Genomic DNA, 60,496 nt, shown 5'->3' with positions numbered 1-60,496 from the left:
AAACTGGCAGAAAGGGTTAACTAAGACAGAAAAATGGGCAGAAATGGGTTAAACTGGAAAAAATGAGCATATCAAATAAGGTTGAAATGGGCGTAAAAAAAGTGGTTTATAGAGGCAATATTGGTTTAACAGAGGCAACGATAGGTGCAAAGTGGCAAGACTTGGTTTAGAAACGTCAGAAACAGGCAGAATAATGTTGGAAAGGGTTTGAAATGGGAAGAATGTGTTAAAGTTGACAAAATTGGTGGGAAAAAGTGATAAACAGGTCAAAATGTAGCAAAATTGGTGTAAAGTGGCAACAGTTTAATTTAAGATATATTCTAATTTTTTGGGGGTATCTCGTGACTGCCTCTCAGTGTCTCGCGACCCCATGGGGGTCCTGACCCCAACGTTGAAAACCGCTGGACTAGACTGGACTGACTGGTTAGTTTGGCAGTAATAGAAAACCCCGCTCCTCTTCAGTGTCGGTGGTCAGACGATCCGATGCGTCTCCCCTTTCTCTCGTAGAGTTAAGGTGTGGCCCTTTCTAATCAGGCTCCGCCCACAGAGTCATCAGGGCCCTCAGGAGGGGTTTGTTGATATCAGTGCATGAGTGCTGGATCAGCAGCATGCTAGCGTCCTGGCTAACAGTTACCTCATTGAGGAGCTGCGTCAAACTTATTGACTTCTGATATTGAAATTCTGTATTTGTGCTTCTTTCCACACATTTACAGCAACTTATTTTTGTCACTTTAACCCATTTTTTCAATTTTATTCCCATGAATGCTTCTGTTTTGCCACTTCCTCTGGTAAATTCATCTATTAACCTTTCCCACATATTTTTGACCCATTTTGTGACTTCTTTACATCACTTCTAACCTATTTTTGCTGTTAACCGTTCTTTTTTGCTCCACTGTTTTGCCACTTCTGCAGTTTTTTGACCCTTTTTTGCATCTCTTCCTCCCCTTTAACTCATATTTGCCAGGACATGCCTAACTCCACTCTTCACCTCTTTCTTCCACTCCTTTTTGGCACTTTTATGTTAATTTTGCCGTCTTTCCTCCCCTTTCTTTCCATTTTCTACCCATTTAGCTGCCTTTTGCCCCTATTTGCTAATGTTTTCACCACTTTCCATTATTCCACATTTTTAACCCAGTTCTGCTGCTTTTTTTGCTGCTTTTTATTGCCACCTGTCTCCCACGTCTTCCGCTTCTTTTGCCTTATTTTACCCATAAATATATATATATTTATTTTGCCTATTTTTGTCTCCTTTTACAATCATTCAGTTCTTTTCTATCAAACTTAGATCAAATGTCTTTTCTCCTTTGTTTTCTGACGTTTGTCCACATCATGTCTCTTATATTACTTTTCCTCATCCACTTTATTAACAATAAAAAGGTCCTTCTGTTTGCAGAAAGGAGTTTGTATTTAGAAAAAGGCTAGAATGTTCTACAGGATAAATAAAATTCTGGTTTTGCTGCTCTGATAAGACGGGGTATTATTCAGGTTAAAAATGAAATATGGTAAAACACACCGTGATTTTGCTGACCTGTTTAAAGTTCTCCTCTTTATCCCCCTTGGTCTAATTAGCAGGTCACTCATTAAGGCTTCACTGAGTTCTAGTTAGTGAATTCTAATAGACTCTGACTAACCTGGACTGAACCAAACCAGACCACTTTATGGACCTGGACCATACAGGACTGTTGTGTGACGTGGACCGTCCAGAATGTCTTCCTTTTTTTTTGCCTCAACATTTCACTACAAAAGCAGCGTAATAATGATTTTAATTTTACACATGGGTATAGTGGTAAACGGCTTAAAACAGGCTCTTTTTGGTAGAGTTTCTCTATGTAGAAATCACTACTTGCTCCCCATCTGGAGTTCTCTGCTGCAGCGTGGCGTCATCTATGACTCAAGAGAACAAAGTCTGAAAAAGTTTTATGTGAAGAATCTCAAACTGCCTTAAATAACGTTTAAAAAGTTTGATTTAAAAAATAACAAGGGCAAAGCAATAGAAGCCCATCAACTATAGCAGGGAATCTCAACGTGTGGCTCTTTTATGATTATGTGTGCTTCTTTATGTCTTATTTTTAAATATTATTCCCCCAGAAAAGGGAATTTTTTTGCCCTTTATCACCATTCTTTGCCACTTTTCACCCATTTAAGCTACGCTTTGCCATTTAAAAACCACTTATTTCCCTTTTTTGCCCATTTTTGCCACTTCTTTTTGTCACTTTTGTTCAATTTCGCCACTTTATGCCAATGTTCAACCCTTTAAGTGCAGTGACTTTTGACAGTAAATACCCATTTTTCTCGTTTTTTTCCAATTTCGCCACTTTTTCCGTTTTTTGCCACTGTTCACCTATATAAGCTACCTTCTGCCATTAAATAGCCCTCTTTTCCTTTTTTTCAACATTTGTGCCCCTTTATGCCCATTTAGGCTACCTTTTGCTATTAAATACCACTTGTTTCCACTTTTTCTCCCCATTTTTGCCACTCTTGACTTCTTTTTGCCCGTTTCAGTCACTTTTCACTAATGTTTTTTTCTTTTCACCACTTTTCGCCCATTTTAAGCTACATTGTGCCATTAAATACCACTTGTTTCTAATTTTTTTGCCACCTTTTCCCAATTTTTGGCTTTTTTCACCCTTTTTTGTTGCCGTTTGACCATTTTTGCCACCTTTAACTTACCCTTAGGGGTGGCCAGGACACAACATGAAAAGGACCCATTTCACTCATCTCTCAAGCAGCCACAGGACTAAGGTTACAGGTTTGAACAAGGATGCAATTTATTTACATAGGAGTTTTAATAACAAAGAACGGGAACCTGCAGTCAAAGATAACCTAACTAAAAAAGGAGAGGTTCAACCGAGTCTGTAAAAGAAACAAAAGGGTCCCTCTGTGTAGCAGCGAACCTGCTTTACCTTTTGACACCAGGCTACAAATAAACACTGATTAAATTAACACTGGGTGAGCTGGACTCTAAGAGATTCTGTGGCGTGGCCGGTTGGGAAGTGAATGGAACGGGGTTCCCCCTGCACCGTGGTGACGTCACATCCCCTCCTTATTTTAAGGCCGAGCTCCGCAGCAGCCTACCAACTGTCTGCACGGGACCCAGATCCGGCAATCACCCGCATGCGATGGCTCCTACTTAAGCAGATGGACAGGTAGCGAGCTCGCCACACTCATCATGCACACACACACACACAGCAGGCACAACCAACTCGAAGGAAACAAAAAGATACAATGTATACAATTAAAAAAACACATTATGACCGCGGCCATAACAATATATATTTATTCACACACACACACACACACACACTTTTTGGGCTTAGATGTCATTAGTTATAAATAAATCTTTCTTCTCTGTGTATTTATAAATTAACACAACATAGACATGCAGGATCAAAGATAGTAACTTGTCTGTTAGTCACATGATACACAGGAGTTAGTACTTGATTGCATAACCATTGTTTTTGATGACTGCAGCCATGCGTCTTGGCATGCTCTCCACCAGCTTCTGACATTGTTCTGCTTTCACAGCAGCCCATTCCTGTTGCAAAAGTTCAACCAAATTTGCTTTGTTTTGGGCTTGTGGTTCTCCATTTTGAGTTTGATGATGTTCCACAGGTTTTCAGTTGGATTTAGATCTGGTGATTGAGCAAGCAAAGGCATGGTTCAAATGTCCTGGTTCTCCATCCAGGCTTCAACTGACCTTGCCGTGTGGCAAGGGGCATAGTCTTGTTGGAAAATCCAGTCATTTGAGGCAGGAAAGAGTTTATCAGCTGATGGAAGAAGACTAGCCCAGTACGTGACCTGGTACATTCGCCCTTCACACAATTGCATTTGCCCTGTTCCACCCATACTGAAACGACCCCAGATCATCACCGATCCACCCCCATGTTTTACTGTAGGGGCGAGACAGTCTGGTTTGTAGGCTTCTCCAGGCCTCCTCCAAACCAGTAAGTTGGCTGGAGTGGGCATCAACTCAAAATTGGATTCATCACTGAAGAGAACCTTAGCCCAATCATCAACAGTCCAATCCTTGTGATCCCTAGCAAAGAGTCCGGGCCTCCCTCTGCCTTTCGTTGAGAAATGTGACTTGTTCAGCAAGGACAGTTCGAAACCGACTTCTTGAAGTCACACAGGGCACGGAAGAAGCCCTTCATCAACAGTGCCCACTCATTTTTAAGGTCCCTGGAGGTCTAACCACAATTCCTGACACAGGAACGGATGAGTGCACAGTCCTCTCATGGGGTAGAAAGACGCTTCCTGCCTTGACCAGCTAGCAATTTGGTAGTACCATGTTCGGCTTACTTTTTTTTTTTTTTTTGGTGTAATGAACGGCTGTCTTGGAGCTCTTCAGTTTTTTGGCTACCTGTCTCTCACTCATACCAATTTCCAGCTGTGCCAAGATGGCTGCCTTTGTGGCTTCACATAACTCTTTTGTTTTAGGCATTATATTAGAGCTGACAACTTCTGAGTTGTGCTGCGGCTTGAATGTAAGCAGTAAACCACTCTAGGCCTTTGCATGTGCAGTGCTGCTTATGACATGAAATGGCCTCTTATATACCCTGGGAATACAATTAAGCTTAAGCGTGTCAAATAGGACATAAAGTATTACAGAATCAGCTGCATTTTTTGTCATGTTCATTGTATTCTTCAGGTAATATACCTTTAGTGGTATCAGGCATTAAAATGAACAAGATATTGAAGAAAACAAGGGTGGTCTAATAATTTTTTCTGTGACTGTATTTCAGGGATTGATTTAAGAAAGACTCTCAGCTGGACCTTCTCTGTGTCCATGTTTGATCAGCAGGTGGCGCCAAAGCTTAATAAAACACTCCCCTGCTGCTGTGACCTATTGCTGATAACTCTCAGCCTCACGGTGGAACGGTTCTCATTTAACCCACAGACGTTTCAAACTAAGAACTTCTGGAAAAGTGGAACAGTTCCTCCCACTTCTCTAAAAGTTTTCATCAAAGGCCCGTCAGCAACAGAGAGAGATTATTAGTCATGTATGAGACAGTAATGATGTTCTATGAACCAGCTCTTTAGTATGAGTGACAGGAGCTGGCTCCTGTTTCAGAGCCAGTTTTCTTTCTTCTTTGTTTTTTTAATCCACATTTAAAAAGTCAAATGCAGAGCTGATTAGGAAACGACTGACCGGCTCCCATAACTGAGCTGAGCCGATATGTGGACCACATGTGAGGGATCAGCTGAACCTGCTGGGGAGCTCAGAACTGTTCATGTGCAGGTATAAGAGACCATAATCTGGTCTATAGGAATGAACGGGCTTACCGGGGCTGGAGACCCAGGGCCCACCCACAGGAGGGGGCCCAGTGTGGATCATGCTCCTGTGGTGTGGCTGTTACGTGTCCGTGTGTACACGTGTGGGTGGAAAGAAAACATCAATAACATGGAAAAACAAAAGTCACTGTGATTGGTTTATAGGGAGGAGGCCTACCTATCGTTCAGTGAATACACGTGTAACATTTGGATGGCAGCAGGAACCTGAGAAAGCAGGAGAAAGGTGTAGGAAATAAACTCTCCAGCAGTGATAACAATGACCGGAACAGCAGCTGTAGAGGACAGAGACGGAAATAGCGGCGGTTAACCACCGACTGCTGCCAGGTCCATGGATCATGTCTGAATATTTTTAACTGTAAAGTGTCAAGAAAAGCCACACCAGTCACCTTTCAGAGAATGTTATGAATTTTAACTTGGATAATGTAGCGTAATAGAGGAACCTGGGCCAAACTCTCCTGACCCCGCACCAACAACTACTAATGCTGCCCCAACGGTCTCTGTCCCTACACCAGCAAAGACTGGGACACTGAGGGGTGCTTAATGAGGATGCACTGGACCACATGAGTGACAGATCCAGTACCAGAATCAGGACAGACTCAGCTCTCTAAGAGCCACTGCTGTCCTTAGACAATGGCATTGTTAGAGAGCTGCACCTCAGTGGTTCAGGACTATACTACCTGTAAGACAGAAGCATGTTAAAGGTTAAAGTGCACTCAAAAACGAGTGATGGGGCCCCTGATAAACCCAGAGACCAGACCCTGATAAACCCAGAGACTGGACCCTGATAAACCCAGAGAATGGACCCTGATAAACCCAAAGAATGGACCCTGATAAACCCAGAGACTGGACCCTGATAAACCCAGAGAATGGACCCTGATAAACCCAGAGAATGGACCCTGATATACCCAGAGACTGGACCCTGATAAACCCAGAGAATGGACCCTGATAAACCCAGAGATCGGACCCCGATAAACCCAGAGACTGGACCCTGATAAACCCAGAGAATGGACCCTGATAAACCCAGAGAACAGACCCTGATAAACCAAGCTTTGCTGGTCTGCCACTTAACTGTGCCAACCTTGGATCTGCACTGCTCTGGCCTGGCCCTGTAGTGCTGGTCCTGAACTGTTCTAGCCTGGTCTTGTACTGCTTGTCCTGTGCTGCTGGTCCTGTACTGCAGTGGTCTGGTCCTGTACTGCTGGTCCTGTACTGCAATGGTCTGGTCCTGTACTGCAATGGTCTGGTCCTGTACTGCTGGTCCTGTACTGCAGTGGTCTGGTCCTGTACTGCTGGTCCTGTTCTGCAATGGTCTGGTCCTGTACTGCAATGGTCTGGTCCTGTACTGCAATGGTCTGGTCCTGTACTGCTGGTCCTGTACTGCTGGTCCTGTAATGCAGTGGTCTGGTCCTGTTCTGCAATGGTCTGGTCCTGTACTGCAATGGTCTGGTCCTGTACTGCAATGGTCTGGTCCTGTTCTGCAATGGTCTGGTCCTGTTCTGCAATGGTCTGGTCCTGTACTGCAATGGTCTGGTCCTGTACTGCTGGTCCTGTACTGCTGGTCCTGTTCTGCAATGGTCTGGTCCTGTACTGCAATGGTCTGGTCCTGTACTGCAGTGGTCTGGTCCTGTACTGCTGGTCCTGTACTGCAGTGGTCTGGTCCTGTACTGCAATGGTCTGGTCCTGTACTGCTGGTCCTGTACTGCTGGTCCTGTTCTGCAATGGTCTGGTCTTGGACTGCTGGTCTTGTACATCTCTCTGGGGTGTCGTCGACGGGTTCTGGACTGTTGTGGCTCAGCCTGAGGCAGTCTATCCAGATCAGTGCCTGGATCCTGTCTTCTCTTCAGGAGGACTCTTGTACCTGTGATGTTGATGGATCTGGCCTGGGATAGCTGTTCCTGCCTTGTCTGAGCTGAGGTCCCCTGGCTCTGGTGAGACTAGTGTGGGTGGATACACCTACTTCTGGTCTGGCAGCACTGATGGACTCCACACTGACAGGGTGGCGCTGGTCTTTGAGAGCTAACTGCCCCCGTTGATTCCTGAGGTAACGCCTGTTAACGAGTGTTTACTGAAGCCAGTCTGACCCATCGGTCCTGGTTCTCCAACAGAGCCAGCTGCAAAGGAAGCGTTCTATACCAGACTGATCTGAGTGTAGATCTGGTACCCAGGGTGATGTCCTGGTAGTTCTTGGTGAGGGGAGGACTATGAGGCCCCCTAAAGGCCCATATTAAAATTCTAGGTCAGATTCATCTCAGCTGATACTGGAACAACTTCCTGTTCATGTTAAACCTGAAGAAAATCCCAGATGTCATCAGTGTTCATGACCTTTGGGACTTCCTCACATGCTCGGGGTCACTTAGCCTCCTACTTCTCTGTTCGTCAGCTCTGTGGTGTCATGTGACCTTTCTAAATGTCAGCTGATGTGTGTCAGTGATCATGTGGACATAAACGCCCACTCAGGGCTGTCCTCCTTCTGCTTTTTACTCTTTGCCTTTTTGTTGTGACAGTGAGGGTTTTCCCGCTTATTTTCTTAATAATCTGCCTCATAAAACAAACAATAAAGCGCCACAGGACGCCGCCAACGCCGTGACGGAGCCTGAAAACCCCAGAGCAACAAAACAAAAGTGTTTATTTAAAGGGTGGAGAGATCAGACTACCATTATCCCTCATCTATTTAAAACCATCCACTCTGATGAAACAGCCGTGATTTAGAGGGCGGACTATGAACAGGTGTGTTTGGGTGTTACTTCACTCTGTCTAAACTTAACCTCACATTAATCAAACCAGTAAATATGTCTAATTTCTCACTAAGATGTCTCATCTCTAGCCACAGTCATCAGACAACTCCATATAAAATCTACATTTAGGATTTTAGGAGCAGAGCTGAGACCTGATTTATTTAACAGGCAGAATGACAGTCATGTCTACGTTTGGTCCACATTTATAGTGTGCTCAGCTTAGTTTGATTCACTGAAGAAATTCAAACATTTTCATAGAGCACCAGTTCCAAAAAAGTTGGGTCGCTGTGTAAAATGTAATAAAAGCAGTAGCAGGTGATCGTCAAACCTCATAAACTCATATTTGATTCTCAGTAGAGCAGAAACAACAGATCAGATGTTAAACTGAGACATTTTAACAGTTCAGGAAAATATTAGCTCATTTTAAATTTGATGGCAGCAACACATCTCAAAAAAGTAGGGACAGGACCATGTTTACCAGTGTGTAGCATCCTCTCTGGGTGGTCTGGGAGAGGAATGCTGTCCCATTCTTGTCTGATGTAGGATTCTAGCTGCTCAACAGTCCTGGTGTCTTCTTTGCTCCAAATGTTTTCTGTTGGTGAAAGGTCTGGACTGCAGACAGACCACTTCAGGACCCGGACTCTCCTCCTGTGAAGCCATGCTGTTGTGATGGATGTGGTCTGTGGTCTAGCATGGTCTTGCTGACAGAGATGTTGGCTGGATGGGAGCATATGTGTCTCTAAAAGCTCTCTCTACTGTTCAGCATTGATAGTTCCTTTCCAGATGTTAGAGCTGCCCACACCATAGGCACTAATGCAACCCCATACCATCAGAGATGCAGGCTTTAGACCTGAGCCAGGAGAACCAGCTGGATGCTCCCTCTCCTCTTTAGTCCACAGGACACGGCGTCTGTGCTTTCCTCTGACCACAGAACAGTTTTCCATGTTTCCTCTGACCGCAGAACAGTTTTCCATGTTTCCTCTGACCACAGAACAGTTTTCCATGTTTCCTCTGACCGCAGAACAGTTTTCCATGTTTCCTCTGACCACAGAACAGTTTTCCATGTTTCCTCTGACCACAGAACAGTTTTCCATGTTTCCTCAGTCCATGTTAAATGAGCTTTGGTCCAGAGAAGACGGACCACGGTGTTTCTGGATCCTGGTCACATATGGCTTCTTCTCTCCATGATCCAGCTTTAACTGTCATTGGTGGATGGCACGGCCAACTGTGTTGACAGACGATGATTTCTGGAATGTTCCTGAGCCCATGCAGTGATTTCACTACAGAATCATGGCTGTTTTTAATGCAGTGGCCCCTGAGGGCCCCTTCAGCCTGGTCCCTTGCTCTCAGAGATTTCTCCAGGTTCTCTGAATCTGTTGATGATATTACGGACTGGAGATGGAGGAGATTCAAAGTCTTCACAGGAACATTTTTTGAAATTGTTCCACAATTTTTAGCCTCAGTTTCTCCCAGATTGGTGAACCTCTGCCCATCTTTACTTCTGAGAGACTCTGCCTCTCTAAAATGCTCCTTTTATACCCAGTCATGTGACTGACCTGTTGATAATTAACCTCATTAGTGTTAAAATCCTCCACCATTAGTACCACTTACTTTTTTGGGGCTTTTGTTGACCTGTCCCTACTTCTTTGAGATGTGTTGCTGCCATCAAATTTAAAATGAGCTAATATTTGTCATGAAAAGGTAAAATGTCTCAGTTTTCTGTTTCTCCTTTATGAGATTTGACGATCATCGAGTTCTATTTTATTACATTTTATACAGTGTCCCAGCTTTTTTGGAACCAGGGTTGTCATTTGTTTCCGTGACAGTATGTAAGTAAAGTTTTTATTTCTGGATGAGCAGGGATTTTTCCGCCATGTCTTCAGGGAATATCACACAAAGACAAAATCACAGAGGCTCCTGGATTTTCCACCTCCTCTGATCAGGACTTCACCTGTTCAAACCTGCCTGTGCAGATTTTTATCCAGTCAGAGGGCAGAGCTGTGCCAGGTCCAACCCTCTGAGGATTGCTGTGATTAATACAGACTGAGCTGTAAGAGCAATGGTGGCAAAAACAATTTCAATGAGGAAGTACTGAGACTGAGAAACAGGGCAAAGACGTGATTATTCTAGCTTTAGGAGAAGATGGAGAGTGCTGTCTGATAGAATAAACCAAAGAGAGCTGAAGGAGTACATTAAATAACATCAATATATCAGATCTAATGTCAGCTGTTACCGTTAACATCCAAGCTAATCAACGCTATTTCACATCCTAGAACTAGGCCATGGTGGAGCATCATCTTACTGTTAAGTTCAGTTAAATCCATCATGAAGAAATGAAGGAATATGTCACATGTGTAAATCTGCCTAGATCAGACCGTCCTCACACACTGAGTGGGCGTGCAAGAAGGAGACTAGTGAGAGAGGACACCAAGACACCTATGACTACTCTGAAGGAGCTCCAAGCTTCAGCAGCTGAGATGGAGAGACTGCCATCACCACAAACACACCATCCCCACTGTGGAGCACGCTGGTGGCAGCATCATGCTGTGGGGATGCTTCTCAGCAGCCCTGGAAGGCTTGTAAAGGTAGAGGGTAAAATGAATCCTGGAGGACAGTCTTCTCCAGTCTGACGGAGAACTACGGCTTAGAGAAGATTTATTTTCCAGTCAGACAATGAGCCGAAGCATCCAGAGAAAGCTACACAGAAATGGTTTAAAGACGACAAGGAGAATGTTCTGGAGTGGTGGAGTCAAAGCCCAGACCTCAGTCCAAGGGATGATAGAGGCTGGACTTGAAAAGGGCTGTTCAGTCCTGATCCCTGATCAACCTGACAGAGCTTGAGCAGTTTATCAAAGAAGAATGGAGTAAAATTCCAGAGTCCAGATGCTTGATCCTGACTGAGACCTATCCACACAGACTCAGAGAGACTGAGACCTATCCACACAGACTCAGAGCTGAGACTGAGACCTATCCACACAGACTCAGAGAGACTGAGACCTATCCACACAGACTCAGAGAGACTGAGACCTATCCACACAGACTCAGAGCTGAGACTGAGACCTATCCACACAGACTCAGAGAGACTGAGACCTATCCACACAGACTCAGAGAGACTGAGACCTATCCACACAGACTCAGAGAGACTGAGACCTATCCACACAGACTCAGAGCTGAGACTGAGACCGATCCACGGCCGAGGGGTGGGCGCTTCTCTGGGATTTATCAGACAGTTTAATGCACTGTTTTTACACACTTTGGAATAAAAAATCAAATTCAAAACGCCAACAAATCCACACATCATTTAGGCAAAGATAATGTTGTTTAACCTTAAAAAACACTTCATTGATAACATCGTTTATTTCTTACCCTAATTCATTCTAAAATCAGGATACACCAGACTGCAGTCCAATAATTTTCACTTCTGCCTCCTAAAAATATCTGAAGTTTATAACTAACATTGCATAGGTAGGAAAGAATTTGGTGAAGATTTCTATAACTGAAGCTCTGCATTTAACCCCTTAATGCCTGTTGTTGCATATTTGATCCATACTTTTATGACTCCTCTATCTCATCAGTATGATCAATAAATTACTCAAAAAACGTCTGAGTACGATCTGATAAATGATTTAAAAAATGCCCTCAAGTGGATTATCAGTTACCAAAAACCCCTAATGAATGAAATGAGAGACTAAAAATATAATTATTTAATTTTATGGAAATTTTGATTTTTTAAAATTTCAGTAGAAAGTTAAATGAACATTTCAGTTACAAAAAATTAGATTTTTCTGGCTGTTATTTGTGTTTTCAGGCTTTAAGGGGTTAAAACAAAGAACATAAAAAGCAACAGTTGGGGTTAGAGATATAATTCATTCACAAAAATGCTGAAAATGTTATTTTTAGAACAATTTTAAAAGTATTTTTCCGCTGCAGTGAGTGTAAAGATAGAAGAGAGTATTAGGGCCATTAAAAAAAATGGGTATCCATTTTTTTAATTCTAAGAAAAAGTCAAAATTCTGAAAGAAAGATCTGATTTTTATTGACTTAAAAATCACATTTCCATGTTGTGATCAGCAGTTCCCCATCGTTTTTTTTTTTTATTTCTTTTTGAATTTATCTAACATAACACCCAGAAAATCTAAAACTCTGTTTAACTGCGCAAACAAACATAGAATGGCTTTATTCTATTTATATGAAAAATAAAACAAATACAAAACTGTTTAATACCTGACCAGCTGAATGTTTTTCTTTCACCTACATGTACAGAGCTTAACAAATGTATTAGAGCACCCTAACCCTAACCACAGTCAGGTTTCTGCCACAGCTGCTCTAAATTAACAGCATTGGTAATTACCAACATCATGTTTGATGTTTCTGCAATGGTTAATACACCAACATGTAGAAGCTCTTTAACCCAGATGATATTTTTAATGCTAAAATAGAATTACTATTGTTATCAATGAATTTTATAATTGACTGATTTACAAAAAACTGAAAAAATAGTAAAGCACATTAATATTTCAGATTAATATGTGAAATTATAGTTATTTACTGTCATTCCTGAAGAGAAAAATGAGTTTTAGTGGTTGAATGTTATGTTTGATTCATTTCTGACTTCTCAGAGAAGCCCAGTGAGCCGGCTCAAATGTGGGTGAATTCAGTTTGAAATTCCTCATTCCTGTTCAAAATGGTAAAACGTGGAGAGCTGACTGAAAATGACAGAGTCTGCATTAAAGCACTTCATGATGCTGGATGGTCTCTGAGACAGAGATGACAGCTGGCCTAATACATTTGTTAAGCTCTGTACATGTTCATATTTTTCACCTTTTGTACATTATTTATTTTTTTGTTTATGTGTTTCTTTTGCACTGAATGGAACTTTGCATCATTTTGTTGGACTTGTGTAAAATGAAAATAAAGATTCTGATTCTAAACAGACTTACAACCAACCTGAAAGATTCAGGGCTTTAAAGGGATACCTCAGCATTTTGGCAAATTCGCCCATTGCCATAATCCCTATAGTCTTAGTAATAGGTTCATCACCTTTAGTTTTCAGTGCAAGCTATTTTTAGATCGGCGCTGCCGAGTTCGGACCTGCTGTGCCAACTCAATGTAAGCAGACGGTATTCCAGCTTTCCCTCATCAAACTCATCAAATACACAATCCAACAACTCCAAAACGCTCTCATGGACAAGCTGTGACCTGCACATTCACCACGCTATGAAATAATAACATATAATTATGTAACATTAAGACACATGAAGCAAATACTATTTCTACTATACTATACTATTTGAACTGTTTCTTGAGTAAACCACTGGGTGGAGTGACACAGTGCAGCAGCCGTGTCTGGAGTGTAGTTCTGGCTTTGCATTTAGCTTTAAAACATCTCCGTCTCCTAATGTTGCATGATTATTTCATAGTGTGGTGAATGTGCAGGTCACAACTTGTCCACCAGAGCATTTTGGAGTTGTTGGATTGTGTATTTGATGAGTTTGATGAGGGAAAGCCGGAATACCGTCTGCTTACATTGAGTTGGCACAGCAGGTCCGAACTCGGCAGCGCCGATCTAAAAATAGCTTGCAACAACTGAAGGTAACGAACCTATTACTAAGACTATAGGGATTATGGCAATGGACAAATTTGCCAAAATGTCGAAGTATCCCTTTAAGAAAACATTCAGGGCTGAAGCCCCAGAAGCCCCCCCTCACTCCGCCCATGGAACCTTGAATCCTCTTGACCCAGGACCGGTGCAGAAGCCTGGCACAGTTCTGCTCATCCTGACCTGATGAACCAGGATCTAGTGTGCTCAGATCTGTGATCCCTCACCTCAGTGTCGGGGAGAAAAGCTGTAATTCAGTTCATGATTTATTTGATATCTTTGGGAATTCATGTGTGAATAACAGGAGCATTACTGAGACAGAGGCCTTCGCTGTGTCTATGATCACGTTAACTCTGAGTCATGGCGGCTATCAGGTTATCAGACCCTTTCTAACGTCAAACATCTCTCCCTCATTCTCTTTCTGACACTTTTTAATCAGGAAACAATCAAAATAAAATCAGATGTCTGGTGTTTGCTGACAGGTGTAGGCCATTAAAACCAGTAAATGTCCTAATACTGGGAATAAACACCAGAACACTCCTGCTAACTGCTGAGGGTTCATGTAGCAGACATGCTAACAGAGGTTCTTTGTCTCGGGGTTTTCCACATCCTCTGATCTATAATCAGTGTTTGGTTATCTGCTCTTATCTCTACAGTGGAGTTAGTGTTATTCCTCCTCACACTGTCACGGCTCAGAGACGGCTAAGACAAGAAGAGTGGAGAAATCTTCATGGAGCTGAAACGTCTGGATGTATTTCTGCTCCAGCATGAGTAGAGCTAGCTCCTGCCTACAGAGGTGTTGTGAGCTTCCTCCTCCGGTCTTTGACAAACAAACGCATCAAAACCAGTGAAGTCTCTGTACAGATGACTGTCTGCAGAGAAGCATGCTCCTCTGTGCATGCGTCGCTCTCTCTGCGTACTCCAGCCTCCTCCAACAGTCCACAGACGTGGTGACGGTTTTTAGTGGTCTGTCTTTAGTTTTAGTTTCTGTGACGGCAGCTGGGGTTAAACCTGGCAGAAGTCAGTTTGTACAGACCAGAACAAACTCAGCCTGTGTCTTTTACCCGAGGTACGATGAGAACTCACCTGACTGGAGGGAAAGTGAAAATGATGATGCAACAGGTGGTAAAGTACGCTCAAACAGAAATCATGCTGCTGTGTTTTCCAGGGTAAAGTCAGCAGAGTGAAACATCGGCACGAAAAGAGGGAAACAGAGGCGCTGTGAAACCCAGAGAGGGGAAAAGGAAACTGAACAGAGGGAGGAACTTTCTATTCAAAGATATCATCACTGAAGAATTTCCATGAAGCAGCTCAGCTTCCCTTTTACTGAAACAGAACAAGTAGAAACAGGCCTGCAGTACATCAGTTAGTTCTGCTAGCATCAGAAATAAAGATCTACCAAACACCTGCCTCAGTGTTCAGGAGAAACCCTCTCACATACTTCATGACTGACACTGCTAAAGTAGGTTTCACAGGTTGTCCCAGTCATCACTGGTGAGGCTTAGACTGGTTTTAAAGCAGTTACTGGGTGGAGTTTAGGTCTTTTTTTTAGGTGGAAACTGACACTTTAATCAAAGTCCTGCAGCTGGTCCCACTCAGTCTGATTAGATAAGACTCTGCAGCTCATTGGCAGGTGGTGTCATATAAAACCGGTCCTTATATATATATTTATTACTTTATATTCTCTGTTATTATATTATATTATATTATATTATATTATATTATATTATATTATATTATTGTCACTGAATTATTGTCTTCTATTGGTTATTTTTTCAACATGTAAAGTTTTGAATAGTGAGAGAGATCTTTTTTTTTAAGTCTGTGATAAACATGTGATACAGATGATGTGAATCATTGTTAAAAAATGTTATTTAATTATCAATAAAATTGTTTTTGCCATGATCACGCCCTATCACATAATATTAAGTAATACAAAAAGACTGAATGCATTAGGGATACTATATAACATAGTTAATATTATTTGATCTGATATGTTTCATAATAACCCTGTTGTTTTATACTATATCACATCACACAGATTAAATCAGGGTTGTATTTGTTTTTTCAGGTCTTGTTGTCTCTGATAAAAGCCAACATGTGAATAATAGTTTACATTCTATAAGCATGTTTTATCTGGTGTTGACATTTCAGTCACATATTAATAATAAATTAAATAAATATTTTCATAGACTGGCTAATGATTTTATTTTGAAACACTAGTCACGCGCGTTTCCTGTTTTTGTTCCGGCGCCATCCGGGTCTCTGACTTTAGGGGCGCGGGGACATGGAGGCGGGGCCAACCTGTTGAACGCGAGGGACTTTTACCGTAAATTATGTAGAACCTAGGACGTAGAGAGTGTGACGTCACTGCTCGTCGCTGATTGGAGGAGAGTTGTGGGAGAGTTAGCGCGTCTGAAATATAGAGCAGAGCCGCCCGGGTCTCCTCAGAGAAGAGGATCAGTCACCGGAGAGAGGACCGGCGTTAACCGAGGAAAAGGTGATAAAGTGGACCGTTAATCTACGAACTGTTGGACTATACCGGAAATAAAACTCCAGAGTAGAAGAAGAAGTGTTCAAACCTCTGCTAAGCTAACGTCAGCGCTGCTTTTATTTAAAGACTTTTCTCCTAAAAGGACAAAATGCTCAGCTGGTGCCTCGTGTTGATTTTATCTGCCTCCGTTTTCTCAGAGTCGGTAAGTTCTTTTACTCATTATTTCCATCACTAAAACTCCGCTTAAATGTTTGAAAACTTTTTTGGCAGGCTGTAGGCTTTAGTTGAAGAAACGTTAGCGATGGTAGTTAGCTACTCACGCGACTGAGAAAGCTGAGATTTAACAACTCTCGCGATATTTAGATTATTGTTTAAATGTTCTAAATGCAGGGTTGTTTGGGTGTCATAACGCTGCTCTACAGTGTTGTTAGCCTGTTAGCTTCCTAGCTGAAGTCCAGGGAGTGTTGGGGGGGGGGGGCTGCTGCCTTTATCCAGAGGGGCCCTGATGGGGAGGGGGAGCTGGAAAGTCACTTTTCCTGTCTGATGGGACGATCACCGGGACATTTGCTGCTCTTTTGTACATGAACGAGAGTTTCAGCTCCTCTCCCCCTAACCCCAGCCCTGTTAGCTGGCTGTTGGTTTGGGTTTTTAGTCTTTTTCATCAGTTTAAAGATTGTTTTTTCTGTGAATGCCGCACCAGAAATCCTTCTGTCCTGAGGGTTTGTAGTTTTCCTGTGTGTTTGGGGGGATTTGAAGGCTAAGATGAGACTCAATGCCAAGACAGTTAAACTTTTGAGGATCAGTTCTGTTTTCAAGTTTATTCAGAAAGTGTGTCAAATATTTCAATACTTATCAATTCCATGTGCTTTAAAGCGATACAGACTATTATTAAAATAACTCACAGGATCTAAAAACACTGAACATTTGAGATAAACATTTCCATCTATGGTTAATTTAACCAAAGAGAAAGAACCGTCTAAATATCTGTTCTTTTCTAATGGATTTATGCATTTCTGACAGTGTGCTTGCAATTTAAGGCAATCGAAATCTAGAATTTACCCCTTAGTGCAGGCTCAGGACTTCTGCTTTTGCTGCCGTGTCGTTAAACTGGTTTTGTATTTTTACTGTAACATGGTGCTGCACAGTTTGGGAGTAATGCACGATTAAAATGGACAGTATTGTGACTGCTGTCATGACATATAGCTATGAAAATAAAGGTATTTCTACAAAATTCATTTGCAGGTACTGCTGTAAATGCAAAGGTCTGTCTGCAGCCATGTTTGGAAACCTTTCTTGTACTAAATGAAGAATAATCACAGCTTTTTAAAAGATAAAATAACTACAGTGGAGGATATTGTGATTGCAGATGTGATCAGATTAAGCGTGCAACATTACAACCGTATCAAAGTTTGAAATCTGGTTGTTTGACCACCTGTGCATCTACTATAGCTGACCTTTTTCATGTCACAATAAATATGCAAGGAAGTTAGCAGCGTTCCTGTTCTGTTCAAGGCTTGTTGGTGAACTACAGCCTGTTATTTTGATTATTAATCCTATCAAAAGTACCAAAACTCAAAGTCATATTTAGTCATATTTTTAACCTGAAGATGCAGAAGAGGGAGGACTGAATGGCATGAATATTCTGACAATGATCCAGTGCTGGATGGATGCCAGTAGATTCATGGAGTTACTTCAGTGTTCTGGAGTTTGCTCATGACTTTTTGGGGAATGTAAAACACACGATCAACTCAGAATTGTCCAATTTCGGTTGTTTGGGTCTCCTATTTTGCTGAAATGCGTATCGGCGATGTCTGATGTTGACTAGAATCAAAGGAGAGTCTAAAAGTCTGTTGTTGGGACCACCCTGGTTGGGTGTTTTTAATGAGCATACTTGAGAAACATGAGCAATTGTCCTACAAACTCCAAAAAGTTCAACTTTAGAATAAAGGGACAGGTCCATTTAAGGCTTTAATTTAACCTTTATTTAAGGGTTTAAACTGCTTTTTGTCGCTCGTATGTGACTGTGTGTACGGGAGAGCTAACAGGCTGTGAGGATGCCACCCACACACAAACATGCACACCCTGCCCCCCCAGTCAGCCCAGTTGGTCAGTACAAATGGTGTGAATGGTGGAACAGCAGGAGCATGCTGGATTTACCAGCCAGGCCAGGATGCGTGCCATGGGCCAAACATCAGAGGAGCTTTTACAGCCGTGTTAAAATGAGTTGAAGTGTGAAGATGTGGATGTCACATGCTTCACCGTGGTCTGTTGTTACAATAGATACTTCCCATGATGCACCAGAGTCTCTTAGGAGTGTAACATGGAGCATGTTTCTGTCCTGATCCAGCGATCCTCCTTAATCAGAAACATTCCTCGGAGCTTCTGCTTGCTCACTCGGCCCCGTCAGGTTGTCGCCCCCCGTTGCTCCCTACTCTCCTCTTCTATTACTTTTTTTGATTTCCCCTCTGGAATGTGACCTCTGGTGACCATGACTGGCCCTCTTGGGGATTTTGCACACTCGGAGGGATCTCAATAGGTCCCAGGGGCCTTTTCATGAGGACACTCCTTTCCTCTAGACTAGCCAAGGAGGGCTACAGCTACAACTTTCCCACAAAACTCAAGTCTGTGTGAGGAATTCAGGGACATTTTCAACCTGGGTCTGTTTAGTCCATGCTTTTGGAGTCTCAGTGACTAAAAACTTTACAAACTTTCAATATTGCTTCAGCGTATTTGGGAAGGAGTTGATGTGACTGCAGCATAATGCAGATGATTTCATGCTTTTTGGTCCTGCTTGTTTATTTGAACCACAACAGTGTGCAGGAGTTCACAGTTTTGGTTACTGCCCAGAATATGGACGTCTGCTTCTGTCACTGTGTCCTAGAAACTGTAATCATGTGGCTTTGGGTTTTTGTGTCTTATTAGGGCTTTAAATCTGGTCTTTCCCCTGGAACTTTGTTTTTGTCACTGGCTTTAAGTTATTGAGAGCAAAACAGGAAGGATTTCTGCAGGGGCAGGTCTGGTGTTAAGACTAAAATGCTTTTATTTGACCAGAAACGGCGTCTGCATCACTCTCTAAAGCCAGCAGACTCCACTGACTAAAACCATAATTGCATCTTGCAGACAAGGGAGTTGTTGGTTATTGCAATCTTTGCTGTGTTGCACAACGTTGGTGTTTTTAACAGCATGTGTGGACTAAAGCAATGCAACGTTTAAGAGACTTTGAATGAAAAAAGGCAATGATAATCTGCTCCCGTTGTCTGTGAGGTCTAAATGACTGTTTCTGTCAGAGTTAGCTGTTAGGAGATGCAGCTGTTGGTCCATACAGTGACCTTAGTCTTTAAAGCAGACGTTGCTGATCTAGTAATACCTCAGTATGAGTCTGGAGGTGTTGCTGTGAGGCTTTGTGCCCACATTTATCCATCCTACTGTTCCAAACCCAAAGAAGAGTTTCAGATAAATGCAGCTGTGAAAGGAGTATCACCTTTGTCCTGCCAGATAAATTTGCTCTTTTTGTCAACGACAGTCTATCGGCTCATCCTCAGGCTGTTTCTTCTCCTTGACAAAAAGGTTTGCTCAGGTCTTATGGGCCTGTTCAACTATGAGGAGACCCCCAGTAGAACCTCAAGTTGTTCGAGGGACTGCACACCCCCTCTAGGCTGGGACTGTCCCAGGAGGAGTAGGGAAATGTCGCTGGGAGGGCAATGCCTGGGTCGGCTTTCCCAGCCCGATACCACTGAGACCAGGATCTGGACCAGTGCAAGAAACTGTTTCGTCTGTGCAGGGATAAAGGCTGTCATCAAACCAGAACTAGAACTAAGGTACGACTCCAACGATGTTTATGCTTGTAGAAAAATATTGCATTGGATTCTTTCTCACAGGCAAATACAAAGAAGAAACTGGTGCAAACAGGTCATTTTTGCAATTTAATAGGTGCAAAGGAGTGTTTGAAAGCTCAGTGCATCTTCACCGTGATATAATTAACCCTCAGGCATCACTTTAGTTTACCACCCTTTACCTAAAGCCATTAAGGACAAAACGTCCACCTCCAAGAAAACTTTACAGATTGAGCTTTTTACCTGCTTTTTTGCATAAATCTCTAAAACAACTTAAGCTGTGCTCAAAACTACCAAACTTTTTTTTTAATTTTACCAAACATTGAGGAGTTTAACCCTTTAAATGCCAGTTTGATTACTTAAAGCTTACTTAAAGATCAAAGTGTGGTTTGAATGGGAGTCAATGGGACATTTCTGTCCACAAGTGACTCAAAAGGGTAGTTTATTAAAGCTGAGGTACCCATGAACACTGATTATAGTCATTAGATAAAGATTTAGATCTTTTTAAAGCCAGAAGTGTTAGAAAGTGTTAATGTATTGCCATCTTTTTAAACCTCCCATCCTTTAAACATGTAAAAAACCAGCACGTTAAAGAGAGAGAGACAGCGCTTCTCTCCGTCTCCGGCCTCCTTGTCTTGTGGTCATTCCTGCCCAGACCTTTGCGCCTCTTTCTTTTCTCACTCCTTCTCCCTTTGATGGATACTTAGCCTCTGAGCTATGACAGTCCTCCTCCTCCTCCTCCTCTTTCTTCTCTCTCCCACCGAGGTCATTCCTGGTATGTGGGTTTGGCGTTCCCAAGCTAATCGATAACAATGTTCTTCTACCTGACAAAGAGCACGTTTGAATGCTAAAGAGGGTTTTTTTTTGGAGCTTCAGGCATGATTGGAATGTTTTTATCTTTGGACTCGACCTTCTTGGTTTCATGAAGTCCTCTTCCACCCAAAAAGAAACACGTTTTAGATTTCTTTCACGTCTGCAGCGCGTCCACGCCGAGTCCTCGTGAGCGGTGTTATCAGTTTGACCAAGATAGACCGGGCCAAACAAACTCTGTTCTCCATGCTTTTTCCACTGACCTCAGCATTTCCTGGCTACTATGGGAGCACACGTTGTCCTTCCAGAGTTGCATAGAAGTTAAATAGGAAAGAGCAGTGGGTTTAATGACTAGATCCATTAAATTATACTTGCACGCAGCATTAACAGTGTTTGAATCTGTTTTGATACCACTGCAGGAGAAAATGAAGGTTTTCACACTGAGTTGGGTCATTTTCTGCTCATAACGATGAAAAACTGCAGGCACTAATATGTTGGCACTGCATTTTTGAGTTGCAGCTGTGCTGAGATACAGGAAACAGACATGTTCATGGTTACATTTCAATTTCTGTCATTCCTTTCTGGCCTGTGAATCTGGATGGAAATGATGATGATGATGATGATGGGGGGGTAGCCTTCCTACAGATCAGTGGTGCTCAGCTGGTGAGCCGGACTCAATAGTGGGTCACAGACCTGTCTCAGTGGGTCCTGAACACCTTGACAAAATGATTCAGTGCGTTTACATGATCAACATTATCTCATAGCTGGAGATGACGGTAATCATCCTGCCTTTCTCTCCATGTTTAACTTCTTGTCTCTGCTCTTTGAGGCTCAGTGTTGATGACGCAGCATATCACAACTAGGGCTGGCATTGAGCATTATAAATCTGTTTTTTGGCAGTTTTGAGTTGGGCTCTGGAGGCTGAGAGCTGAAATTTCAGGCATTATTTCTGAGGGTTGTCCAGAAGCAACCACAGCAACAAAACCAGAAGTTTTAGACCCCAAATCTGGGTCATTTTTTAAAATAATTTGTATTTTATTGAATTTTTCACGTTCATGACCCTTGAGCCAGTACAGATCCTGGGGCAGGCCCATAAGAAATGAAGGAAAGTCCCCTCAGCTCTGTCCCTTTGTCTCAACCTCAAATCTGGGTAATTTCTTATTTGCAATCACAAGAACTTTCCAGAGAGCACAGCCTCTTTGGAAAGTTTTTGGTGCTAAAATACTGCCAATGTTTTTTGTATTCTCTCTCGATTTGTCCTCCAACAGCAGGGATAACAGTATGAGCTTTTTGTAAGTAAATGAGTTTGTTTTTTTTTGCTTTAAAACGTGGCGATGGTAAATATGAAAACATCAGTAACAGAGATGAACGCTTCACTGTTGGAGCAATCGTCTAAATGGGACAAAAGTCAGAGTTTAAAACACTATGTGGTTTTTATTTCAGTAATCCATGCCAAACCACCCTAATTTACCAAATGTGCTCATGATGCTATCTGCGGTGGTTAATCAGGGTAAAAAAAATCCTCTTTTCCCCCAGAGTTAATCCATGTTGCACCACCAAACCTCAGCTTGTTGCCTTTGGAGCCTGGGGAAGGACTCCATTTGTTAGATCTTGTAGGAATGTGACTGGTTTTGCATTTAGCCCCTGATGATTTGCACCAGAATGAGGCAGGTTTTTAAGGAAGTTTTTTTGTCTCTTTTGCATGACGGGGTGCTCTGAAAGCCTGCACGGTGAAAAGAGCGCTGTGCAGGAGGGAGGGGAGGAGGGAGCATGATAAATAGTATCACTAGGATGTAATAATGGTTCCTGCATTGCTGTCCGCTGGTCTATAAAATCCCTTTGGGCTGAGGAATGTTGGCACTGAGAGAGGAGGGTTTTGTCCTTCCTGCCTGTGATGGAGGGCAGGCGAGAATCTGATCCCCCCCTCCCTCCACCCCCGTTCGACCGCTACATACTCTGGCGCTGCTAACGGGAACTATATGAATGGGTTTAGGCCAGAAGTCGACCATGAAACCCCTCCTGGGTTGGCTCTATCACACTTTATGGACTTTCTTTTCACTGGAGCCACTTTCTACTTCAGCAGTCTGGAACTACTTTATCACAGGAGCAGCTTAAGATATTCTAACTTTGCATGTCAGTAAACTTCTCGTTTTGCATGTATAGCTGCCCATTTCCTCAACATATTTAGCATGTTTAACATATTTAACCCTTTAAATGCCAAAGTCGTAAAGTCGACAAGCAGCATTGCTGAATTAAACTGGCTCTAGCTGCAAATATGGTGCCTACTGTTGTTACTACTTTACACGTGGAGATGGGGACATGAGCAACTTCAATCCCAGCAGCATTTGTGGGCGTGTTTCTATTCAAAGTTTTGGAGAGAGTTTTGAAAGGCCCACCCCCGGTCGAGGAGACGAGGAAGCGGTGGTTGTAGTCGGAGCGTAATGGAGAGAAAGAGAGTGAATTGTAGCAAGAATACTCACAATGCTGGGAGGAATAGAGGAATATTCACCCTCTGACATGACGTTCAGTTGTCCGGTGAAACCGTGAGTGAGACTGACGGTGTGTCTGTGAGCACCAACAGCGTGTCCGTGCGCCATAATAGTCCACAAGCAGCACATACTAAGGCCGATGCTTTGCCTCAGTGTGGCCGGGGAGGGAGGGGACGTGATGGGGGGTATCGGGGTGGTCAAAACACCACGAATAGTGACGGAGGAAGGGAATGAAAGAAACCACAGAGGTAGGGGCAGCCATGTTAGAAGCCGTGGGAGAAAACGCACAGCTAATGGCGGTGGAGGCCGCCTGGTGATGTCAGAATATGAAAATTGGATGAGTGAATTTCCTCCTATCACAAACTTTGGGTCATGCTGAAGATTTTTCTCATTTACTGTATGACTTTATCTCTAACCACTTTCAAGCAGTTCCTCGTGCAGTTCCTCCAGCCTGGGGAACGTGCGACCTCACACAGCACCTCCTCCTCCCTCGCTCCTGAAAAGAAAATGTGTTGTGGCTTTGTGGTGACCAGTAAAATGATAGAGGACCGCGTCCAGAACATGCAACATGATCCAGGCTGTGTTTCCACTGTGGAGTGTGAGAGCGAGCCTGTTTGATGTGCAGCCTCTGCTGTCACACTCTGACAGATGGTTGTTCCAGGCCTGACGCCAGGCCCTTAGCGGCTAGAAGCGCTCGGCTAACCTCGCCAACCCCCTGAAGAACCACTGTATCAGACTGTAAAACGTGAGTCAGGGAGCCTGGGATCTAACGATCAAATATAGTCCACCCTCAGGGCCGGCAGCAACTCAGACAACCCAATAAAGTTCACTGCTTATCTGTGCAGCAATTACATAATGTCTGCACAATATCACCATTGTTTATCGACACTTCTACAGCAGTGGTTCTCAATCTTTTCAGCCCAGGACCCCCAAAATAAAGGTGCCAGAGACAGAGGACCCCCACTGTACCTGAAGGTGGCTGAACACAGCCATGAACATTCAAGAACAGTCATGTGGAGACAAGGCTGTCCGTAAGGGGGATAAATGGAAGAGCTTTAACCTGGAAAAATAACCACTCTTACCAAAGAAGCAAGTATATTTTTTATTTGTTTACGTGGCAGATAGCCTTCTTAAGAATGGGTTCAAATCCCTTTTATTAAAAACAGAAATAAAAATGGGTTAGAAATGGCTAGAATAGGTTAATAATGGCAGAAAAATGGTGGGAAAAAGTGATGAAAATGGGTCAAAATGTAGCAGAATTGGTGTAAAGTGGCAACAGTTTAATTTTAAAAATAATTTTTGTTTTTTTAGGGCATCTTGCAACCCCTTCTCAGTGTCTTGGGACCCCCATGGGGGTCCCGACCCCAATATTGAGAACCACTGCTCTAGAGGACGGCCACACATAAGGAGACTGGCCAATCTCAGCAGCGTTTATTTAGGGTTAGGGATAATAAAGCCATGTTTTTTACTATCAGAATACAGCAGCTCACATCAGCTGACTGTTAAAACATACCAATATGTGCTACATCTACACAACCAACCCAGGACGCCCCAGACCACCAACCCAGGACGCCCCAGACCACCAACCCAGGACACCCCAGACCACCAACCCAGGACACCCCAGACCACCTCTGTTTGCAGTCTGAGCTGTCAGATACCAAACTGTGTTCATTTCACACTAAGAGCTGTCCACACAGAGCATCAGGATGTAAAGAGCAAAAAGCCCAGCAGTGTTCCCTCTCCTGTACTCTCCTCCTATAACAGATGTAGCTGTTGAAGGTTCTGACGCCCAGTCCTGGGTTTTCATGAGCTGGTCTGGAGTCCTCCACCACAGGTGTGGTGATTTGGCAGTAACTGTGGTGGTTGCAGAGAAACTACCGCCTGTTTGCAGACACTTACATGACGTGTCAGCACTCCTCATCCATCAGCAGTACAGCACTTTGCTTTAAAATGTACTTATTTTAATTTGCATGTTATGCTGTATTTATTTCATGCCCTACAATTCAGCGGAAAACACCTCCAGAGTTTAGAGGAACCGATATGTTGATCAGAAGCAGTTTCTAAAGAATAACCTGAACCTACCACAGTTCTAGAAGATGTTTTCTCATGTTGAATACAGTAAAAACACAAAGCAGAAACCGCAGGGGGTTTTAGTGGTGCGAGGGCTTCCCCTCATTCAGCCGTGCTTCCTGAGAATGTCACAGTGATACCGCTCCTTTAGATGTGGTCTGTGTTTGTGTGTACAAAGACAAGTTCTCAGTCGTCCGCGACTTCATGTCTGACTGTTCCACAGCAGCATTGTTTGGCCCTGGCCTTTGTGAACGGAGTTTCGGTACGCCGGTGTTTGTCCTGGGAGTAAACACGAGTCTGTCCTTTCTTCAGACAGTGCCTGGATCTGATTTGTTTCTCAAATCAAATCTCTACGACAGACCATCCACTTTAATTTGCAAGTGATCAGGAATTAGTTTCCACATGTCTCTAACCTGCTCCGGTGGCTTCTGTTGGAACAGGAGAGTGAGTTTAAGTCATGTGTTCAGAATCTTCTGAAAATATAAATCTGTACATGATGCTTTCTGCACCATGGTAGGCTTTAACCACTTCCAGGGAAGGTGGGGGTCCCCAGTCTCTGCTGCTGTTATTTTTGGGGTCTGAAGAGTTTGGGAGTTGGTTAGGGACCAACCAGAGCCCTGAACATTTTAAATAAAGCCCCAGGTAAAGTTTACCTCCCTGCTGGGGAACGGTTTGGTATGGTTCGGTACGTTAAACCCCCAAATAGTTGGTGTTTCTGCAGACAGCTGCTGAGCTTGGGATGAGTAGGTAAGCCTGGCATCCCTACTGAAGGGTGCTGAAAACGGGAGGGCACAGGTGAGAAATTTGGGACCCTTTCTAGCTTTTGGAAACACGCATAAAGGCGGACTAAATAAAACCAGACCGCTCAGTGGAAATGAGCGACATTTGCACTGAAGACACTTGGTGTTCTTTACAATATAAAGGGTGTTCACATATCCTTATCAGCATATCAGATATCTGCAAAAGTATAATCTCCTACGTCCCTGCTGAGATAGTCTGGCTGTGAAGTCATTGTAGAAATCTGTTTTATTAGAGAAAGCTCTGTGGGTCATTAGTAAGCTGTGCTGATGCAGAATAGGACAGAGGAACTGGAGGGAGAGAGGGAGTAGGGAATGAAATGCAGGAAAGATGCCACAAGCTGGACTTGAGCCCTGTTTCCCTGTTTTCAGGACTGCAGCCTCTGTTCACAGGATGCAACCTAACAGAAAGGTCAACCATTCCCATTTCAGTTTTATGTTGTGCATTAGGCTCTATGGAGGAGTTCTCTTTGGATGCTGTGGCATGAAAACAAGCTTTTATTATCTGATTTTTATGGGCATCACACAGATTCTGGTGCTGTTATAACCAGGGATGGGTACTGAATTCTGGAGCCTATTCCAGCTGTCATTGGGCACAGAGACAGACAACCAGGCGCACTTACACTCACACCTACGGGCAATTTAGTCACCAATTAACGAGCATGTGTTTGGTGCGAGGAAGCTGGAGTACCTGGAGAGAACCCACACATGCATAGGGAGAACATGCCAACTCCACACAGAAAGGCTCTGAGGCAGCAGCGCTGCCCCTGCGCCGCCATGCAGCCAGAACCGGTACCGTACGGTTCAAATGTGAAAAGTCCCCATCCTTAATTATAACCCTGTAACCAACAGTTGAGATCCAACAGACGATCATTTTAAATGATTGCTTCTTATTGTTGATTTCCATTGATAAATGCTGAACCTCAGCAAACCAGGGAAACTGGTATTCTCTAAACCAGTGTTACTCAACCCTGCTCAAAGAGCCAAGTTGTTGAAAAATACATTTGCTAGAGTCACAATCTAAGTGGTGTAAAGTGGAGATTAAAATAAGTTTACGGTGGCAAAAGTGGTCAAAAAGCAGCAAATACTGGGAGAAACGTGTCATAAAAGGCAGAAAGTGGCAAAAATGGGTCAGAAGTGACAAAAACATAAGATAAAGGTGGCAAAAAATTGTCAAAATGTGGCAAAAATCAGAAAAAAAGGTAGAAAAACATAAATTAAGTGGCCTTTAACTGCAAAAGGCAGCTTTAAGGGGTGAGAAGTGGCAAAAAAGGGCAAAAAAATTCAAAATGCAGGAGAAAAGTGGCGAAACCATGGCAAAAAACCAAGTGAAAAGTGATTAAAATGGGAAAAAATTTAGCAAAAAAGGTGGGAAAATGGGCCATAAGCATTAATGGGTGGCAAAATGGGAAATAGGTGGCAATTAATTTCAAAAAGCAGCTTAAATGGGCGGAAAGTGGCAAAGAAAGGTGAAAAAAGGGGCAAAAAATCTCAAAAAGCAGGATAGAAGTGTGGCAAAGTGGGCTAAAAGCAGTCAAAATGGAATTAAAGTTGCAAAAAATTGCAAATAAGGGCAATGGAAATATGCAGACGAAAATAGAGGTTGTCAGTTAAAGCCTACTGTGTAAGTGTGGGAAACTCACTGATTAATGTGACTTTCAATAGATAATTTCTGAGGTAAAATTTTCCTTTTTAAGGTTTTGTGGGGGACTAATATTTAAAATAAGACATAAAGGAGCCAGAAATCATCACAGATGAGTATCGCTGCTCTAAACAGAGCACAGCCTCTGCAGGTCAGTCAGGTCCAGACATTTACACCACACTAGTCTCTTTATTTTCCCGTCTCTGTTATTCTCAGTGGGATTTATCCTGGCCTATGAGTATGAATGTGTTCTAGACGATGTTGAAGATTAACCTCCAGCATAAAGAGCTCTCTTTATCAGCCTGATTAAACATTAGCGCTGCCTTAGTCACTCTCTCTAGAAGCATTTAAACAAACATGAGCCTGGTCCTGAAGGAGACTACCTTTAAACCATTGTCACACCAGCTAAAGCTCTGTTTGAGTCTGATTGAAGCTACATGTGAGGTTTGGATCAGAAGAAGAGGAGGGTGGACTGATGGCCATCTAGGAGGGATAAAGAGTCTATTTAAGCGTCCTTATTTTAATGAATTGGAGTCTTTGTGATCCATTCTGAATGACCAGTCATTCTTATGTGTCCTAAACCCTTCCTGAGTATAAATAAGTCTGTTTATTTGTAGTAATGCTCCTTCTTAAGACCTTTTCCTGAACACTGACTTAATGTAACTTTGATGGTCATTTCCTGTTTTCTGCCTTTGTCTTATTATTTCCTGCTATTTAAAGCCTGGGGCAGCTCTTTTCCTGATAAAACCCCCTCGCTGGCTCACGTTTGGCCTGTTAGGCTGTAACGTCTTTGATGTGAGGCAGCGATACGCTCGCCTGAGGGACGCACATCAAGGAGGGAAACGGAGAAAGAGGACTTAAAGTTTGGCTTCTTCGTCCATCAGTCACGAGTTTACCGGGGAATCATCCAGTCGACGAGGCTGCTGGGCCTCATCAGGAGGAGGGAGCATCCAATAAAGGCCATTAGGATAAGAACGGGATGTCCCCTCTGAGAGAGGCTCATCAGAGCTCAATTAGGCCAATCAGAGCAGACTGTTGATTTAGTCTGCAGCTGATCTACGTCTGTGTTATTACAGATAACCAGGAAAGGAGCGAAAGCAGCCTGTCCTGTTCAATCTTAAAGGGAAGTGCAAAAATATCACACGCTTCTCTGAGTTAACAGTCAGGGGCGTAGCATGGGGTGGGGGGGGCTACTGATTACCCAGGCCAACAGTAGGGAGGGGTCCTGCAATGAGAGTGTGTTTTTATCTATTTTTTTCTTAGTAATTAGTGTCATTATTGAATCAAAAGCAACTAAATGAATCGGTCAACAGGCTGACATTTGTATCAAATAGAGTCAAATAAATACGGGGGGGCCTCTGCTCCTCTCTTAAAAATGTCCAAATAGTATAGTCCAGCACTGCAAAATAATTCAAGTAAAATCAGTTTAACCATAGCAAAAATATTGTTCATAAATGGGGAAATGATGCTTAAAAAATATACATCAAAATGCATATATATCTGTAAAAGATAATACCACGTTTTTTGCTTGCATAACAAAACAGTGTGCTTGCTTGTTTGTGTGACTGTTGATGGCCTTTATAAGTAAATCCAACAGAGTAAAGCATCATACCATGGTAAATATGGTTTATGAGAACAGGGAGGGACGCTGTGAGGAGTCTTTAGCACTGTTGATATCCACATGTAGACTAGGGCTGGGCAATTAATCAGAGTAAATCGCAATATGGCCTGCTGCAATTTACAAACCGCAGAAGTTGCAATATTTCTTAAACTTGAAATGTGTCAGAATAGCAGTTTAATACATTTATTTTTGCAGCAGCAGCTTTACAAGCTTCACCTCCTCCAACCCAGCCTCCTCCTTTATAGATTTACAAGCTTCACCTCCTCCACCCCAGCCTCCTCCTCTATAGACTAAAGCTTCACCTCCTCCACCCCAGCCTCCTCCTCTATAGACTAAAGCTTCACCTCCTCCACCCCAGCCTCCTCCTTTATAGATTTACAAGCTTCACCTCCTCCACCCCAGCCTCCTCCTCTATAGACTAAAGCTTCACCTCCTCCACCCCAGCCTCCTCCTCTATAGACTAAAGCTTCACCTCCTCCACCCCAGCCTCCTCCTCTATAGACTAAAGCTTCACCTCCTCCACCCCAGCCTCCTCCTCTATAGACTAAAGCTTCACCTCCTCCACCCCAGCCTCCTCCTTTATATCTTTAATCTCGGTGCATCCTCATATTCAGATTCATGCTTCTGAAATAATTTCATTTTTTCCAGTACATTGTCATTTATGTGTCCATCCATATGGAGGTTTCTATCCATGTGCTCCCTGTAAAGTCCAGGCCTGCTGCTTGTTATATCCAGGTATCATCTTTAGAGCAGAGTCTTCGTTGCAGAGTAAATCTGTCGGCTATACCCATTATGCAACAAAATGGTATATTGAATGACGAGTGTTCCTGACTGAATGTAGGTTATAATATTTATTTATTGCTTGAATTTGTTGAAAAATGCATAACCTGAGTAATCTAATGATAGTCGCATACTAAATCGCAATAACAGGGGGAAAATAATCGCAATTAGATTATTTTTGCAAATCGTTCAGCTCTAATGTAGACTTTAAAATGTCTTCAACCCTCGCTGTATTCACACTCAGAGGATTTCCAGAGACAGCGCCATGAAGCTTTAGAGGAAGTAGAAGTTGATCACTGCTACTGGATGTAACTTCTCCTTGTGTGTTTGGTTGAGCCAGCTTCTTCTTCATTTGTTAGGAGCATTGCTGCCTTCTGGACTGGGCTGTGGGTACTTTGTGGTGCTGGGTGTTTGCCTTTCTTTCTCCTTTCAGCTGTTTCAGTTCAGGACGAATAATATCCGTTACACCTAAACCAATCCAAAGTGGATGACTGGAATACAAAAACAGTTCTAGCTGAGTCTCTGTCATGTAGGCTGATGTTGGAGTTTGTTTTGGTTTTGTTTGACTTTGCAGCCACGCGCTGAGTCTGTCTTCTAGCCGTGTGTGCTATTTTAACTTCACATGGTTTCTTTAACCTCCAGATGGAGGGTAGGTGGGTGTATCATGTCCCCCCAGACTCACACCAGGCTGGTAGGTGGGGATCTTTCCATAGATAGAGCGGGCGTAGCTAGGAGGAATCTGGAGCTCCACTGTCAGAGTGAAAGTGCAAAGGTAGAGGTGTGTCTGGCATTCAACATGGATTCTCAAAGAACCAAAAGGACCATAAAGAAAATAGCCAGCCGGTTGTTTTGGGGGCGTTTTTGAGGACTGTATGTTGTAGAAACATAAGAGCAAGAGCAGGATCAGGTCAATGATTTGAACAAAGTATAAACCTGGTAATGGATCCTCCATATGTGTCCTTTTGGATCCCATAAACCCAGCCCTGAAGACTGTTAATGTGCAAGTGAGTAGAGTTACATCAGGGGTCAGAAGTGCATCTTACAAGCAGATCAGGCGACACAATACAAATCCTGCTGGTTGGAGTATCAGCCATCAGGAGGCGGGGGAGGGGGAGAAGTGGAAAAACAGGGTTGGGAATGTAGGGAGAGAAATGTGGAGGAGCAAAGGCAGAAAGAAGAGGAGGAAGGAGGAGCATCGGGGTTTGTTTTGAGAGCTGAAGAAGGATCTTTGGGTTGGTAAGCAGCTGAAAGGAGAAACGAGGTTAAAAAACAGTTTTCCTCAAAAGGTCAAGAGACGTTGGACATCACAAAGAATAAGGAAGCACATTCCTGCGTGCTGGTGTTTCTTTTCTGTCTTTTCAAGCGTTGTACCTCCTCCACGCCACCGTGTGAATGGACCAGATGCCTCTGTGTGTGCCGGCAGATGGAGGATTGTTTCCCCGGTTTAATGAAGGGAGGCTGCTGCGGCCTTATCCCGGGTTACCTTGGTCATTGATACGCTCTTGAGGAGTCCACCGGCATTGTTTGGCGTCAAAGGAAGGGACAGACCCGGAGGCTGGGTGGCGGATGTCTTGACGGGCTGCTTTTCAGAAAATGTGGACGACTGGGGGGGGGGGTTTAGGACCTCCACTCTGAGTTCGTCTGCATAAATGAGGAATATAGAGTAGACCCGCAGTTGAAAGATGAGAAACAAGCATCTTTTTAATGAACCATCACCCAGCGCCAGAATTAGCAGTCAGCTAAACAACGAAGAGATGTTTTTATGAGGTCAGAGGTCATGTTCAAACCGCTGCAGCCTCCCACTGTTCTTCTGGATCTAACCATAGATACTGGACCTCATAGGGCCGTCTCCTTAGGTTCTACTGCCCTAAAAACCTTTAAAAACCCGTAAAACCCTTAACCCTTTAAAGCCTGAAAACACAAATTATAGCCAGAAAATTCCCATTTTTCGGAACTGAAATGTTTAGTTAACTTTATGCTGAAATTCAAAAAATCATAGTTTCCATAAATTTTAACATCTATATTTTCTGTATCTCTTTTGATGTTTTTGGTAACTGATAATCCACTTGAGGGCATTTTTATCATTGATCATATTGTATTCAGAAGGTTTTTTGGGGGTTATTTATTGATCTTATTAATTAGATAGAGGTATCATAAAAGTCAGTATATAGATATGATACAGCAGGCTTTAAGGGGTTATAACCCTAAAAACCCTTAAAACCATAAAACCCTTAAACCTTTAAAACCCCTAAAAACCCTTAAAACCATAAAACCCTTAAACCTTTACAAACCCTAAAAACCCTTTAAACCATAAAACCCTTAAACCTTTAAAAACCCTTAAACCTTTAAAACCCCTAAAAACCCTTAAAACCATAAAACCCTTAAACCTTTACAAACCCTAAAAACCCTTTAAACCATAAAACCCTTAAACCTTTAAAAACCCTTAAACCTTTAAAAACCCTTAAACCTTTAAAACCCCTAAAAACCATTAAAACCCCTTTAAACCTTTAAAAACACAAAAACCCATGAAATCCTAAAACAACCCTAAAAACATTTAAAACACCATAAAACCTTTAAAAACCCTAAAAAACTTTTACAAACCCTTAAAATTCTTAAAAACCCTTAAAACCTTTACAAACCCTAAAAAGAAACAACCACGGGGGACTGGTACGTTCAGAGCTTCGTGGTGGAGACCTGACTGCCTTTTCTTCATTAACAGAAGCAAAAATTAATATCATGTTTGGGTCAAAATAAATGTTTCTAAGACTCCAGTGTAGGCACAAAGAGAATCTGATTGGACTTCTTTGTGTGATTGATCCAGAGAATCAGCAGCAGACTGATCAATACATCAGAAGTAATAAAGATCGGCTTGTTGGATGAAGTACAGACGAGAGTCAGCCAGCTATGGAAGCCCATTTCTGCCAAAACACTTGAAAGTTAGCGGAATATAAACCAAGGTGCAGTGTGTAATATTCAGCCAAACAGGCTTTGTACTGATCAAACATATTGATGAGTAGGTTTAATCACATTGTTTGATCTCTTCATTAACTCAGCATCAGCCTCTTATTCTCCTCCATGACTCTGACGTTTCTGCTTCCTGGATGTTTCTACAGTCCCACAGAAGGAAGCAGGGCTGCAGTACTCAATCATTTTTTTAATCAACCACTAATAAGAAATATTTTTTAATCAATCGCTTTGGCTTTTTCAGGAGAAATGGTACCAAACAAATGAGACTGCATGGGCATATATGGAAATGTGACTGATTTAGATAATTTGATCAGTTGAATGTATCGGATCGGTGCATAAACTGGAATAGTCGCCAATACCAGTACCTGTATTTAAGCAGAATCAGACGTATTTCTGATACAACCCTAAAGACGTCATCCTGCAGCACTCCAGTGCAGTAAAGTCCATCTTCTGTCTCAGATATTTGTATTTGGTGGTGGATTCTCACCGTAGCGATCAACTGCAGAGAATCGCAGTCGTCTAACCACCATAAATCCATTCCATCGTGATGCGTCACTCTTCCATACTCAGATGGAGTGTTCATTAGCTTTTCTCTCTATAATCATGGATATCCCCGTTAAAGTATCATTCCTCCAGTCTTAACTGTGTTTGGTGTGTTGTTGTTTTCCACTCGTCAGTTTTCAGGATGTTTTTCCATCCATTTGTGGTTTTATATGAGAACCACACTGTAAAACAGCCAGCCAGAACCCATTAAGGCTGTTTACTGTCAATACTCTGCCTTCTTCTGGGCCTGGCTGTTGCTCAAGAGGATAATCGGCATGTTTGGTAAGAAAATGAGAAATTATTGATGGACTGGAGCACTCAGATGTGGTGTTTGGGTATTGTTTATGAAAATAAAAGTTCCATCCTGTTTTAAAGTAATATGGGAAATGTTAACTGTGGTGGTGACCGCTGTGCCTCTCCTGAAACAGCTGAGATACAGGGAATTATTGTCCAGGTGAAGAGGAGAAGTACTAACGCTGGTTTTACTGGTGGACTCCTGAAAATGTTGTAGAAATATCAGACAAGTTTCCCCTGGAATCCCCCTGAGTAGGTAGTTCCTGCAGGAGACTCTCTGTCAGACTGAAGGCCAGGGGGTTTCATCAGTCTGTTTTTCATGTTGTTATAAGATGGAGAAGTCTAGCTGGTACCAAAAGAACAGCAGAAAGACCAGCTCTTAGAACCGAGCTGAGACAAATGATCCCGATCTCTAATATAATAATCCCCATCACTCTGAGCCAAGGTAGGTTAAGTAAATCTGCATTCCCTTTATTTTGATAGACCTTGACCCCACTGTTTTCACACTAAACCCTGTTTCATAGTTGTTCTTCAGGTTGAAACTTTAAAATTCATAGAAAGTTCTCAATTTACTAACATTTTTCATGAGTCCAGGACTGGTGGAGTCCAGGACTGGTGGAGCGAGGAGCCCAGGCTGAATGGATGCTGGTTCAGTCATTGTTAAATCCCCATGTGAGCGCTCATTTCCCCAGCGACTGTGTTACATAAGCATGGTTCATGATGTTCCCTGTTGCCTCTGCTCCAGTCTCTGCTGCTTTTATTTCATTCATCTGCTCAGTGAATGCATACTTTTATTCTGAAACACAGAAAGGTATTTTGAATAACCCTTAGAGACTGTTACGGCACACTTTCTAACTTCCTGTGTCATCTTCTGCTGCTGGATTCATGCCGTTTCACATCCTTGGACCAGGCTTGTTTTTGTCCCTGCAGACGGGGACTTGGACCGAGTCCCGTCCTGGGTTTGTTTCCTGGGAGAGCATGCTAAAGGTGGAATATCTCCAAATCTGATGGTCGGTTCATGGCCGCCTCGGTAGAGAAAAACCTCCCCCTGTTTTTGATCTTTACGTTCCTCCTGAGTCTAGCTGAATAAAGCCGACATGCTGGGGCAGGCCTGTGAGTATGTGAGACAGTCAAGTGTTGTTTCAGAGCCCAGCAGCAGCAAATGGTGAGGTGTCTTTAACACGTTTCTTCAGGACATTGGAGCTATGTCCACATGTCACAGCGGGGGGGTTAAAGTCATGGGCAGGCAGAGGAAGGACTTGGTGGACTCTCCAGGGGCCTGGCGGGGGGGGGGCTCCTGAGTTTACTCATCATTAAATGTTAAATCCTCTCATCAGGGCGCTGTAATAAATCCATGTTATTGATTAATCCTGTTTGTGGAAAATCTGGATATGAATAACTGAGCTCCAGATTTCCTTCCCTAGCTGAGTTCAGGGAAACTTCAGGGAAACGCCTTGTCAGGATGAGAACCATTTGGATCATTTTTGCACCAGTGCCCATTTTTTCTCCCTCCGTCTCTTCGACACACACTTTAATAGTTAAATTATAAAGTAGTCAGTTCATTCAGTTATGTAGGGAGTAGTGGCTGACTGCACTGTTTCCCTGGAAGTGAAAATGCAGAGAATAATGATCGTTCGGAAGTGTGCATAAAAATACAAAACCTGAAGTTTTACCAGGACATTTTCCAAAAAACAAAAGTGTTTCCCTTTATGAATATGAATGTAGTTCTACAAAAATCAGTTATGGCTCCATTGGTAACTTAAAGGCCTTTCTGAAGGCTTCCATGATTTTTCTGCTTCTACTTTGCGCAAGTGCATCAGGAAGTTAGTGCTGTTTTCTGTGAAGGTGTTGGTTTCATGTCAAGTTCTGGTGAACTTTTCTCTGTCAGCAGCGCCGTGGTCGCTCGGAGACCCTCAGACTGACCGGTAATCTGTGGCTTGTTCACAGGATGAGACGTGGTGTTGATGTAGTGATTTACTATCAGGAGTCTCCTCTGTGTGTTTGTGCTGTTGTGTTTGTTTTATTGTGTTTGTGTTATTTTGAAGCTGACCGGATGCTTTGCGTGTCTTTCCTCCCTTTTGGTCCATCGGCTCTACGTTGATTGATGTGGTTTGGCTGCAGCCAGTGCAGAGAATAGCACCAGAGTGCCTGCAGAGGAACTGCAGTGATGGAGTGGAGAGGGAATGACTGAGCTCAGTTTGCCTCATGTGCAGATCATGGCACAGACAGAGTATGTGGAATTAGAGGGTCAGTGTAGTGCACTTTAGTCTGTGGAGCTTGTGATAATGTTTGGGCACGACTGATAATGTCCGTCATCTTTGAGCAGTGGTTCTCAACCTTGGGGTTGGGACCCCCAAGGGGGTCACGTGACACTCAGAGGGAGTCTCCAGTTTCCCTAAAAAAAACTAAGAATATATTTTTTAATTACACTGTTGCCACTTTACACCAATTATGTCATTTTTTTACCCATTTTCATCAGTTTTCCCACTGATTTTAACACATTTTTTCCATTTAACACCTATTTTTGTCAGTTTTAAACCCTCTCCACCACTTTTTTCCTGCCTGTTTTTGCCACTTCTAGACCAGTTCTTGTCACTTAGCTAAGCTAAATGTTGCCTCTGTTGACCCATTATTGCTACTATTAAACCATTTTACAACCAGTTTTTCCCATTTTAACCCCATTTCACCATTTGATATGCACATTTTTGCTTGCTTATCTTGCTTATATCTGCCCATTTTTTTTTCTCAGTTGACCATTTTTTCGCCACTTTATATGTATATTTGTCATCCCATTTCACCAAATGTCCACCCATTTTTACCAATTTAAAGCCATTTCAGCCACGTTTTTACTCCTTTTTACCACTATTTATGCCCATTTTTGCCACTTATACCCATTTTTGTCATTTTTATCTAATTTTTGCCACTTCTAACCCATTTCTGCTACTTTTGAAATCCAACGTCACCACCTTTTGCACCATTTTTTTCCCATTAATAACCCATTTTAGCACATTTTAAACTACTTTAATCCTTTTTTTTTTTTTAAACTAAAGGCATTTAGGGAGGGGTTCCCCAGTCTCTGGCACCTTTATTTTGGGGGTCGAGGGCTGAAAAGGTTGGGAATCCCTGTCTTAGAGTACTGTCGAGTTGGAGCTCTTGCTCCTACTTTGAAACATAGCTGGACTCCAGCGTGTCTCTAAGAAAAGTTTAAGCTCCTGAATCTTCACTTTAATGTCTGAGTAAATAAATGTCATGTGTGGTAGACGTTGAACTTTAAAAAAAGCTTCTGTCCTTTTTGGCACCATTGATCACTGCAGTATCTGATAGTATGCTTTAAAATGAGTTTTACTGAAGAAGTCTCCAAAATACCAAAAGTTTGAACAACTTTACATGGAAAATGAAAGTATGGGGCATCCCCCTGTCCTAAAGCTTTACCAACCCCTCAGGGAAAGCTATCGGTGTTCTCTCAGGTTTTGGCAGAACATTTTGTGTTCTCGTTGGACGGTAATCATCCTCACAGACTTTAAACCTGCAGGGTAAAACATGTCAGAGGGATTGGTTGAAAATATAACGTGTTTGAATAGATGTGACTCATGCTGGCAGACTTAATAGAAAGTGTCTGACTCAGATGGATCCATATTATCATCTGAATGAGCGTGATTCCCATAAAGAGTGACTCAGCGGGCTTGTTCCAGCACGCTTTAACTGGTAGCAGCGGTCCACTCCCCTCTGAATGGCAGCGAGGAAATGAAGAGCCAGTAGTCACCATTTTAAAGCTTAGGATTAGGTACACACAAGCACACACTCCCCCCGGCCTTGTAGGGTTTAAATGAGGACATAATGGAGCAGTGATCCCTGACCGGGGGGACGTGGACCCCGGGAGTTCCTCCTATAGTCTCCAGGGGCAACGTGGAAGGAATGTGGGCTTCTTAGAAAAGATTAAAACCATGATTAAATTAAAAATGTTAGTGTCAAAGGTAGATAAACACAATGGGATCATAAACAGAGGCTGTCATCATTTGTATCTATTTTAATGTCCCAACAGCAGCAGATTTTCCACCACAGATCCCCTAAACCCTCATCAGCAAAGTCTGAAACATGAAGACACAGATTATAATGGTCATACAAATACATCTGCCTATAACAGCCTATATGAAATCTAAATATCTGCCTATAACAGCCTATAAAATATCTAAATATCTGCCTATAACAGCCTATAAAATATCTAAATATCTGCCTATAACAGCCTATATGAAATCTAAATATCTGCCTATAACAGCCTATATGAAATCTAAATATCTGCCTATAACAGCCTATATGAAATCTAAATATCTGCCTATAACAGCCTATATGAAATCTAAATATCTGCTTATATCAGCTTATCTTGGCCTTTAGCAGCTGTCATTAGAAGCTGTACATATTGATTTTTGTAAACTCAATCAGCCTTTATCAGCTGTAAATATAAGCCTTATTGGCGGTTGATACTGAACTTTATCAGCTGTAAGCCCTGGCCCATGTGAGTCTTTTTCTGCTGTAAATATTGGTTTCTATTGGCTATTAAAATCTGCCATTATCACTGTAAGTATATGCCTTATCGGCCCTAAATACTAGTCTTCATTAGCTGTGAATGTTAGCCTTCATGGCTGTAAGTATCAGCCTGGATCTGTTTTAAATACCAGCAGAATTCCAGTCTTATATATTGAGAACATCAGACCTTTCTCTTCCTGCTCATGGCTGACACGGTGCACATCACAATCATGGAGTTGAAATACTGTAGCCCTAAACTGTGGGTGCACCAGTTCATTGCACTCCTCCCTGATGGATTCACAGCTGGAATAGTCGGTCCATTCGATGCATAAGTGAGAAAACAAGTCAGCTAAAAGTGATCAGATGGAATACTCAGCCAACAGTAGTGGATAAACAGCAGGATTAGGAAGCTAGGGGTGGTAAATCAGATGTTTGACTCGTTCACTAAAGGTCATGAATATACGGGGGTAAAGCTGGCTTAAAGATGAGGACAAACACGGAGGCTGTGGTGAGAAAAGAGCTGGAATTATTCACTAACAGTGGTTGTGAAAGTGGTCAGAGTTATCTTAGAGTATTGGGTAATTGTTTAGGAATGAATGACGACTGATTGTGAAAACATAGGGGCTAGGACTGGGACAAACCCAGAGCCAGAGTCCTCATGAGCCCACCTTGTAGCTGAGAGCAGTCACAGTAAAATGGCCGCCTTGTTTGAGGCCGATGTGCAGCCACGAAGAAACCCTCCCTCCCCTCCCCTCCCCTCCCCTCCTCACTGCTCATGTTGGCTACTTTTAAAGAGCGAGGTGGAGGGGGGATTACCTTCAAACACACATGGTTACTATGCCAAGTATTTGAGAACACACATAATGCTGGGAGGCCCCCAGCAGGCTTAACCACCAGCTAACCCTTCAAATTAAGAGTCCTACAAGACTCAGATGGAAGTAATTATGAGGAGAACTCATGATGTCAACACAGCTCCGTCTCTGTTTGAGGAGGGGGGACAGGGGAGGAAACCAGGCTGCTGTGGGACGCCCGGGCATGTTTCCAGTCTGATCTGTGGTCGGCTTTGTTCCCTACTAATGGACGGACTTATGAAAAATACACGTTTATTCTACTTTCCCCTGCACATTCACCGTACAGGAAGTCAGAACTTCAGAGACGCTCTGACCTGTACTGTCCTACCTGCCCGACCTTAAAGGGTGGAGCCAGACTCATTCAGTCTGTTGATTGGTTCATCACTTCCTGTCTACAGTAGAAACAGACATGTTTGAATATTCAGTGGATCTTCAGAAGAGAACCATTGAGCCGTGTTCTTCTTCTACATGGAATTATTGGCAGGTCGCTGCTGGTGCAGCTACCGGCATCCAGCATTTAACCTCGCTTCAAGTCGGGCTACAGAGGCCAGAGCTGGAGCGCTTGGTGCAAAGCCATCACTAGTGCTCATGGAAGCGTGCTCGCCATTAATGTTAAAACCTGGAGCTGTTCACTCTGTTTTTGAATCTGTGGATGCTGGGAGTGAATGTGACAGAGGAGAAGGATGAAGGGCAGGTATTCCTCATTCTTTACACACTTCAGGAGTTAAATCTCAGCATATTAGAGCGTCTTAGATTATTAATAAGGGTTAAATATTTTCATGCTCATTCTTTATATAAAAGGGCAAACCTAACTAAAACAACTAAAAAAGTTCTAAAAATCTGCTGAGTTTCTGTGGGTGAAAAACTCTGCAGATTTGGCAGAGCCCACCCCCACCCCCACCCCCCATTTACTGCTGCTTTAATGCTGATTAACTCTGCTGCTGTAACAATTAGGCTGATTGAGGTGTGTGTTAATCCCGTTCACGCTGCTTACCCAGCAAATGGCGTTAGATTAGGGCGGTGGATGTGTCTTCATTCTGTTAATCTTCACACCATTAAATCCTCAGCTGTGACTCCACCAACTCTAGATTATTTTAGTGATCATCAGGTTGATGTCTAAGTTGGATAACTTTGATTAAACTGATGTAGAAATGACCAGCAGTGCCTGCAGTTGTGTTGAACTCATAGCTTTCAGTATCTTTGAGTGCTTTACTACCTAAACTTAAGTTTAAAAAAAAAATTACCCAGATGAATCCACTACAGATGGATTATTTTACAGGCTGCTCAGTGGTATAGGGGTTATTTCTGGAGGGTTGCTTGCAGCCTATTTTGACTAGGGTTGTTCTGATTCCCATACCAGTATCAGAAATACGTCTGATTGGGCTTAAATGCAGGTACTGGTATTGGCGAGTACGTGAATTTATGCACCGAACCGATACCTTTTGGTTTAGCTGTATATTTTGCTTCATTTAGCCATGCTAACTGTTAGCGCTATAAACCGGAAATCATTCTTCTTTGACGCAATTTTTAATTTTAGTTTTAGTCACACTGTAGTCGTTTCTATCCTTTTTAGTTTTGGTCTAGTTTTAGTCGATGAAAACTAGAAACATTTTAGTCTAGTCTTAGTCGACAAAAAGTCCTCACATTTCAGTCTTTACTTTTAGTCCAAGCATTCATTCTCTTGTCTAAATCTGGTACCAAATCATGGTAGTGTGTTCTCTGCCAAACCTGGGGTCCCTGCTTTCTACAGCTATGAGGCAGAATAGATACAGATGTGTTGTTTTTAGACAGATTTACCTACAGTAAAGAAAAATCACAGATTTAGGATGGCTGGCGAGAACTACATAACATTTTAGTCTAGTTTAGTCATCATGTTGAAAACTAAACTTAGTTTTTGTCAGTTTTAGTCATCACAGATCTGTTTTTGTTTAGTCTCAGTCTAGTTTTAGTCATCACAGATCTATTTTTGTTAGTCTCAGTCTAGTTTTAGTCATCACAGATCTATTTTTGTTAGTCTCAGTCTAGTTTTAGTCATCACAGATCTATTTTTGTTAGTCTCAGTCTAGTTTTAGTCATCACAGATCTGTTTTTGTTTAGTCTCAGTCTAGTTTTAGTCATCACAGATCTATTTTTGTTAGTCTCAGTCTAGTTTTAGTCGTCACAGATCTATTTTTGTTAGTCTCAGTCTAGTTTTAGTCATCACAGATCTATTTTTGTTAGTCTCAGTCTAGTTTTAGTCATCACAGATCTATTTTTGTTAGTCTCAGTCTAGTTTTAGTCATCACAGATCTATTTTTGTTAGTCTCAGTCTAGTTTTAGTCATCACAGATCTGTTTTTGTTTAGTCTCAGTCTAGTTTTAGTCGATTAAATCAACACTGATTCTTCACTGCCAGAAAGCACATCATGCACATCGCTAGTCTGCACTGTCAGTCCAAAAAGTTCACACTGGTATCAGATCAGTATTCGATATCGGGAAGGAAAAAATCGTGTAGGAACATCCCTAATGTTGTCTTCCAGAAGCGTTTAAAGAGTAGGGATGCCCTCTGGAGGATTCTGTAGGTCCTCAGGAATCCACATGCTCTCATCCAGCTGATGCCTGCTCTATAATCTGGTCCAGAGAGTGCTGGGAAGTGTGATGGCTCCACCTCTGACTTCTTCCCAGTTGACTCTGGGGTAGGCAGGGATGTGGACCGTGTGTATGAGGGGTCAGCTGGGAGGATACCTGCAGAGATGGGGAATGGTCCTGGAGGATGGCTATCAGGATGCCAGAGCAGGACCCAGGTTTACACAGTGCTGAACTGACATGTACTCCCATACCTGACCTGAAGAGCCATATCTGAGCACTTTGACCCCAAAGTTAATGTGGTCAGTGTGAATACAGCTGACCGTACTCAGGCCCCATGGCTGGTTATCTGATCCTGGTGTAACTGTGCCTGAGTATGGGTTTCTCATGAGCAACTAGAGCGGATGCTCTTCTTAACGTCTCCTCAAAAGCTGTTCAAAAAAAACAGAAACATCAAATGTTGACCTGGTTGCCATGTTTGCACTAGTTTAGCACAGAAATGTTGGTCATAATAAAGTACAATGAAGAAAAATCAACGGTAAAAAGAACATTCTGAAAAACAACAAATATTGACTTCCTTTAAGAATAAACCCTCAGCCTTATAGACAGTGGTTTCAGGTTTAGTCTTGTAATACAGGGCTTCAATTCTGCAGGATTTCTCTGTCTCTGCTCTTATTGCTGCTCTACAGTCACATTAAATCACTGGTTTTCTGTTGTGGCTCTCTGGGTTCCATCCACACATAGACACTCTTCTGTGGGGTTCAGAGAAGAGAAGCAGAGCCAGGTGATGGCTGGTTACCTGCTGTAATGGCTGGTGGGATGGTTTAAAAAATAGTCAGTTCTTTAGTGTTGATGGTGGCTTCTTAACATGATTACAAGGCCTAAAAATACGATTTCAGCCTGGTTTCTTTATTAAGGGTTTATTGACAACAGTGTTGATCAGTCTTTGGCTGCCAGTCATCATTTTGTTCCATGAAAATCATAGAAATGTGGAGGATATGTGCCAGAATCTTAGCAACATAACTGCACCTCTGAGTGAAGGAGCTTTTTCCACTACTTTATGACATGTTTTTAATAACAGGTGTTTGTTTTTAACTAGAATCATATCTGGGTTTAAAATCCTGATGTTGTACCCCTCTAACCCCCGCTCCGTCTCTGGTGTCCCAGCAGGTGAGGGAGACGGAGACATGGATGCCCATGAAGACCACGCAGACCACCGCCATGTCGACGACACGCCGTGACGACCAGGAGTCATCGGGAGACTCCCCCAATGGCTCCGACTTTGGCTTCACAGACGACGAGGACGACGCGTATAATGATGGAGATGACGACGACGACTACTACACCGACTCGTACGAGAGCGAGATGAATGTCAAGGATGACGACGACGACGTCAACGATGAATACACCGACTCGTACGAGTACAGGGACAGCCTCAAGGATGACGACGACGACTACGATGACGACGAGTTCTCAGGATCAGGCGATGGAGGTTGGTCTTCTTTAACAATAAGGCACAATAACCAAACACTGATTTAAGTCAAATAAGATGATTACAGTGATATCAAACATGTTTTTGTTTTGGTTTTATATTAACTGAAAATCTGTTTATTTATAGCAACTACAGTGCCACCTCAGCGGGAGACCAAGACGTCAGCCAAGGTGAGAAACACCTGAGTTTAGATTTATGTTGCTTTTCTCCTCATTTTTAGGGATTTTCATCATATTTGGATCATAAATCAGTCAGTTCATGTTTTTAAAGCGTCTTCTTCTTCTTTAGCCTAATGTGAACGACAACAAGATCCCCGAGGTGGAGCGCCCGGTGCGGCCGACCATCAACGAGGTGGAGATCGTCCAGAACAGCAACGAAATCCCTCTGCTGAGGAACCAGGGCCAGAGCAGCGAGGAGCACCCATCTAATGTCCTCATGTCCCACGCCACAGACGACAGCATCTTCAACAAGACAGAAGTCCTCGCAGGTCGGTGGAATTCCCGTTTACTGAAGGAAACATGGCGGTGTCATGTAAATCTAGTTAAGCCAAAATCCCCAGGCCACAGTTCTTATCCAGCAGGCGTGTTAGCCCTTATGTTGGCTGTTCTTTGTTGGAAACTTCTGGAAAAGTTTAGGAAAACATTTCAAGAAGTTGCCAACTATTTGGCCAAAATGGGGGGAAAAGGCTCCCAACATCCCTGTCTTCATGAAAATTCTCCTCAGCCTCTAAAGACGACTTCATCCTTCAGAGTCTATTAGACATTCCATCCTTGCCGCTCCCTACAAGATTAATCTGCCCATGACTTTTGTCGTGTCTTTTTAAAGCACTTTAATGACAGCCATGAGGGAGAAAAGCTGTTAAAGAGTTAGGGCGACTAAAGTGGCGTTCCTTGGTATCTGAATGTCTTCCTTGATCTGACTCGAGATGTTCCTAAAAATGTTTCATCCTTTTGTCCTTCAGAGCCTAAAATGTGTTAAAAGTTATAAAAATCTCAGACCTCCCCTGAAATCCTTTAGTCTGACTTCTCTATGTCTTTTGTCTCTTCCAGCTCTGATCGCAGGCGGCGCCGTCGGCCTGATGTTCGCCGTCCTCCTCATCCTCCTCCTCATCTACCGCATGAAGAAGAAGGACGAGGGCAGCTACGAGCTGGGAAAGAAGCCCATCTACAAGAAAGCCCCCACCACGGAGATCTACGCATAGACCCTGACCCGTTAAAACCCCAATCAGTGCCTCGTCATCATACCTCCTCCTCCTGGCTCAGGAGAGACCGTCTCCCTGACAACAACATTGATCGACTGACTCTGCCCCTCACGTCTGCTTATTTCATAACTGGTGCTCTCTTAACCAATCAGAGGCTTTCTTGGTCCACCTGTCAGTCTCCAAACAAGCATAAAGGAGCGACAGGATTGGACGTCTTCAGCTCCGGTGAACGGCGGCCATATTTTTGTATGTTTTTGTCCCCATGTCATGAAAAAACAAGCAGAACTTTATCTCCTCTTCCTGTTGAAACACTAACACTGTGCAATGATGGTACACGTAAATCCAGTTATTTATTCTCTGTCTCTTTCCTGGACTGAAGCTTCACCACGACTCTAGCAGGCCATTTTTCTGTGGACATGTTTAGGTTTTTGCATAATTCTTTTAATGCAGAGAGATTTGAGCTGTTTTCTATTAAAGAAACCCTCTTTTGGGCAAGAAGTGACTTTTTAAATTGGTTTAAATCTAAAGAAAGAAGTGAGAGATTTGATTGATAATCCTCACCGTGCTTCTTTAGGGGTCAGGAAGTTTTTGCAAATCATTCACTTGATGCTTTCTGCATTTTTAGATGCAGCAGAATCATTAAATTGACCTTAAAAGACTTTAAATCTCCAGCCTTCTGCTGTGTTTTTGTGTCTCCTCATGCGGGAGAAGTCCCGCCAGTCTGGCACGTAGCACCAGATAAGTAAGCTAAAGTAATCCAGAAGAGGAATTTGCAAATACTGTTGGACCCGGGTCACGCTCAAACGCTCAGTAAGAAGCTTCAAACGCCTGCTCCGTGTTTTACCAGTATGATACTAACAACCGCGGTGCCTCCAGGGTTTGTTTTCTGTTTTTACGCTGAACTCGACTGAAGTCAAAGCAACTCGCTCCTGCAGGGCGACACACCTACATTCCTCACACACTCACACACAAACGGCTCGGTCGAACACAAACACCGGGGCTGGAGCTGCTGACCTGCTTCAGCCCCTTAAAGGAATAGTTTGATGTTTTTGGGAAAACTTGGAGGCCGTTTTCATGTAAATGTGGATCTGCAGACAGATAGCTGAGCTTAGCTTAGCTTAGCATAAAGACTGGAAACAAAGCCTGGATTGGCTGAATGATTAGAAGCTATTCCATGACATTTCTAACTCTGACATGTGATCTTAAGTCATTTGGTAAACAGCAGTGGATTTTTTCTGATATCAAAATTGCCAATATTGATGAAAAAATAATGTTTACGGATATTTCTGAGCTGTGAGATTTATTGTGAAAATCTGGGGGAGTTGATTTCCTGTTGTTTACAGTTTTTGGTCATCAAAATTAGAATATTTAGAGATACCAAAGCTTTAAAGAAATGGCAGATATTTTATAAGAAGGTTGGATAGAAGAGGAGAGAATCCCTCAAAAGCTGCCAATCTTTTTTTATGCAACTCGGTCAGAATCAAGATTTTTTTCTGCAAACTTTTGATAATCAAAACTAGAAATGATGCAATATCTGACACCGTTGACTTCTGTTTCTGTTGTATCTGAAAGGCTTCGACATTCTTGCAGCCGTGACATCTGTACTTCGTCTAAGCTAAGCTAACCAGAGTGTTGGAGTTTTCCCAGAGCATCAAACGTCCTCTAACCTCCATGAAGCTTCCTCACTGCCATAACGTGCTGACAGATCCGTTTTTATGCACAGCTGCGATAAATTTATGGATATTTTTCCTCTGACGAGACATTTGAAGCTCTGTGATCGGAGAAACCGGTAGTTTTTGGTACTTTTCAGTTGTTTTTTTCTTATTTTGAGTAATGGGGTTGATGATTCCTTGATAAGCTACTCTCCTGTTAGTTTTCACTCTGGGGTCTCGGAGCGCCGCGGCCCGGTCGGCGCTCACATTTCTGATGCAGCAGCGCTCAGACTGCTGGACCAAGGATCTGTAAATAGTCCTACCATTTAAAAAACTCATAAAAATATAAAAAAAAGGTACTTAGCCACATCCTGGCAACAAAAATATCTACCAAATATTTAAATGCCAAAATGTTTTCCTCTAGTTTGATTGTTCTCCCGCAGTACCGTTGATGTGATTTACTGTAAATGTCAATGTTTTGATACTACCAATGCTCATACTAACTCCTCTCATCAGCCTCCTGTAGATCCACTTTTATTTTGTATTAATTTAACTGTCAAATTATTTTATTGCCTTCTTTCAGGTCGGGGTTTCTCCCCTTTTTAAGCTGTTGTACATGTGATTTTCAAAGTTTTATATACACTAGTTTGAGATTTCAGAGGCAAATAGTTTTGAAACTTTTTATTTTGTAAGAGTTTCTATTATCTTTTAGACTTTTTGTTGCTTTTTTATTTATGTTTTTGTTTGTAGGATTGCTGATGTGGTTTGGTGTTCATCTTGTTGTTCAGGGGATGTGAGCCGTGCGTCTGCTGCAGACCTGAGCCGATCATCGCTGCAGATGTTTCAATTATTCATCTTTTTAAGGCGGTTTCATGTTAGAGATCAGAGCTCACCTGACCCCAAAGTACAGAACTTCCTGAAGCAGCAATTCACAATAAAAGCCCCTGTGGCAGACATCTGATGGTTAATGATTAACTGGTGAGCTCCAGCTCTGGTTTTATGGTTGATAAATTAACATGAATGTGGAGATGTAAGGTCTCTGCCCAGTTAGAAACATGCTGACACTCATGTTTAAAGCCTTTTTAACCACAATAAGTCAAAGTTTAATCAGGAACACTGTTTCTACAGTCCGTATGATGGGCTAGAACTCTTTCCTGCCGGTAATCAGAAATAATTCCCCGCACGTCTTCGTCGGCGCGTTAATCAGCGACAGGTCTGCAGCCCGAGCACGGAGAGAGAAATGTTTGTTCTGCTGCTTTTTGTCACAAACACCACATGTGAATCACCGATGGAGTGGAGAAGCCAATGAATCATTGGTTTCTGCATGCAGGTTCTGATTTATTATTGGAAATAAACTATTTTTATGCACATTAACATTTTAAAACCATGACTCTGTCCTTTCTTCTGCTTTATGTTGAAACAAGAAGACTGAGCTGAAAAGATGAGCTAAGGGTCAGTCCCAGTTCCCCCCCTTAGCCCTTATCTAAGCCCCTCCCTTTTGAAACCAAGATTTTCCAGAACAACACTTGAAATCAGTGTAAATTCGCATGTAAATCAGGGTTATTAACTGTAAAAGTAAAATCAGCACAGAGATCTATAGTATGAAGGAGACAGTCGAGGCTCTATTGTCACCTCTGATGACGCACGTTTTATCAGCAATGTGTGAAGTGGCGTCTCGTTTCTTAAGGGAAGGTTTTCACCTCTACCCCTCTGTTTAAAGGAGAAGGGGTCCAAACTGGACTGGCCCTCAGTTTATGGAGCTGAGGTCCATAGTGGTGATAAATGATCCTCTCTCTGATGTTCTAATCATGTTAGCATGCAGTGAAACCAGATCTACACACTTAAATGTTTCAGATCATCAAATTCATTTTAATATATTAGACAGAGATCACCAGAGTAAACCCAGAATATCCCTTTAAGAGGGTCCTAACATTGAGAGCCTGTCTACAGGCCGAATGTCTCAGTGACGGATCTGTGAGGAACATGATCAGGTGATTCTGCTGTAGCAGGGCCCGGGGCCAGAGGTTGGACACCCCGGTTTATGTAATATTAACTGGAAGTCTGAAACACGGACTCATGCAGGATGAGAGGAGCGGAGATTTGTGTGCTCAGGGTTGTTGACATTCATTCAGAGCCAACAGACGTGTCGTTACCTGTCAGACTCTGCTGAGGGGAAAAACACACAGCTGACGACAGCAACACACACACATTCCAGGAAAACACACACTCACCTCTGCCTTCTCTCAGATCAACACCAAAACAAACAGCCTGAATCCAGAGGTTCAGACGGGTCCGTCGCTGCGAAACAGTCCGCCTGTCGGCCTCTGATTGGAGAGCTTCTCCTTCTACTGCCAGCATGAAATCTTCTGTAAAGAATCAAGAATCAATAATCAAGCTAGTCAGAGGAAAACTTCACAGTGATGTTCTTATTGTGGTCCTGCCTCGTGTACAGGGGCAGCCCAGGTCCAAGTCCAGGGTCTCCTCTCCTGTATGGCATCCCCCACTCTCTCATACCTGTTTCTGGTTTTATCCACCGTCCTGTCTCTAAATAAGGGCATGAAAGCTCAACAATACACCTGTCAGAAAAGAAAAATCAGGGACGTGTTAAGGTAAAAAAGGTGAGAATTAAGGGTTAATAACTGGTGTTTTAAGTTAAAGATTGTGTAATTAAAGTGAGAATGGGTTCAGGATTAAAACCAGAACAATCTTTTGGATTTTGGCTCCATTAGGTACACCATGACTTTACAGTGACAGTTTATAAGAACGACTGAAGAAGGATTTTTACCCCGACCTTTGACCTCCAATATCCAATCAGTTCATCCTTGACTGTAGAGCTCATTCAGGGAGCATCCAGACCCCTGTACTCAGGATTTCATTGAAGCCTCCAGCACACCTGGATGGAGGGAATTTCTGCCATTCTCCTGTGCAAATCCTCTCAGGCTCAGTCAGGATGGATGAGGGCTGAAGGTGGACAGACATTCAGGTCAGGGTTCTGTCTGGGCCCCTGGGACGTTTACAGAGTCCTCCCTGATCCAAAACTCAATTCTATTGATTTCTTCTGTAGTATATAACCTTTTTTTAAATAAAGGTTATATACTACAGTGTCAGGTGTCCCAGTGTCAGGACTGGGACTAAAACCTGCAACCAGAGATTAGGGACTGCATCCTCTGTATAAAGGAGGGTCTGCTCCACCAGCCGGCGCCCGTTTGACTCATCTATGGCGTTAGGTAAACACACGTACACTCACTCCATCACTGATGGGAATTTCCAGAACGTGTTTTACCAGGCTGAGCGTGATTTTGATTTCATTGGTATAAAATCTACAGAGTCACAAACACGTTTCATATCTCCATCAGTCTCTTTATCTCTACTGTCTGTTTATACAGAGGAACAACATCAGAAGGACTCAAATCTGCTTTTCCCCTAAAGTCCAGGAGGAGTTTCATGAGCAGTCTGGAGGATAAAAACTAATAACAAGACCATCGAGCCCAGTAAAGGGGGTTCTGTTATTTCTAATGGAGGACCTTCATATGGTTCCTCTCCTCAGAAAAACTAGAATCAAACAGCTTCAAGACCAGAAATCTGCCTTTCCTCTCCTCTCCTTTCCTCTCCTCTCCTTTCCACTCCTGTCCTTTCCTCTCCTCTTGTTTCCTCTCCTCTTGTTTCCTCTCCTCTTCTGTCCTCTCCTCTTGTTTCCTCTCCTCTTGTTTCCTCTTCTGTCCTTCCCTCTCCTCTTGTTTCCTCTCCTGTCCTTTCCTCTCCTCTTGTTTCCTCTCCTGTCCTTTCCTCTCCTCTTGTTTCCTCTCCTGTCCTTCCCTCTCCTCTTGTTTCCTCTCCTGTCCTTCCCTCTCCTCTTGTTTCCTCTCCTGTTCTACTCTCTCCTGTCCTTTCCTCTCCTCTCCTTTCCACTCCTGTCCTTTCCTCTCCTCTTGTTTCCTCTCCTCTTGTTTCCTCTCCTCTTCTGTCCTCTCCTCTTGTTTCCTCTCCTCTTGTTTCCTCTTCTGTCCTTCCCTCTCCTCTTGTTTCCTCTCCTGTCCTTCCCTCTCCTCTTGTTTCCTCTCCTGTCCTTTCCTCTCCTCTTGTTTCCACTCCTGTCCTTTCCTCTCCTCTTGTTTCCTCTCCTCTTGTTTCCTCTCCTCTTCTGTCCTCTCCTCTTGTTTCCTCTCCTCTTGTTTCCTCTTCTGTCCTTCCCTCTCCTCTTGTTTCCTCTCCTGTCCTTTCCTCTCCTCTTGTTTCCTCTCCTGTCCTTTCCTCTCCTCTTGTTTCCTCTCCTGTCCTTCCCTCTCCTCTTGTTTCCTCTCCTGTCCTTCCCTCTCCTCTTGTTTCCTCTCCTGTTCTACTCTCTCCTGTCCTTTCCTCTCCTCTTTTTTCCTCTCCTCTCCTGTCCTTTCCTCTCCTCTTGTTTCCTCTCCTGTTCTACTTTCTCCTGTCCTTCCCTCTCCTCTTCTTTCCTCTCCTGTCCTTTTCTCTCCTCTTGTTTCCTCTCCTCTTGTTTTCTCTGTCTCTGTCTGACGTCTTTTACTGGAAGTTTCTCTGCTGATCAGACGAGTTCAGTCTTGTCCACCACTCACAGTGGAGACCATTTCTACCTGGGTGACGTCATCTCAGAGCTTGTGGTGCGTGGATTTGAAGGTTTCTTCCTGACGGTTTACAAATAAACTTTTGTGTTTTCTTCCTGGTTTCTAAATTTAAATGTCAGGGGGAAGTTAAGGGGAGAAATGTGTGATTACAGGTAAATGTCATTCCACTTCATTCTAATCTCCTCACACATCACGGCTGTTCCTGCACTGTAAAAAATGTCCGTAGAAAATACGGCAAAAGACTGTCAAATAGCAACAGTAAAAGACCGTAAAACAAATAAACATATATTACTGTATAAAATACACAGAATTGCTGTAAATCAAGCAACGGTATGAAACATAAATTTTTACAATTAAAGTACGTAATAATTACAAAATTGTACCGTTTAAACGAAAGAAGATTGTGAAAATAAAGGAAAAATACTGTAATCTTCAAGACGGGCAATTACTCTAAAAATTACAGTAGTATTTTGTTAAAATTACAGACTTTTCTCTTATGTACATTTAAATTCACAGTAAAAATCTGTGAAAAAAATTGCAATCACATACCGTAATTTTAGCAGGGACAAGAGGTTAAAAATACTGTATGATCAGGAAAGTTCTGTAGAAAATACAGTAAAAACCTGTCAACCTGCAAAACCTGTGAACAAGCACCAATTTGTTGTTATGTCCACGTTTGTTTCTCAGTGCTACACCACATGATGCTGCCTTGTGAAATAAACGGACAGTTACAGTTAATATGAAAACCTTATCGAAACCAAGAATGGTACCAAAAATCATTGTTTGTTCTTAATTTGATGGATGAAAGTGGTCAATTATTTTAGTTTAACTGATTTATTGGAAAAGAATGATGTTAATTGCTCTCACAAAGAATGCCATTGCATTTGTAAAGCCATTCCACTTCCTTTAATGCATCTAACACAAAATACATTGATGTACTTTAATGTTTCAGTCAATCTTTCAGAACTGAAATTGGATGACACATATTACCGATAGGAAATATAACAAGGTAATTGGAAAGAACTATTTTATATATACATAAAGAGAGAGAGAGAGAGAGAGAGAGAGAGATACATACTGTATATATAATATGTATATAATACAGTTGAATATATAGTATATACATTATATAAATACAATAGTTATTTTTACTGGATAAACAACTTAAACATGAATGCAAATAGAATGACAAGAAACCCTCCATAATCAGTTTTAAAAATGAATGGGAACTGTACATATAGGCTATCAAATTGATTTCTAAGGGAAAAAAAATTCTTAATTGAAAAACTGTTTCCCGTCGCCATTCAGCCTGTCTACACAGGAACGATTTCTATTCTGTCTGTACTAGAACAGCGATTTGGGTGTTTAAAAATGGAACAATTTGGAAACGAGCTACAGAGTGAACAGTTTTCAGTCACCTCCCTCCATGTACACTAACAGTGCTGCTTTCTCCAAATGCGTTTGCGCACTGTGGTTGCAGTCAATTGCCATGCGCGAATACGGTTTCGCGCAGGCGCGGGGAAAGAAGGACCTTATACGCATGCGTGTGTGGTTTGTTGGAAAATCAAACCGCCAACGGCTGCCTGGTAAACTACAGCGTGTCTTCTGTGGTCTCGCGGAAATATTTCATAAAGTTGCTGTCTGCTCGTAGAACGAGCTGCAAACGAAGATGGAATACAAAGCAGGACATTGGCGTGTATTAATTCGACGTCACCCGGAGCATCAGCCTACGAGCTATTGGTAAGGCATGTAGAACTTCTTTTGTCGTAGTGTCAAATATTTCTTGAGTTCTTTTCATTCAGTAACACCACGTGTTTATAGGTAGAAGTTAAATGGGTCAGGAGGCATTTTGTTTCAATTCTAGACCAGCCAACATTGCTGTTTGATTTGTATTTTTTGCTGTCATTTTAGCGTGGAGAACGTTTAACACTTGCTGTGTTGGGGACCATAAGTGAACCCCAAGCTCAGAGCTAACTCCGCCCACTTCAGACTTTTGAAAAATGCTCAAAAAATGGGCGGTTGGATACTGGGAACACTGGGAAGAGGGAAAGAAAAAGGACGGAGTTTTCCAGATGAGGTGGGAGTGACCGTGAGGACCGTGATGTCCCCTAGCCAAAAAGTGAGAGTCCCGCCGCAGCACTGATGCTTCAGAGCGACCTAAGGTGAAGGATTTTTCCCCTTCAGAGTCACATTCATATCTGTGTTCAGAGTCATATTCATATCTGTGTTCAGAGTCACATTCATATCTGTGTTCAGAGTCACATTCATATCTGTGTTCAGAGTCACATTCATATCTGTGTTCAGAGTCACATTCATATCTGTGTTCAGAGTCACATTCATATCTGTGTTCAGAGTCATATTCATATCTGTGTTCAGAGTCACATTCATATCTGTGTTCAGAGTCATATTCATATCTGTGTTCAGAGTCATATTCATATCTGTGCTCAGAGTCACATTCATATCTGTGCTCAGAGTCCCCTGAGGCAGGCTTTCCAGCTTATTCCTACCCCTCCATGAATATGGGCACAACTTCCGCTCCGTTCCATCTAAATGGGACTTTGCATAGAAACGAGATGCTAAACGTGACTATTAAAGCAATTTTGATCCCAAACTACATAAACTTAGACTGCTTCACCTCAGACGGGATAATATTATTATTATTTCTCTAGCCTCTACTGGAGAGTTCAAATTGATGACATTACTTTAGATAACCTACATGGGCATATTTAGCTAACTTTATTAGCTTTATATATATAAAAAGATACATTTCTAGTTTGTGGAGTTGCTGAAATTCTCATTTTACAAACTAATCCCTCTTAAATATGGGAATTATATTTATAAGATTATCCATGACTCAAGTTGCCAGCTCTTCAGTTTGGTAAATGTCAAGTTTTGTATTAAGAATTAATGATAAATTAATACTAAAAGAATCACATCCCCGATGCATTTAGACAGTGGACAGCATGTTGTGAGAGACATATTTAACTTTGTCATAATATTAGTACCATGAACATAGCAACAGGTACTGAGCATTACAGAAAATATGATTAAAACATTTCAGCTCATTGATTTAACAAACATGAAGCAGTATTTATTACAGCCAATATTTATTTATTTCAGAACAACCACGGTTGACACTAAATCACTTTAGTAAGCCTTTGGAAAAATCATGTTTTTGCTATTATTGTTACTGTACTGGAAGTTCCACTTCCATTCATAGCTACAGTAGACCCCAGGAATAATGTGGTATCCTCCTTATTTACTTATCTACAGCTTATAATACAAACAATGTGAACATGTGATAACAAAATATAAATATTTACAAATTCCAGAAGAATTCCTATTGAAACAACTGTCTTTGTTAGCATCTATAGTTAGTTGCTGTACTAGAATACATGTATTTAATGTAGCCTACTTCCGTTTTGGCACCGGAAGTTTCGCCCATATTCACATTTGCAGTAGCGGCCCCAGGAATAAGGGGGATAGTGTGGTGGTGGACTGTGGTGGTCCTGGGCACTACCTGTTGGCTCCAGCACCTCCTAAATGCACAATGGGGATATGTGCACGTCAGTATCATGGCACTAAAGATTTAATAGCTCACTTGATTTTTGCAGGATGCCACAAAGCTCAAGATTCAGAGAGGACAGTTGGAGGGCTGCTCAGCGGACATAAAGGGCTTCTCTCCTGTTTCGACAAAAAGGAAGACAACCTCTTTTGCCTTGTTGAAACATTCTTGCCAGATGGGGTACCAGTGGAAAGCCTGCCCCATGTATTGTTTTTTGTAGTAAGTGGATCTCAGAAACACTTTAAAGACTCATTTGGATGGTAATGGATGATTTGCTTGTAATTCTTTTCTACTTTTATCATCCTCCCAGGAGCCTCTTGCTAGGCTTCAAGGCAGCTCATGCTATGCATTGACCAGCATTGGGATCCACTCAGGAGTTCCTACAGAGGTAATAATTTTTCCTCTTTAGAGGTAGTTATATGGTATAGTGTAATGCTGGCAAAATGTTTTATTTCCTTCCAGCCGTGTGCATCATATGATACAATATCAGTTATTTTTATAACTGTGTTATCGTCACCTGTAACAACTGCTATCCTGAGGAAGACGGTTCAGGACAATTAGAGCCAAAACTAACAGACTGAAAAACAGCACATATCCCAGAGCAGTTGCAATAATAAACTAGAAAAGCACTCAGAGAGCGCAGACCTCCGCCATTAGCCCTATCTCCCAATAGTGAAGAGTCCTTTAAAATTCCTAGATCCAGAAGATGATATTGATCAGTCCCATAATAAAATCAGTTCTTCATTTTGCCATTTATGACATTCCCTTGAAATTTCATCTTAATCTATCCATAACTTTTTGGGTTATGTTGCCAACAATCAAAAGCTGCAGATCACATAACCTCCTTGGCAGAGGTAATAATAATTGCACTGAATGGAACTGTGCAAAATTTCGTTGTACTTGTGTACAATGACAATAAAGATTCTGGTTCATATTTTTAGGTTTGATAGTATCCAAATTTTCAAATTTAAAAAACAAAAAAGAAATAGATGTGCAGCATTTTTTTCTAAACCAAAACTGTTGTGAGCAGAAAAAGCGCAAGGGCAAGCAAGATGACTTACAGAGCTGTGGGATCAACACACTCTAAGTGGAGAGGGTAGCACCAGTCACAGCTTAGTGTTGATTTTAGAAGAACATATAAACACAGCAACACCCGTCTGATAACTGCTTAACAGCTGGATCACTCTACATGTATGTCTGCATTTTTGTGTCTGCTGTAGCTTCTGCCACAAAACACAAGGGATGTGACAAGACATTCAGCTCACGGGACAAGAAGAGATTGGGTCCACTCCTTTTTTTGAGTGAATTCAAAAATTGGATAGTACTTTGCAATCAGTGCATACATAAGTGTTCAAAACTTCTAAGTTGACATGATTTGGTGCTTTACCTTGTCTTTCTATTTTTCCTTACTCTTTTTTAAGGTCCTGTTTCTTCTGCTAGTAGTGACTAGGACTCCATTACTTTATACTGTCTCCGGTATTCCACTCTTCTAAAAAGACGCCAGTTATCAAGGAAAAATAATGGTAAGCCTTGCACAGCATTTGTACATACCTCAATAAATTCTTTAGATTAATCTTTCTTTAAGCAACATGAAGCCATTTTATGTTTATTTTATGTAGTTTACACCAAGCACTGCATTAATCTGGTCATGTAGAAATACCCAGAATACTGCCATGCCACTGCTTTGTCCAGCTTGTTCTCAGTGTTCTGATGATCACACCATATGGGGGCCAATACAGTTTTCTGTGTGAGTCATATGTTTTCATTATGATTGATTTAAAATTCAGCGCCCATCATCTTTGTTACAGCAAAATCCTTTTGTACCCCAAAGCATTTAGGGTAAGTGTACCCATTAGGCCCACCAAAATCTAAGTTCACGTATTTTTCATAGATACTAAGATGGTTTATAAACATGATCATTTGTTAGAATGAAGGATTAATCCCTCATTTGAAGGTATATTTATTTACTTATGCATATTTTAGAGAACAAATTAAAGAAATGTTATGAATAAAGTCAAAAGTCTGGCATGGGCTTAATTGGTACCTAAGTACCATTTAAGCCCACGTGTGTTCCAAATAAGCCCACAACCACGTTTATTGACAGAAATTTTAAAAATTATTACATTTTTCAAGTAGTAAACATATATTAATTCAGTAACATGTTATACATGTTAAACACAATTTATTTTTTGAACTTGGATTTAATGTTTGGCTTGTAACAATGGACCACCACAAACATGACTAAGTAGGCCTAAACCTAATTTTCATTGGCTTCAGTATTTAACATTTCATTGAACATTTTATTTAATATTGACAAAATTTGATTCAATATTGACAAAATAAAAAAAATGTGTTTGTTTTTAAAAGTATTAAATGACATTACAGTGAATCAACAATATCTTATTGAACTTGGATTTAATGTTTGGCTGTAACAATGATGATTTTAGGACAGTTGCTGTAATTCCTCTTTTTTGTTGGCATTTTTCTCACTGTAGACAAATTATGATGCAAAATTAACTGACATAACAATTCTTCTGGTCAGTGTGTGATCTGTGATGTACTCGTGTTAATGAAGTTAGTATAACAACATCCAACACAGGATTACAGCGAAAAGCTATCAAACCTCAAAATTTCATTTTTTTCTATTGAAACACATCAGATGGGCTTAAATGGAACACACTGGGCTTAAATGGTACTACAGTGACTACCAGGGAAATGAAGATAATATGTTCTCACCAAAATTAAACAAATGTTTAAAGAAATGCCTGTAGCCTAAATATGCTGTAAAACTTGCCATCACAGTTATTCCTCTTCTGCCAAACTTTCTGAATTATCAAGGAATTCTTGTTCAAAGTTTTATGTAAGATTTATGTAAAATGAATCAGAAAACACTTAGTTTGTGTACTTATCATTTTTAATCATTAAGCAGTGTATCTATCAGTAGGGCTACATGTATTGACTAGTGATTAGCTTGCTACGCTAGCTAGCATGACTCATCTTTTCACATAAAACTAAATAGTAAGAAATGACAAAAAACTACCTGTTTATACACAAAAAAACAAATCAATAATCTCTCAAATTACATAATGTGAATGTACTTAACAAGTCAGTGGCTGAAAATGGTTGAAAAGAAGTTCTTTCTGAGGGTCCCAAAACACCAAAGTTTTGAGGCGACTTTATCTGAGCCTCCTTGAGACTGCACAAATGTAGGCGGGCCTTTTTCAATATCTACAAATGTGATTGGTGTCAAACAAAAACTGACATATAATTAAGAAATTGTGTGATTGGACAAAATAATGTATAGCATAAGACAGGCCCCTCTTCTTTTTTTTTTTTAAATTGACTTCAAAGTCGCAAGTGGGCTTAAATGGTGCCTGGGCTTAATGGGTAGGCTTACCCTAATACAATACAATAATAACTTTATTCAGCCTCGAAGGGAAATTATATAGAAATTATATATAAAATTATATATTATATTGACATGTAAAAGCAAATTCTATATTTATTTGGGTGGTCTTACAAGTAAATATATAAATAAAGAGCATAGTTTGCAAATATTTATCTTGTGGTTCAACTACCTAAAATCACAATATAACCCTTATGAATGGTTCATACCAAGGTCTTTTGCTAACACTTGTGGTTTGGGCTATGGTGTGTAGCTTTAAACCAGTGTTAATTTCGTCGACTAAAACTATGACTAAAAATGTTCATCGACAGCTTTGTTTTCCATGACAAAAACTAGACTAACAAAAATAGATCTGTGATGACTAAAACTGACAAAAACTAAGTTTAGTTTTTGACTAGAATGTAATGTAGTTTTGGACATTCAAAATCCATGATATCTCTCCACTGTGGGTAATTCTGTCAAAAACAATGCAGCTGTAGCTCTTCTGTCTCTCAGCTGTAGAAAGCAGGGACCCCAGGTTTGGCAGGGTGCAGAGAACATCCCACTATGACTTGGTACCAGATTTAAGCAAGACAATAAATGCTTGGACTAAAAGTAAAACCTAAAATGTGAGGACTTTTTATGGACTAAAACTAAATGGACAGAAATTACTAAAATGTGACTGAAACTAAAATTCATTTCACTTAAAGACTAAAACTAAGACTAAAATTAAAAATATCTGCCAAAATTAAAACTGCTTTAAATAATGACATCAATTCAAATTTATGTTTAGTTTTTACAGCAATAGCTATGTCACTTTTTTGTGTGGGTCCATATCTTCTTGGATATGTGACGGAGGGGGGAGCTCAGTGGATACAAGCCTGGGCACCACAGCTCTAAACTATAAAGGAAAAGCAAATTGCAATTAATATGTCATAACTGTCTCATTATAATCAATAACGGAAAAAGTAATTGGCTGTTGTTGGGTGATTGCTGACTTAATAGCTGGCACTTGTGGGTACATTTGCGTTTCTCCACCATATTCTATTATAGAAGCGATCTGTATGTACTGTACACACTGTTTATTTTATTCTGTTGTGCTGATTGTAAGCATGGCTTATTAAAGCCTAGTTTTCTCAAATTTACATCTGTGTAGGCATTAAACTGAAGCACTGAATCACTCTAACTTTGTTTTGTATATGTACTTCCTGCAGAGAGGATGGAGCCAGTCCAAAGTAGAACACCTGATGAACTGTGCTCGAGTCTTCAAGAAGATGAAGTTTCTTGGCCATGTGAAGCTTCCCAAGTGGAAGGCCTTCTTCAGTCAAGACTGGACTCATTACTCTTGAATCATTTAGGGGCAAGTGACTTTATGTTTCATCTTCATGCATTACACCAAGGACTACCTGTCATACATATGGACACAAGCTTTTCCTTCCAAGATCTAAACTGCTTTGTGAGTATACAGACAAGTTATCAGATGTGTTGAAAGGTTTTTTATTGCAAACATATAACTGCAGAGTTTCTTATTGTTTATCAGAGAGCTTGAATCTTTTGTTAAAAGTAGGAGTATTAGGGCGCTACTGCAAAAATCTAGCAAATTAACTGAAATTTCACATGTTTTGTACTGTATTTTTTACAGTAAATTTCTGGCAACCACAGCTGCTGGTAATTTACCGTAAAATTTAAAGTAAGGCAGTATTAAGCTACTACTGTAAAATCTGCAAACATCAGCTGTAATTTCTCATGTTTTGTCCTGTATTTTTTACAGTAAATCTCTGGTAACCACAGCTGCCAGTAATTTACTGTAAAATTTAAAGTTGGGCAGTATTTTGCTACTACCGTAAAATCTGCAAATATCAGCTGTAATTTCTCATGTTTTGTACTGTATTTTTTACGGTAAATTTCTGGTAACCACAGCTGCCAGTAATTTACTGTAAAATTTAAGTAGTTATAATAAAATACCGTTTAACATTATACGGGTCTACTGTTTTTATTACTGAGATAGATTGTATTTAGGTTTACAGGATTTCTGGTGTTTTTACAGTAATTTACCGTAAACAGGTTTGTTTCATTATCGTTATTTTTACAGCCAATCCCTGTAGAAAATGTTGTAATAGAGCTGTAACTTCTACATCAAATTACAGTAAGTTGTACAGCAAATTACCGTAAATATGGTTACAGTATAACTGTTATTTTTACAGCAAATCCTTGGATAAACGGTTACAATATTGTATTTTTTTTAACAGAAATTTACAGTTAAAAAAAAACAGGTTTGAACTGTAATATTTACAGTTGTAGAATGAAAACACCGTTTTTTCTCATACATTCTCACCGTAATTTTTACAGTAAATCTCTGGTAACCACAGCTGCCAGCGTTTTACCGTAAATTTAACGGAATTTTTTTTACAGTGTGGAAACAGATGTAGGTCTCATATTTGCATTCCTGTGTTTACTCTGCTGAGGGTTATTTAAGGCAGGGCCAGAGTGGAGCTCTTTTTCATAGTCCAGACTGGCCCTCCAAAGTTCTTAATGGGGGTTACAGATCACTGTAGCATTAATGAAATATAAGTCTAAAAACCCAGGCTAGTCTCCAACCTAGTTATTTTATGTTTTCATTATTAGTTCCAAATTAACTAAAGACGATCAGGGCACAGGGCTGTTTTTGAGATACACCTTCTTTTCAAATTCTGAGATCAAAGTCAGAATTCTGAGA

At 41.7% G+C, this 60,496-nt stretch overlaps 1 protein-coding gene across 2 annotated transcripts; it reads left to right on the top strand.

Annotated features, from left to right (window-relative positions):
* The first annotated feature begins 16,054 nt into the window (after positions 1 to 16,054).
* Positions 16,055 to 47,634, top strand: sdc4 (syndecan 4). Of its 2 annotated transcripts, none has more exons than XM_041782581.1 (5): positions 16,055 to 16,322; positions 43,073 to 43,397; positions 43,524 to 43,567; positions 43,686 to 43,884; positions 44,447 to 47,634. In XM_041782581.1, the coding sequence occupies exons 1-5, from the start codon at positions 16,269 to 16,271 to the stop codon at positions 44,596 to 44,598; spliced, it is 774 nt and encodes a 257-aa protein (XP_041638515.1). In that variant the 5' UTR covers positions 16,055 to 16,268; the 3' UTR covers positions 44,599 to 47,634. The 2 variants fall into 2 exon arrangements, with proteins under 2 accessions (XP_041638515.1, XP_041638516.1); XM_041782582.1 differs by having other exon boundaries at positions 16,056 to 16,322; positions 43,076 to 43,397.
* Positions 47,635 to 60,496: the final 12,862 nt, after the last annotated feature.

The sequence above is a fragment of the Cheilinus undulatus genome, linkage group 3 (genome assembly GCF_018320785.1).
Source record: "Cheilinus undulatus linkage group 3, ASM1832078v1, whole genome shotgun sequence".
NCBI classification, from domain to species: domain Eukaryota; kingdom Metazoa; phylum Chordata; class Actinopteri; order Labriformes; family Labridae; genus Cheilinus; species Cheilinus undulatus.
The sequence above is the reverse complement of the archived record's forward strand: the minus strand, read 5'-3'. Positions and strand labels throughout refer to the sequence as shown.

What these genes read in the sequence shown, in the direction of transcription:
- sdc4 (XM_041782581.1), top strand. Translation starts at nt 16,269, where the DNA reads ATGCTCAGCTGGTGCCTCGTGTTGATTTTATCTGCCTCCGTTTTCTCA. An exon ending in CCTCCGTTTTCTCAGAGTCG is followed by an intron (nt 16,323 to 43,072) that starts GTAAGTTCTTTT and finishes CTGGTGTCCCAG; the next exon opens with CAGGTGAGGGAGACGGAGAC. An exon ending in CTCAGGATCAGGCGATGGAG is followed by an intron (nt 43,398 to 43,523) that starts GTTGGTCTTCTT and finishes GTTTATTTATAG; the next exon opens with CAACTACAGTGCCACCTCAG.